Below are 72089 nucleotides of genomic sequence, written 5' to 3' on the forward strand. Positions count from 1 at the left end.
ATGTCTATGTGTTCAAATATTAACATTAGATGGCATTATTAGCGTTACATAGTTCACGCAACAAAGTGATCGGATAAATGATGGTTCTGAGTTTCCTTATAAATTTAAATATATGTTATTACCTGAAAAAATAATACCACACAGCTATCCAGCCAACAGTTGTTCAATTAGTAGTCAAATCTAAATTACAAAGAACATAAGATGATTATCAAATACAGGAATTAAATATTTTTGTTTATATAGAAATGTCATTCTAATCTTTCTGGATAGATCAATTTTTGAAAGATAACATTTGATTCTGTTAAAATGTCAATGAAGGGTACCACGGATTGCTTGTTATGACACTAAGGTATGCACTGATGCCTTTGACAATGTTGTTTGATGAAAATGGTATATCCAGCCTTTACATTTAGTGTGGTCAACAACTGGATCACCAAATACCTGGACTGGGTATTGTCAACCTCTTATTCCCCCCCAATTTCTTTCGTGTTTATACCTCTCTTAGTCTACACGCTCATCTTATCCAATTCATATGGACTCTTTCTTACCGTGATAACCTTGATAGAATCCCACTTATTGCGTATTATATCCACACGATGCTATCATTATTACCTCGATTAACAAGAAAAATTCTCCTTGACGCTCTACCACAAGCCATTCCGACCTTTTTTGAACGACCTTTTTAATTTACAAGTAATACAATTTTAAAATGTTTATATCATAACAAATGCAAACGCCCATCATTTTCAACGCATAAAATTTTCAAATCCATTAGCGCACGCATCGTCATGGCCTTTGTAAAATATCACAATAATTATTGACCTATAACCATACAGCCTGATGATGAAGTTGTTGAAAACAGCTGTTTGCCCAAATATTCTTTGTTTCTGAATATTGAGCGAGGATTATGAAACTTCTGACTAAGTTAAGCACTTCCAGTTCAGGAAGAATGCATCCATTTACGATCGAAAATGAACGATCCCAGTAAACTCAAGCAACATTATCGAAAAAGTTGAGTGAAATAGTTTGTAAGCCTGCTTAACCAAATAACAATTGGAATGACGCAGTTGTGGTTTAGAAAAAGCGGCGAGATTCAGTGACCATGTAAGAAGAGGGAAATTTATGATGAAATATAAGTAGTAACATTTCAAATGGGATCTAAAAATTAGAGAACTGCACGTCTGAAGAAATCATGAAGAATAAATTAATATAGTATGTACATATAGGGGCTTTTGTGTACGGTCCTAATAAGTATCTTACACAATTAACGCTTGGGGGAGCTGCGTACGTGCGTCGGTCATGCTTGCGAAATCCGCTTCTGTCCAACAGAACTAGACTTCAGTGTCATCAAATCAAAACGGCATTAGTACATAAATGTTGTGAAGAAGCCATTTTGAGTTTCTTCAGAAATTCGGTAGTACAAAAGTTTTGATAGTGTCAGCACAATATTTACCATATTGGTGCAGGTTTTGTGGAATTGAGAAGAATATCGAGTTGTTTCTCAATAAGGAAAATGAAAAAACAAGGGAAAATGAGGGAAAGAAACTTGAAAACAGAATAAGAATAAGCGACGATCTACGCATTGCCAAGTGAAGAAAAAAGAAAAATAATAAATAAACCAGAAAACGAGTCTTTAATGTAGTAAAATTTGATAGTAGAATAAGAGTCCGTGCAGTAATAGTTCAAAATGATGCCATGAAAGTCTCAATTAGTTGTAAAGGACAATCATATATATATTCGCAGAAATTTCGGGTTTCCCCAATATTCTTCCAGAATATTATAGCATTTCAGGGTTTTCTCCAAAGCTTGGGAAAAAACTATAATATTTCTTATGACCTTGGAGAAAACCCTAAAATTTATCCAATGTTCCCCAAAATAGTGAGATTTGGCTCATACCTTATTGAGATTATTTTCTTCAACCTATTAGAATGCTCTTGCTTGAAAAGTACCTTAATAAAAGAGAATTAGACTAAGGAATCATACCTTAACTACTCCTTCCTAAATGACTCAACTTTAACAAACATGAGCATTCTCTATTCTGCTTCCCGTCGTTTCTTTTTCTCTCGCTCCTTTTCAGCCCCTTTGAAATGTGCAATCGAAAACACATATAGAACAGGTGACATCGTCTTGTGCCATCATTAATGCTTCAGATGTTCCAGAGGGATACAAGGTCACGGTTTCTAGAAGCTTTCAAATTTAGATTTATTCTCGATCATCAATTGCAACTCGACCTCCACGAAGACTGCTGACTGTCATATTGAGAATACGGGTTTTACTGATATTATTTACATTCATATGTAAGAAATCTCATTCCTCATAATTCTATGACCAATGTACCTTATAAAATATCAACCTTAACTGAGTAACCCACTACAGTGAAAACTGTATCTTCTGTAACAATTTGATTTGCCTGTAAACTGGCATGCCTCATGTAACAGACTGTTACTATTATTGTTATTTGTATGGGTCATTTGTACGTGGTAAAAATAAAATGAACCTGAAAAGTTAATTTATTTAAGTATGGTACGAGATGTTGTTTTGATTACAAACTTTGAATGTTTAGGAACAATATTTATTGAGACTGAAAGGGTAGAGTGACAGTGTAACAACTTAGGCTGACTGGTTAAGAGTCGAACTGAAACATCTAAGTAAATGTCAGGACAGTAAAGCTCAAGTATTCATTCATTTCCTTATTTCGTATAGGAATTATACTTCTTATTGTTTTATATTGAATGCAAAAAAGCATTGTGCGATTGAAAAGGTAACCTCGCGCCCCACCCACCTTCCAAGATTAAAAAATTAGGGCCTGTTCACTACTAGTCTGGTTTCTTTTGTCAATAGAACGGTGGATAACCACAGGTACGAAAAGAGAACTAATTCAAAAACATCCGAGAACAGAAAAATGTGTCACAACATATAAGAAGTACATTTGTGAAACTTTAAAATGACGGAATGGCCCACAGTATATAATTTCTTGTACCATACCGTGTTCAACTCAGTAATGAAGGAATCATGGAAGCTCAGTAACTAGCACCTTCTCTTACTATGAAATAATCACGAAGCTGTTGAAACCTGAAGTGGACAATAGAAAGATGCAAAAACATACATTTGAATTGGGTAGGTACAATCTAAACTGACTGTTTGTCTTAGTTGTGCAGCAATCTGCAGACAAACATGATCTGGTGCGGATAGTTGATAGGGTATCTTCAGCCGGGAGTGTACCCAAAAAGCCAGCCAGGTCAGCATTGTTATCAAGGATTTACAAAGTTACTTATTTTGGAGACAGTGGAAGACTAATAAAGATAAAAAAACATCTTAACTAATACCCCAAAACGTATAAATAGAACTAATTAATATAACAAAAATACTAATACATAAAAAATATATGGGTTATTTGCAATTGCCAGCAGGGCGTGTCTTCATATTTTCAAACACACATCTGTAACTATGATAGTGTTTTAAAAATAATTCAAAGGAATGTCAAATATACATCCAAAGTGCTTGTGTAATTGTCAGAATATGTTGTAGACTTATTTAATTACACCTGTTAACCCTGACGAAGAAGCAGAGGCTGCCCACCAGCATTCTTCATCCAACTCTGCTTGGACGATCCCTTCCAGTTGTTTCCAGTTGATATTCATCCTTTACATGTTTGCCTACAGTTCCCGGAAAATGTGTTCCTTGGCCTTTCTCTTTCTGTTTTCCTTCAGGACTCCAGGTAAGCGCTTGCTTCGTGATGCAGTTTGATGATTTCCACAATGTTTGTCCTATCCACATCCAGCGTGTTTGCCTAATTACTTCTTCATCTGGAATCTGGTTCGTTCTTTTCAACAGTAGGCTATTGCTGATGGTATCCAGTCAACGGACATTGAGTATCTTGCGTACACAACTGTTCGTTAAATATTCGTACTTTTCGATTATGGCTGTAGTAGTTCTCCAAGTTTCAGCTCAGTACAGTAGAACTGTCTTGTTGTTCGTATTGAGGATTCCAACTTTGATATTGGCTGACAGCTGTTTTGAGCTCTAAATGTTTTTAACAACGCGAATGCTATCCCTACTTTGCCAATCCTTTCATTTAAGTCTGCATCGGATCTTTCTTGTTCATCGATTATGCTGACGAGATGCGTCAACGTTTCCACCCCTTCCAGGGTTTTCCCAACAAGTGTGGGTGGATTGGTTGTTGTTCTCCATGTTGTATTTTAGGATCGTGCTTTTTCCTCTGTGTATGTTGAGGACCAAGGATGTAAAGGCTTATACTACACTGGCTGTCTTCATCTGCATTTGCTCGTGTGTATAGGATGGAAGAGCTGGTTCATCTGCGAAGTCCACATCGTCTAGTTGCATACGACCTGTCCATGCTTCCATGCTTCTCTTTCCATGTCGAGGTCTTCATAATCCAGTCGGCCACCAGAAGAAAGAGGAAGAGGAGGTAAGCAGTCTTGTCTGACTCCGATCCTCACTTGAAGTGCGTCTGTCAGCTATCCTCCATGCACGACTTTGCAGTTTAGTCCGTCGTTTGAATTCCGGATGGTGTTGATGATCTTCTCAGGTACACCATAGTGTTGAAGAAGGTTCCATAATTTTCTCCCACCCACACTATCAAATGCCTTCTCATAATCAAGAACGTCGATGTATAAAGGACGAGTTTCATTCAATTGATTGTTCAACGATGATCCGCACTGTTGCTATTTGGTCTGTGCACGATCTGTTCTTACGGAATCCAGTCTGTTGATCTCAAAGTTGAACGTCCACTGAATCTTTCGTCTGGTTCAGCAACACTATGTTGAAACTTCATGATACTGACTGTAATGTGATATCTCTGTAGTTCTCACGCTTGCTCGGATCTTCTTTCTTTGGTATCTTGATGAGGTGTCCTTTCCAGCCTATCGGCACTAGTTCTTCCCTCCAAATCTTCCTGAATACAATGTGAGGCATACCTGCAGTTACTTCTGTGTCTGACTTCAGTGCTTCAGTCGGTATACTGTCCGGTCCTGCTGCTTTCCTGTTATTGATTTGTCTGATATCCATCTTCACTTCATCAGTCGTTGGTGGAGTGACACCTATAGGAAGGTCTGTTGGTGCTGCTCCGATGTCCGATAGATTCAATGGAGCTGGTTTATTCAAGAGTTCCTCAAGGTTTTGTACCTATCTTTTCCTCAATTCTTGAATATCGGTGATTGTCTTGTCTTTACTGTCCCTGACTGGTCTTTGGTTAACTACATTTCCTTACCAGTTTCATCGTCTCATCATATGGTGCTTTACATGCTTCTTTGGATGGCATCAGAGCAACTCCTTGAGTGCGTGGACCATTTTCCTCTTTGTGATCAGAGTTTAGCTACATCTCTCCCGCATACGACCTTTGCCTTGTAGCTTTATCCAATATGTTTCAATAATTCCGAGCATCATCGAGTTGCATCTCCTCATTTCCGTTGCTATTTGACTGGTCTCCCCAGTATTTCATATTGTCTGAACATTCCATGTACTTATGTTAATTGTTGCTCATCGGTCAAGTGACTTCCGAAGAATCTCGGCTTTCACCACGAGGCGTCATAATTTTTCTGAATGATGATCCTTGAACTCGGAGGACAGGATTTAAATGGTTTAATTTGTTGATTCTGGTTAGCGTGTTTTTCAGCATGTTTGTTTTCTCCGGGATGGGGCTGTTGACCTCAAGCTCAAACCATCTCCTTTGTGTGGATTTGGGTCCGGCAGTAGCCCTAGAAGAACTATAGGCGAAGTTATATGTTGTAGAACATGGGCTTAAATATGTTAATAGTTTGAAAGCGACAGCCCAAAAAGTTGGAAGGAGATGTGTGCGTGAACAATTACATTAAGTTAACGGTAGCCAGTATAACATGCGGATAGTGTACAGGAATAATGGATATCAGGTGAAACAAAATTCGTTGAGCGATATGGTGCCTGTATAAACACGACATTTTTGTGGAAGTTTACAAACTATGACAAAACATTTTCAAACAGTTTCATTTTAACCATTTTCACGGGATTTATGAATGTGGGTACAACACTTTTCCCCTGTCAGTCGTCTTGACAACCTGTCAAGTCCATGCGCTGGTGGATGGATTGAGATGCTGAGTTACATTTTATGTTGAGCTTCATTGAAATTGCAGTTTCGTCGTAGTTACTGTTGTTTAAAATGACCTGAAATGGCTCCTTCTTACTACATTTGTAATGTTTGTATGGGCCGGGTTAAATTCTTCATCGTTTTCTACCACGGATGAATGTGATAAGCTGATTATGTTGCAGAATTTTATTTTACGAACGTCAGAAAAATAGATCCTTCATCCTAATCATTGTCATTTCGTAATTTCGATTCGTTTTTAGGTTTACTATCTCTTTTTCGATCAATAAACTGTAATACTCCGTGTTAGAATGTATTTGTGTCCACTTTCCACTGTTGCCATTTTTGTTTGTGTTCGTTCTAGCCCTTTAGTTTCATTGGTAATGTCAACACAACTCCCAATAACCATTATTTTGTGTACTAGCATTTGCTGAATGCAATCTGAACCATGTGACTGAGTTTTCGGTTTTCTGGAAGTGATTAGTGGTGTTATGCAGGCTACGGAAGAAACCATCACTACTCTCAAAAACGTCCCCCACATGAATACGTCAAACTGCTGAAATAAGGTTATTAAGCAATTTGCGTGTTGTTATAGTGGTCTCAGTTTAAAAAAATGCTTAGACTACCTCAAAATTTATATTCAAGTGAGGCAAATAAATCTGAAGTAATAAGAGCTCGTAGGAAAATCTTGGGAAATTGTAGTCTCCTACGTCGAGCCACAAAATCAGTTCGGGGGCTCAAATTCAAACCATATGAAGAGCGCCTCCAAAAACTTAACCTTTACCCGTTAGAGTAAAGGCGTCTTAGAGGTGACCTTATGACTTACAGTATCCTTAACACTTCTGGTCATCCCCTTAAACATCTCAAGGTTAGTCACAACACTAATCTAAGAGGTAACACCCAGAAACTGGAGACCCAACATAGCAGAACAGACTGTAGACACAACTTCTACTCCGTAAAAGTTGTCAAATGCTGGAATTCGCTGCCTACTGAGCTAGTCCAAGCGATTTCCCAGGAGTCCTTTATGAGGAAACTTGACTTATTCTTAAGGACTAAGGATAACATATTATTATGACCTACCAAATTCTTTTTTTCCTCTATTACTGTTAATATACCCAGGTCCTGCCTGGAGGTATTTGTGATCCACTGCTACTAGAAACGGAAGCCCGTTAAGCGAAAGCTTCTTCTATTCCGTTCGCAACCATTTGAACCATTTGAGCAAACTACACGGTGTTAAGATGCTTAAACAGGTTTGATTTTTCACTTCCAGTCGATTTCAGAATCCAGTAACGAAAAATTTGTCGTGAAACTGTCGTTCAACCTGTCTTTATACTATTGACGATGCAACGGATGTTCTAGTTTTACAACTAGTTACCAGTAGCACCTTCTAAATTTGATCGTTCCCAGTCAGATAGAAATCAGAAGTCAGACGAGAAGAGGCAGGAAAGATATATTTGATTCGTTACCAATATATCGAGGACCTTTTCTATAAGCTGGCTAATGAAACGTAGGAGCTGTGTCCCACGCCGTGTTGAAACGTGATCTGGTGCGGATGCATGACCGAAAGCCTTCAGCTAAACAAGTCCACTTAAACAACGTGGTCAGCATCCAATGTCGAACACTTAATGAGCTATTGATTTTGGGGAATTATTTACAGCTACAGATCACTCCCCCCCTAGTGAGGTAGTGATGCCCCTAAGACGTGACCAGCCAGAAGTTTAAACCCAACGAGTTTGTCGTTGGCAAACACTCTTCTGATAGCTTGCTTCGTTTAGCAGCGTCTGGTCGTCTTTCCTTAAGCTAAGGGACCAAAATGTACAACGTAGCAATAAAGAAATATAGTACAATGAAAATTTCGGTTCCTTGCGAAACTTCGTCGTTCTTTTCCAGCCGTCCTGGAAAAGAGGAAAAATAAAACGTGTGAGTGCATGTCGAAAATACACTCGTACTTGCGTAAGGACACAAGATGAGCGGAAAAAAATAAACTGATACACTTACAAACAGCGTAAAAGCGATCGGAAAAAAAGGTTTTCTTTTGGTTTTTTTCAATATATAAATATATATATATATATACGCTCAAAAAAATGTTTTGTTTTTTATTGTTTTTTTTTTATATAAATAAAAAAATGAGCATATTAAAAAAAAATTTATAATAAACTTTGAAAGGGTAATTCAAGATAAAGCTTATGTCCTACAAGCAATATTCGTTAAGATGTTCTGGAAATCTTACTCGTCTTCCAGAACGCGTTGTTTTAGGTTTTTCTATCGACGTTGACGAAGTATCAAGTTGTGTGTCGGTTGTCGTGTAGGGTACTGCGAGTGTAGTAGCTGTGTCGTACGATTGTACCGAAGGAAAATCGACGTAGCTAGGGTTTCCTTCTAGGTACGCAGCTTTGAGTCGATCGATACTGATGCTATCTTTCGTACCGTTCTTATCGACTACATAGTACTTAAGTTCGCGTTGAAGAACTTTGAAGGGTCCTTCGTATGCTGATTCGAGGGGTCGTCGATGTGAGTCTCGACGAACGAAAACGTGTGTACTATGTCGTAATTCGGGTCGAGTGTGAGCAGGTTTAACTGAACGCATAGCGTTTGTAAGCCTACTCGTGTAAGAGTTTAGATCCATGTTCAATGAAGAAGCTGAAGGATCCACGAATTCTCCTGGGAGTCGGAGTGTCGTTCCGTAAACGAGTTGAGATGCCGTGTATCCAATGTCAGCTTTCACTGCATTGCGGATACCTAGCAAGACGAGTGGAAGAGCGTCTGTCCACTGTGAAACGTTTGAAGCTGATAATGAAGCTTTTAGTTGTCGATGAAAACGTTCTACCAACCCGTTTGCTTGTGGGTGGTAGGCGGTCGTTCGGAAACGCGTGATTCCTAATAGTGAGGTCAGACAACGGAAAAGTCCAGACTCGAAATGGCGTCCGCGGTCTGTAGTGATTGTGGAAGGGCAGCCGAAATTTGCTACCCATCGTTCGACGAAAGCACGGGCCACGGTTTCAGCAGTAATGTCCTTAATTGGTACTGCTTCTGGCCATCGAGTGAAACGGTCTACGCATGTTAGGAGATATGAGTATCCGTTTGAGTCGGGTAAGGGTCCTACCAAATCTATATGGACGTGGTCGAAACGAGCGTCAGGGGTTTTGAAAGAGCCTAAGGGACATTTGTTGTGTCTTACGACCTTAGATTTCTGACAGCTTACACAGGAGCGTGCCCACTCCCTCACGTCTTTATTCATGCCAGGCCAACAAAAGCGTTCGGCTATAAGTTCGATTGTTGCACGAGCACCTGGATGAGAAAGATTGTGCAACGTATTGAAGACGTTGCGGCGATAATGTTTTGGTACAATTGGACGATCCCTACCTGTAGATGTGTCACAGAGTAAGGTTTCCTTACCTGTTTCCATCTGCCTAACACTTAGTTTAAGAGTTGTCGAGGATAACTCATGCTGAAGATCAATGTCTTCTTTTTGAAGCTGAGCGAGTTTAAGAAGGTCGATTCCTTGGAAACTGTTCAAGGAGCTAATTCGAAACAAGGCGTCTGCGACTACATTGTTTGCTCCAGAAATATGTTGTATGTCTGAAGTAAACTGCGAAATGTAGTCGAGTTGTCGAGACTCTCGCGGTGAGTACTTGTCTGAAGATGAATTTAAAGAGAAGGTAAGAGGTTTGTGATCGGTAAAAAGCGTGAATTCTCTTCCTTCGATGGAATGTTGGAAATGCCGTACAGCACAATACATAGCTAGGAGTTCCCTACCGAACGTGCTGTACCAAGATTCCGCGTCTAGCAACCGTCTCGAGAAAAATCCTAAAGGTTGCCACGAGTTGTTAACCCATTGTTGTAAGACTCCTCCGATTGCTGAGTCGGATGCGTCTACTGCGATACTAATGGGCGCTTGAGTGTCCTGATGAGCAAGCAGGGTTGCTTTAGCGATGTGTTCCTTAACTGTGGAGAATGCTTTACGGGCTATGTCGTCTAAACTAATTGATTTCGCATTTCCACGAAGCTGATCGGTTAACGGTTTCATAAGGGACGCGCATTTAGGTATGAACCGTCTATAGAAACTTACGAGTCCGTTAAAAGTTCGTAACCGCTTGATCGTGGTCGGTTCTGGGTAATCCAGAATGGCCGCCACTTTGCTCCTAAGGGGTCGGATGCCTTGGGCATCAATAGTGTGTCCTAAGAAGTCTAAGCAGTTAGTTCCGATTTGGCATTTCTGAATGTTGACAGTAATGCCATGCCTTTGGAGTCGATCGAAAACAATGTCCAGATGCTTGAGATGTGATTCTCCGTCCGGACTTGCTATTAGACAGTCATCAACATACGCATGTACGAAGTTGAGACCTCGGAAGACGTCGTCTATAAACCTTTGGAAGGTTTGAGCCGCGTTTTTTTAAACCAAAAGGCATTCGCAAGAATTCGTAAAGACCGAAAGGAGTGATGATGGCGGTTTTAGGAATGTCGTCAGGTGCCATCGGTATTTGGTTATAAGCTTTAACCAAGTCGATTTTCGAAAAGACAGTTGTACCTTTCAAGGTAGCTGTCAAATCGTGAATATGAGGCAGCGGGTAACGATCGGGAATGGTTTTTGCATTCAGACGCCGATAATCACCAGTTGGCCGCCAATCATTGCTGTCCTTTTTAGGGACCATGTGCAATGGGGATGCCCATGGACTATTCGATGGTCGAATTATCCCTAGGTCCATCATGTGGTCGAATTCGTTTTTAGCTAACCTAAGCTTCTCGGGAGCGAGTCTTCGAGCTTTCGAAAATACAGGTGGTCCTGTAGTCGAAATGTGATGTGTAACATTGCTGGTTACACAAGGTAATTTCGATTGCGATTGGTATATCCCGGGGTATTTGTCGAGTACTGATTGGTACGAGGGGTCTATGGTGTGCTTAATCGTGACTGGGGATAACCTGCAACCAGAACAAGGAGTTACGCAAACGGATAACTTAGTGTCTCCGTCTATTAACCTTCGTGAGCGTGTGTCGATGAGTAGATTGTGGTGTTGTAACAGGTCTATACCAATGATTGGCATAGAGACGTCTGCAACAACGAAAATCCAGTGTATGGGTTTGCGTAAACCCACGTTCAGGTAGACGTACCTTTTACCGTAAGTAGCGATCGGTTTTCCGTTTGCCGCCTGTAAACTTGAAACAGACTCGCGAAGTCTGTCGTCGGGATTTGCTGGAAGAACGCTAACTTCTGCACCAGTGTCGACGAGGTAACGAACTTTCGTTGTCACATCTGTGACGTATAACAGACGGCTGTGTTCGCCGGCTACGGTTGCCGTTAACGCGTGCCGGCTGGGAAGTTTCCCGAACTGTTTTTCGTGTCACTCGATTTTGGGGTCGGATAATTGCAAGGTTTCCTGCAGTTTCTGGAAAACTTACCGTACTGGTTATGATACCAGCACCAGTCGGGATTGTCTGTCTCTCGTGGTCGAGAGCCAGATCTCTTACGTGAAACGCTCCTACGTGAGGATTTTGACCGACTACGGTCATTACGAACTCTAAGATATTTTGTAAGCGTGTGACATAGTTCGGCCATGTCAGTCGAGGTCGATTGGGGTTTTTCTTTGATAGTAAAAACCTCGGCCTTAGAAAATTTGGCGATTTCTAAGATTCGATCGGCAGATGCAGCTAGTTCATCTATGGCATTGTTTTGAAATGAAACAAGCACTGCCTGCACCTGTTGAGGGAGTTTAGACAAGAAAAGTTGTCTAAATAGGCCATCATCGAAAGTTCGTTGGCCGATGACTTCTCTCATTCTAAGCAACATGTCCGTCGCAGAACCATGTTGTAAGTCGATATTGTTAAGGAGTTGGTCTAACCGTTGTCGATCAGTTAGGTCTCCGCGTTTTAAAATCGATAGTTTGAGCGTTTCGTAAGGTTCGGGAACATCACTAGTAAACATACTAGGTGTTACGTACCTGTTAAACTCGCGCGGTAACGCCTTAACTACCGCGAGGAAACGTGTGCGCGAGTCCGTGATTCCGTGCATGCAAAAATCGGCTTCTGCATAGCAGAACCAGGACTCGATATTGTCGGGCCAAAATGGCGTTAACTGAATCGAAATAGGGGGAATAGACTTTAACTTAAAAACCTTAGGAGAGTGTTCCGTCATAGTAATATAGATAACGAAAAATGTCTAAGTAAAATATATCCGAGAAAAAAAAATTCGCGAAAATAAGTATATCACAATATATAAAATTCAAATAAAGAATAACAATAATAATATTCCAAAATGGAACAGACTCACAGTATATTGACTTGGTGTACCAGATCACGTCGGTCTCACCAATGACGATGCAACGGATGTTCTAGTTTTACAACTAGTTACCAGTAGCACCTTCTAAATTTGATCGTTCCCAGTCAGATAGAAATCAGAAGTCAGACGAGAAGAGGCAGGAAAGATATATTTGATTCGTTACCAATATATCGAGGACCTTTTCTATAAGCTGGCTAATGAAACGTAGGAGCTGTGTCCCACGCCGTGTTGAAACGTGATCTGGTGCGGATGCATGACCGAAAGCCTTCAGCTAAACAAGTCCACTTAAACAACGTGGTCAGCATCCAATGTCGAACACTTAATGAGCTATTGATTTTGGGGAATTATTTACAGCTACACTATCTAGGCTAAAGTTTGATTCGGTTCATTTTGGCCGAACCCCATATCCACGTCTACAGTGTAGGGTGATTTTGTAGAATAACGGTCTAGTTCGATATTACAGCGCTTATCTTTACTACTAAAATAATAAACGTAATTCCAAAACTGTAGACTTGTCATGGGGTGACTACCTAATCTATGAGATCTAACGCGGAAGTTACATCATAGTCTATGTTGACTCGTCCCGTCATGAAAATCAACATGATGACGCCTAGCACTTCTGAAGAGCCCATTGAGACTGGGAAGAGAGCAGTTTACTCAATAAAAACCTCAAATTCTGGAACCCACTGCCGTGTTAGCCGGTCCAAGGGACTTCCCAGGAGTCCTTTATGAGGAAACTTGACATATTCTTAAGGACTAAGAACAGTACCTCACTATAATTTACTAATATTTTTCTGTTTCATCATTAAATATATCTAAGTTCCTACTTACAGGCATCGGTGATCCACTGCCACCAGATGCGGAATCCTCTATTATCGTTAATATACCTAGGTTCCTGCCTGGAGGTATTGGTGATCCACTGCTACTAGAAACGGAAGTTTCTCCTATTTCGTTCTCAACCATTTGAACCATTTGAGAAAGCTTCTTCCATTCCGTCCAGAATCATTCGAACTATTTGAACGCACCAGTAATTTTGCCGCTGTTTGACCTTGATGTGCGCAGTGTACTCCGATGCATTGGATGCCTTCTGAAGAATTCTTGAGATCCATATGTCGCTCTTGTTTTTAGTGTGGTACGTACGATTCATTTCATGCATTGGCAGTCGGTAATATAGATACAGTTTGTAGTAATCTTATCTGTACGGTTGCTGAGGTTACAAGTTTTTGAGACAGGGTACGACAACATATTCTTTTTTGCCGATAAGTACTTAGTTTGTTTAATGTTTCTAAACTATGCGACCGTTTCTGTGGAACTTGGTGTTCTATGGTTGAGATAAATATAAGATTTTATTTATTATCGGCTGATGATTTTTTGAGTGTCTCAACCGGTTGAGATACTGGCCAATCAATCTGTTAAGAACGCTATATCGCTTTAGGCGTTCTGCTGAATGTCACCTTTATTCCCCCAAAGTTTACAGTGGTTTCTCGAATTAGAGTGAACGGGCTGGTGCAATCGACCAACTAAACTACATACTCAACTCTATTTCGCCTGCAGACGTTATTGTAATGTGAGACGGCTGTCGTGAGTGCCATATTTAGACAAGACAAAACAGATAGGCCATTTTTGGCATTACATTTTTGTTTATACTGTGCTAAGTTTTCATAATGAAGTTTAGCAACTTAGCTCCATTTTCATGCCAGTTTCTCCACTATCTTTAGATCTAACTGCATGTTACAAACAGTCGATTGTTGCTCCCTAAGTGGAAGTTTGCGCACTAGTAGTAGTCATTACTCTTGTCAGACTGAACTGGATGCTTTAGAAGTGAAGCTAGGTTGTAGTTGGTATCCAGTTTTTCAATTGATACTTCCGTGCCATAAATCATGACACGTTCTGTCGTTTTGGACTCTTGTCTTACTTGAGAGTTTGAGACTTTAAAATCCCCAAGTCTTCCTTCTCAACCCAATAATAAGTTCACATTGTTTTTTTCCACATGATATTAACTCTCTCGGTACCAGGTAGTCTTGGCTGAATAGGTTTTAAACTTTTTTTTCCACTTAGCATCATATTGCTTCATTTCAATCATTGAAACCCAAATTAGGATTTAGGCATCGTATATTTGCAATGAAGTTGATATCTTACATCCTTACCCAAGAAATACTTATTCCATCCCAAATCATATGAATATGTTGCTTATTGAAAATGTACACATATTTTTGTTTTTGTACTACAGATTGTGAATTACCTAGGGATTTATTGCATTCATCTGGGGCCTAAAGTTTTCAGACCTTCTTACTACAAGGTTTGATCTTTGTCACAATGCCAACAGCTTTTAGTTACCAAAAATATGCTTCCAAATTTATTTTGCAACGACTGTTTTCCTCAGAATGTTTCGGAAATATTTCGTGTAAATCAGAGAAGATTCGGCATATTGGTCAACAAGCAGTTCAATGGTTTCCAGGGCATATGCGTAAAGGCATGGATGTTATTCATTCTAAAATGCCACTTGTTGATGTCATTATTGAAGTTCATGACGCAAGGATACCTTTTTCCGGTAGACCTGAGTTTTTTCAGAAGTTTGAATTGGTAAGGAAACCAGTCTTTTTTTTTAATTTCCTGAATCTTAGGCGTTGAGTTCGTATGCAGTGCTTAGGTATCACCAAGAAACCTCTACGTTTCCATGACTATGAACATTAGGTTATATGTTAATAATTTGGCCCCTTCGGCCCCAAATGCCCTGGTCGGGCCGTGAGTGGGTAGAGTCAGCTCTTCCTCACGTGCATATAACCACTGCGAGGGAAGTCCTACTCACTGCCTTCTTGCGGCATTACTGTTGTTTACGAAATTGAGAAGACGAAAAGTGAATGTCTGGCGCTTTAATCGTGTTAGTGAATAAATAAAATCCACTTAGGGGAGTTGGAAAACCCTAGTTCAAAACCAGTGGTGCACATGGGCTTCAGGATCCTTAGGAAACAAATGGCGTATGAACCTATTGTTGGTCACCAGCTACTATGGGACCGCATCTCCTGACGTTGCTCCACTACCTTGTGGATTAGACCTTTAGGTCATAGGCTCGGGGATTGCCTTCCTATCTGGCTGACTTGAGTAACAACGCCATCATGTTTGAGATGCGTTTCTCCCCCTCTAAATGTAAAATGTCTCAACACTAGTCTCTGTCAACTCCTTAACTAGTGATAAAGAGTAAAGTGACTTAGCATGATGGGTTAGTAACTATGTCTCGCTATGGATTCAGAAAGCTCTCCTGTTCTTTGCCAACTTAGGTCACTTATGGGGAAGGCGAGATGTCCACCTGCCAACGAAAGGGAGTGTATACTGTGCGATAGTCCACTATGTATATCTTTATGGTTGTAAGACTTGGTTTACAAAGTATAATACATGGATAGGCTGCATGATTTTGATCATGGGTGTTTTCAAAGCGTTTCTCGCGTTTCGTGGAATTAGTGAATGAGTAATGTTGAGGTTAGGCATAGAATCCTAAGCAAACTTGACAAATGGGTTAGTGGGTTTATAAATCGTCACTGGTTAGGGTGATTAAGACATTTGTTACATACTCCCAATCATCACCTCAGTGGGATGTATTTGATGGTATGAAGTCGGGTTAAAATAAAGCCAAGAGTGACCCAAACAAAACTTGGTATCAGTCCAGGAGGTCATCGAATATTGGTCTGAGCCACGGTGATAGATGCAGAATACCTGGTTGGGGGTGCGTTGGGTGATATGCCTTAGAATCATCCACAGTGACTTGGATGAATCCACTGTCTGACTTTCTCACGGTCTTGACTTCCAGTATTATTTCATGCCTCTCCACTGCCTTTCGCTGTGGTCTAGTGGTTAGGACATTGCGTTGTGGCCGCACTAACCCAGGTTCGAATCGTGGCAGCGACATCCTATTTAAGCCCCCAAATGCCCTGGTACGGCCGAGAGTGGGGAGAGTCCGCTCTCCCTCTCGAAATGCTCTCATATGGCCACGCGTATATAGCCTCTGCCAGGGAAGTCCTACTCACTGCCTTCTCGCACCATGGGTGTTGTTTACGAAATCGAGAAGACGAAAAGCGAATGTCCGGCGCTTTAACCGGGTTGGTGGACACGGAGGTTCCGCCTAGGGGAGTTGGAAAACCCTGATTCCAAACCAATGGTGCACATGGACTCCAGTATCCTGAAGGAACAAATGGCGTATGAACCGATCGTCGGTCACTGGCTACCATGGGACTGCATATCCTTACGATGCTCCACTGCCTTGTGGATCAGATCTTTAGGTCAAAGGCTTCTGGTGCGGCCCCCTAAGAAAACCACCTGCTTCGGTTTGAGCGCCCGGGCAGTATCACAGCCCTCACACAAATCAAATGAGATTTGTGTGGCGCATTGTATCTGGTACCAATATTTGTGTTCAAATAAATAAATAAACTGCCTTTCGCCATTCATCTTGCTAATTTTATATTGTGATAATATTGTATGACAACGTTGACCAGCTCACATATGTACCAGGCTATGTGTTTGTGATGACTGATAACCAACTTGCACTTGAACCTATCAGCTCAAAAAACACAGCCTAATGTATTTACCTGAGTTACAAATCTCCATCATTTTGAAATACTCTTTTTGCTAATATGATTGGGTTGACTTCAGTTTTTCATATTCTGCATGTTTAATCTTTTTCACAGTCATAGACCCTATTGTTCGACTCAATTGTTATCCATCTTAATTTCATATTTGTGCCTGTATGATGTGGCAGCTTGAGCCAGTAAAAACTTGTTGTAACTGGTCCTGAACACTGTAATCGATGATTTACAACCATTTTTAATCACTCAAATCATATTTCCCTGTTTTTCTAACCCATTTTGTCAATCTAATCATTCCGTTGGGTAACAGTTTAGATTGACTCTTCTGTGTTAAAGCTTTCGCATTGTGCTGTCTGTCTGTTCACTATTGAGGGATATACTGAAAATGCTAACAATGCTCAGTTCATTTTTAACTTCAAGCACTATGTGGCAATCATAAAGGTAGCTTAAATATGCTGCAAAATTGCCGAGCCTACAGAAGTAATCTAAGCATGTTAATAAATTTGACCTATGATATTAATGCTGTGTGCACACTAGAAAGCTGTATCCCGACCGTTGCTGCTACCTTGACGTGGTGGTCGGGCTTGCCTATCGTGATGATCCAATCGAGCTATGCTGGCTGGAACAATCGTTCCTCAAGGTCCTACCATGCCAGACAGGTCGGTTGAAGAGCGGTGAGACTAAAAGCAGCAATCCCAAGGTCCGAAGGCGAAGTCGTACTGCTGACTGTACAGAGGTGTGAAAGCAGTAAGGTGTTTCCTTCAGACAACCAGCATGACAGCGATGCTGCCTTCCCACAAGGAGGGGTGGGGTTAGAAAAGGTCGACCCTAAAAATGCACACCTCGCCTTATCCCACGGATTTCCGTCTCCGGCGGTAAGGACTTTTGAAGAACGGAGCTAACACGTCAAAAATCCCCCACAAAAAGGCCGTGCGTGACCGGCCTCAAGCAGATGTCCCTTGGGCACTGCGGTCACGCTCCCAGGTCGTTAAGACCAACACTAATCCAACTTCTTTTTCAGGTCCCTCAAGAAATACCCTTCCACGGTGTGGGCAGCCGGGAAGTGATACTAGCCCTCATACCCTTAACTGCACACAAGACCAAGTTGGTCGCTTTCAAATCCTTCCTACACCTAATAACTCTGTTATCTCCTCGACTAACCCTTCCCACGTCCTTTTATCGTGTCGCACCGCTAGGGCAAACGATTCGAGTACACAGAACGTTATTCCTGGTCTCTTGAAACCACGCTCTAAACTACATATAGGAACTTTTAATGTCCGAACATTGTGCCAAATAGGACAACAGGCTTCCTTAGCTAGAACTCTAGAATCTTACACCATCGATGTGTGCTGCGTCTCCGAAACGCGCATACAAGATCCGAGTAGTGTCATTCATTTGACCGCACCTAATCAAAATAAAGTTTCATCTCGATACACGCTCCGTGTATCTGGAAGCCCTGACGCTGCTTCCCGTGGCCTCGCTGGAGTAGGTATAGCATTAAGTCCTAGGGCAGAACTAGCTCTTTTAGACTGGATCCCAGTAGACAGTCGTCTATGCGCTGTTCGACTAAACGGATCAGTAAGGACTCGGAAAGATAGGGAAATTCGTCGTTGCCTCTTCGTCGTCTCTGCCTACTCTCCCACTGACTGCAGCTCAGACGATATAAAAGATGAGTTCTACAGGAAACTTTCTGACCTTCTCCGAGAAGCTAGGCGTTCTGATGTAGTAATAGTAGCAGGTGACTTTAATGCTCAAGTAGGTAAACTAAGTGAAAGGGAAGGACACCTGGGTGGATCTTATGGTGTCATGGCGAAAAGAACAGATAATGGCGACCGTCTGTTGCAGCTATGCTCAGATAACCGCCTATTTCTTGCAAATACTAACTTTAAGCATAAGGAAAAACATCTTTTGACCTGGCGACCCCCGAATTCGTCCCAACGTTGGACCCAATTAGATCACATCGCTATCAGCCACCGATGGAGGGGCTCGATAGAAGACTGTCGCTCATTCTGGGGCACATGCTTAGATTCAGATCATGCTCTAGTGCGAGCACGTATTTGTCTGCGTCTTACTGGACGTAGGAAAGACACTGCAGGGAAGCCTCTAAGGGTTCTACTTAATGGTAGGCAAGCTAAGAATATATTTCAGGAACAACTAGAAAAACAGTTAGGCAGCCATGTAAGTTGTGTCCACCCCGAGGCAGCGTGGAATGACATCCGAAAAGCTGTGGAATCAGCAGTGATATCCGCTAATAAGGTAAACCATAACGTTAGGGAGAAACAATGGATCTCGGCAGCATCTACCGCACTGATAGATGCTCGTAAACTCATCCCACCTGGCTCTGAGCATAACGAAGAGCGGAGTCAACTTAAGCGCAGGCTTATAAGAAGTCTACGTAATGATCGTGAACGGTGGTGGGTAGCGAAAGCAAGAGAGATGGAAAAGGCAGCGGCAATAGGTAACAGTAGGCAGCTATTCAGACTCGTTAAAGAAACCGGTATTAGGAACCCGAATATCAGTGAAACCATCTCAGATAAAGATGGGCATATAATTCATTCTCAATCCAGGAGGTTGGATCGATGGGCAGAACACTTTAGGGATCAGTTCAACTGGCCTTCAGCCACACTTCAATTACCCACGATCCCCAGTCGTCCTGAATGGCAAATTGATGTAAGTCCTCCAACCCTCTGTGAGGTTGAAAAAGCTATAGGAAATCTGAAGCGAGGGAGAGCAGCAGGCCCTGACAGGTTGACCCCTGAGATTTTTAAGGATGGTGGTCCAGTACTAGCAGTGAGATTGACTGAGGTCTTAGGTAGAATCTGGGAACTGGACGTAATTCCATCTGACTGGTCCCAATCACTGATTGTGCCAGTTTATAAGAAAGGACAAAAGTCCTCTTGTGACAATCACAGAGGGATCAGTTTGACTAATATAGTGTCTAAAATATTAGCTTCAATAATACTAGGTCGCCTAACCAAAGCTCGTGAAGAGCAGACTAGAGAAAACCAAGCTGGTTTTCGACCTGGACGTGGTTGCATAGACCAGATATTCACCCTACGTCAGGTCCTAGAACATAGACACAAATTCAGACGTCCCACAATAGTAGTATTTCTTGACCTTAAGGCGGCATTTGACTCTGTTGATCGTGAGGTTCTATGGCAATGTTTGTCACTGAAAGGAGTACCAAAGAAGTACATTAACCTCATAAAGGCTCTCTACTCGAGCACAACTGGTCGAGTTAGAGCCTATGGCGAACTGTCATCAGAACTGATTACCACAAGTGGCGTTCGTCAGGGCTGTCCACTCTCCCCATTCTTGTTTAACTTTGTCATTGACTTACTTTTAGAGATAGCACTTTCATCAGCTAAACCTCCAGGAGTTGAACTTTTACCAGGAGACTCACTTGTCGACTTAGAATACGCCGACGACATAGTTTTACTCGGTGAAGACGCTGACAACATGCAGAGTCTTCTGACCACTATAAGCAACAATGCAGGCATGTTCGGAATGCGATTCTCTCCCTCGAAGTGCAAAATGTTACTTCAGGATTGGGTTGCATCGACACCTGAACTAATGATAGGGAGTGAAGTAGTTGAGCGTGTAGACCACTTCACTTATCTTGGAAGTCTCATCAGCCCTTGTGGTCTGGTATGTGACGAAATCTCAGCACGGATACAGAAGGCTCGTCTAGCTTTCGCCAACTTGCGTCATTTATGGCGTAGGCGAGATATCCGTCTAGCAACCAAAGGACGGGTTTACTGTGCAGCAGTTCGCTCCGTCCTACTCTATGGCAGTGAAACATGGCCAATAAGAGTAGAGGATATTCGTAGGCTACTAGTGTTCGATCATAGGTGTCTTCGAAGCATTGCTCGTATATCCTGGGACCACCGGGTAAGTAATGCAGTTGTTAGGAAACGAGTACTAGGTAGGGATGGCAAATCGATTGATGAAGTAGTGAAACTTCATCAGTTGAGATGGCTGGGACATGTGTTACGTATGCCCGACCACCGACTGCCCCGACGTGCAATGTTTCATGGTGTAGGAGTAGGTTGGAAGAAAGCTAGGGGTGGCCAGACCAAAACGTGGCACAAATCAATGAAGTCACTGACAAGTGGACTGGGCCATGTTGGTAGGTGTAGACTACCTGGTTGGGATTCGCGAGATGACAGCAACCGATGGTTAGAGACCTTGAATGACATGGCTCAAAATCGTTTGCAATGGCGAAGATGCATCCACTCTTTGTGTTCTACCAAATTCTAATCTTCTGAATTCCTCATGTCTTTATCTTTTTCTCTTTCCAAATTTATTTCACTGTACTATACTCCTTCAATAATTTCTTGAAACCCCTAATCTTTTGGATTTCTGATTATACTCCTACTACTTCTACCACTATGGGATTTGAATCGACAACTGCATCTCTGTGCTAATGTGGTATGGCAACTCGAACTGATGTACGTACGTACGAAGTTCTACGTTGTGACTGACTGACTGACTGAGAAAGCTGTATGTTTAGTTTCAAATATTAATAAGCGGAAAACTAGATGTGTTCTTAGGCAGAACGTATTTAAGAATGAACTTATTTATTCTTCCGACATATTCATCACTAGATTGTTGAAAAAGATATTTAAAATTGACTGAAAATTTAGTTTTTCAGCCAAAATTATTTCTTCAATTACATTTTTGGCACTGTTTTCAAGATATCTCACCCTAGCCATAAATTTATTCTGTCCACTGTGTTTCGCTTACCTGACTTTAAAATTTAATTGTATTTTTATATAGAATCGTCCTACGATTTTATTGATGAACAAAATTGACTTGGCCGAACCAATTAGTGATCGGCAGGCTCATACAAATCGAATTATTGAGGAATCACGTATTATTAAACGTGGTCCACTTGAAGTATACTATACCCAGCTTAATGCACCTGAAAAGCAGAAGGGGATTTTGAAACGATTGATGTCCAGGTTGGTAGGCTAGTCTTTTTGTTTTAACTTAAAGAAACTTGAATACCTCATAAAACGATAGCTTTGGCATAATACGCTGATAAAATTTCAGTTTTAAGCATAATCTTGAGACGTTTAGTTTTGATTTATTTCATTTTTGTTTTTACATTATAGTTTGCCTCATTTAGCCACCACCTCAGGGCATCCTGTCAATTCAGTTATAACAGTTATGGTCTTAGGTATTCCAAATAGTGGAAAAAGTACATTGATTAATGCTCTACGAAGTATTGGGCATGGAGGTCCCGGGGGTGCAGCAAGAGTTGGACGTACAGCTGGTCAAACTCGTTCTGTGGGTCATCCGATTATTTTGTACAGAGGAAACTCAAGTCATATATCAGATGATATTGACGGCAGTGTAATGGGTTCCCCTGACTACAAAATTCAGGTGTTTGATACACCCGGTATCTTAGAGCCTCGTGCTCGAACTTTAAGTGAACGACTTAGCCTTTGTGTCTGTGGAGCTGTGGACTATTCATCTCTTCAACCAGGTAATAATTCATTCTTTACTAAATAACAACTCCTGATTTATTTTAACTACGTTTTCCTCTCTCTTGCATATAGTTGTCGTTTAATTATAAAAAGTTACAGTTTAACTAAGAATATGAGAAACCGTAACACTTTTACTCAGATTTTTTTCACCAGTAGTTACTCGTGGACAGATATGTTAGAGGAATATAGATTGGATTAAAGCACGTTCCGTTCAGGGTTGTGTTGGAGCACGCTTATCCAATCAACGCTAGCAGATACTTGTAGAAGACTCTAGAATCTTCTCATGTAAAAACTATAAATATACTAACGTTTATATTATTGTAATTCCTACTTCTACCTGCCCTTGTCATTTGGGACTCAATCTCGTTCCTATTCAACTGTGTTCTGATTTAGGGACTTGTCGAGTGAATTATTGTCCAAGATTGCTAAGCAATAGGAGTAACTGGGTCGTAATAAGTTAAATTATAACAAAGTGTGATTTTAAAAGGTTGATTCATTGTTTTAAGACCTCTATACTGATGATTCAGGTTGTCATGAAACTGGTCTAAGTAGGTCACTTACTCCTGTTACTCCCAATGGAGCATAGGCCGCCAGCCAGCATTCTCCAACCCACTCTTTCCTGGGCCTTTCTTTCTAGTTCTATCCAGTTGTTATTCATCCTTCTCATATCTGTCCATTTCTTGGCGTAATATGTTCTTCAGTCTTCCTCTTTTCCTTTGGTCTTCAGGATTCCACGTGAGGATTTGCCTTGTGATTCAGTCTCCATATTACTGTGGTTACTTGACTACGTGGTGACTAGATATACTTGGTTTCTAGTCGATGAGTTACGTGTGTTTTGAGATAAGATGTTGTCGCTGACACATACTACTGTGGTTGAACTCAATGTTTGTCAATGAGTGAAAAGGTTTGTTTAACAATAAGTCTGACGAATATTAACATGAGAGACTTCAGTTTGATCAGTAAGGGTGATGTGACGTATCCTGATCATTAAATGACTAGTGAAGTGTTTTGTATTTCTAGTTGACGATAAAATTATGTTAACTAGTTAACTAACTGGAATTTTGTGAAACCTGTGGTATCTTTGCATATCTTCACTCATTATTACACATTTAGTTCAGTATATCATGTAAAGGATGTCTAACCTTAAGCTTGTTTTAGAAATAAATCTGTTCTGAGATAGAATTAAGTAAGAAAGAATATTTTCATTTCTTATATCTTCCAGTCACTGCTGATTTGTTTCAACCCATTTTTTAAAATTGAATTCCTGTTCATTTATCTTTGAACTTTTAGAAGTACTAGTGGACTACTTGTTATTTTGGTTTAATCGTCATCAACGTACAGAATACGTTTCTCTTTTTGATTTACCTGGTCCTACCACAGATGTTAACGAATTATTAATCAGCGTGTGCTTTAAAAACAAATTTTTCGTGACTGTATCCAAACCAAGTTGGCTACCTAATGAAATAGAAACTTCAGATGAATTATTTAAAAGTAATATCACTCAAAAGATGTCTATACCTGATACTAAACGTGCTGCCTTTCATATCCTTAGATTATTTAATCAAGGATATTTTGGTCCAGTTACTTTCTTACCTGAAGATGAAGAGTTAGCAGATAATTTCTTTCATCTTGTTTAGAAATTTTGAAATGACTTCTGAGCAAATGCTTTTGTAAATTGTACATAACACACCATTTGCAAATAAATAATCCACTTATTGATTGCCTCTTCAACTTTTGTTCAAATGAATTTATTTTGTGTTGATGTCTATCTGTGTTGTGATAGTGTTATTATTGACAGTAGCAATAAAATTCCACCAGTTTTACTGATTAACATTTTTGCCGAAAGTTCATATCTCATTGCTGTGCTTGAACACATTTTTAGATTTCAGTAATTTCTTTAGATTAAGAGATTTATAAGCTTACTTTAATTTCAGTTTACAATTGAACCATCTAGCTTATAGAACTCAGCATTATTGTAATCCCTCTCATCAACTACCATTCTCCATTCACTTTACTGATAAAACAAACTTGTGTCTCAGTCTCAGGAAATTTGTTCGATGTCTATGTTTATTAGGGACCCGGTCCAAGCGAAGATACAGATTTAAAGCCTTCTCCTTTTACCAAGTTTTTATAATCCGGTCGAAATCTATAGCTTTCTTAAAGTATATATAATTGTCAGTCCAGTGCGTGAGTTATTTTATTTTTTCATTTTTATTAAAATATCCCGTTGTCACCCTACTTAATCGCTTCTGTATGTATTGCATTCAATGTAGTAGATAATTAAAGGTAGTAAGTATGGGTAGCGCTCAAATATATTAAGCTTATACCAGTAATTCATATTTGGAATTCTCAAATGTCTTTCTGATTCCACAATATAGCTTTTTGTTTATTATTTTACTTTAGATGAATGATCATCCATCAGAACCTCTTGAAGTAGACAGTTTGAACAAATTAAATAGTATTAATTTAGGTCATTCTCCAGATAATTGGTCTGATTGGTTTTCCTATATGTCTTTACAGGTTAGTGTAGATCGATTACGTTTTTTCTCAACATTCCTATTCATACAGCATTGGTAGACTGGTTTTCTAAAATAATATAGTTTGAATCTGGTTCATTTATCTTTTGTGTGGAGTTGGTTTTCACCTGCCCATCTTACCTTTTTTATTTATTTATTCGTCGAATACTGTAGGTCTTTATATAGTCCTTCAAAACAGAAGAATTGTATTACGACTAGTTTAGAGTAAATCGATTACATGCACTATCATTATTAAGTAATATTATCAGTCAAAATCAGCTTTCCTTCGTTTATCAGCAGACACTACGGTAGTAATAATTAGTTCCTTGAGGCACGAGTTATGTAGTTCTTACTGAACTTTAAAGAGTTAGTATTGCGTCGCCAAATATTGTGTATTGCGATAGGACTAGTCGAATTTCTACCGATTGACCAAATTCAGATATCCTAGTACGACCCCAATACTGCTCCCCAAACTCCAATAAATCAGAACACAGCCGTTAAACGAGAATTGTTTATGGGGTCAGAAGCAGAACAAAAATTATTTACAGACAATGCATATTTATACAGTTAAGATGACTGTGAATATTAACCAATAGCAAAACGACACGTCAAGGTTATAGTTAGGACAACTGTAAATATTAACCAATAGGAAATAACATGTGGAATATGTGAAAAGTCTGAAAACATACCACTTTACGTTCGAATTAGACTCAATATAATTTTTGGGATATTCTTGTGAATATCCTAACACCTCCCCTTGGGAAAAGTTAATAGCGACGCAACTGAGGGTTTACTTGTAATTTCTTTGGTTGTCTCCGTTTGCGCTTTGACCACCTTCGAGGTAACAACCGAGAACCAGAAGGATGTTCTGCTTGAGTAGATGACTCAGTTGTTTCTGTTGTAGATATTGGCGGAAGTTGAAAAGTATCCAACAGTAAGTCGAGTGGAACGCGTTTCGTAATTTCACCTTTTTCTTTGGCTTCTCTTGGCCGTAGTTGATTATAGTGCCTGGTCCAGATTTCTTGGTTCACTCTGACATCATACATGACGTTCCCCTGTCTCTTCGTGACTTCACCCTCTATCCATCTATCATATCCGTGTCTGTAGTCCCGCGCATACACTTTCGCGCCAACTTCGTAGGGAATTCGAGTATTCTGCATTTGAGTACTCTGCTGGGCTAATCGCATGGGTGTCATTGCACTATGAACTGTTCGTAGCTTTCGTCTCATAAGCATCTCCGCAGGGGATTTGAAGTCTGGTAATAAGTCATGTGGAGCCGTCCGGAACACAACTAGAAATCGTTCTATGATACCGTGTGTGGTCCCCTCCCCTCTTGCTTTAAGCATGGCTCGTTTGAATGTATCGACAAACCTTTCAGCTTGTCCATTAGATTGCGGGTGGTAGGGCGGAGAACGGACATGGTTGATCGAGTTTTGCAAGCGAAATTCTCGGAATTGGCTGGATGTGAACTGCGAGCCATTGTCTGTTACTATTGTTTCTGGAAGACCATGCTGAGCGAAGATGTGATTAAGGAGTTTGATGGTTCGAGTTACAGAGGGTGGTGCAATCGGCAATATCTCCGGTCATTTGGAGGAGTCAAGCATGCATCTCCTGCTGAGAAACGTTACGGTCAGATCGAGAAAGAAGCCTTAGCTCTAATTTTTGCTGTCCGGCGATTCGACAAATTCATTTACGGGCGCCGTTTCATTTCGCTCACAGACCATAAGCCGTTGTTATCAATCTTTGGATCAAAGAAAAGCATTCCTGTCCATTCTGCTAATCGTCTTCAACGTTAGGCGTCGGCGTTACTGGGCTACGACTTCGACATCCAGTATCGACGTTCCGAAGATTTCGGTCAAGCGGATGCACTGTCTAAACTTATCAGTAACCACTCTACCACTGATGAGGACTCACTCATAGCCACAATATCAACGGAAGATGATTTTGGTGCTACACTATTTGCGAATGCCGTTCGAGCTATGCCTGTTACAGCTGAAGACGTTCGGGAAGCTACCAGAGACGACCCGATAATTCAAGAAGCAATCACCTATGTTCAGAGCCGATGGCCAGTTAAGCAGCTCAGTGGTGAGATGCAACATCTAGCGAATCGTCGCAGCTCTCTTTGTGTTTTCAACGACTGTCTGATGTTCGGTGATCGTGTAGTAATTCCAACAATCCTACGTGCCAAGGTCCTACGCCAATTTCACTCTGGACATCCAGGGGTAAACCGTATGAAATCCATCGCTCGGAGCTACGCATATTGGCCGAACATGGACAAGCAGATTGTCGACTTCGTCAAAAGATGTTCACATTGTCAAACAGCTGCGAAACATTCCCCTAAGTTACCACCAGTACCCTGGCCCAAGTCAGAAAAGCTCTGGTCGCGAGTGCACATTGATTTCGCTGGACCCCTAGATGGCACCACATATCTGATACTGGTTGACTCCTCCAAATGACCGGAGATATTGCCGATTGCACCACCCTCTGTAACTCGAACCATCAAACTCCTTAATCACATCTTCGCTCAGCATGGTCTTCCAGAAACAATAGTAACAGACAATGGCTCGCAGTTCACATCCAGCCAATTCCGAGAATTTCGCTTGCAAAACTCGATCAACCATGTCCGTTCTCCGCCCTACCACCCGCAATCTAATGGACAAGCTGAAAGGTTTGTCGATACATTCAAACGAGCCATGCTTAAAGCAAGAGGGGAGGGGACCACACACGGTATCATAGAACGATTTCTAGTTGTGTTCCGGACGGCTCCACATGACTTATTACCAGACTTCAAATCCCCTGCGGAGATGCTTATGAGACGAAAGCTACGAACAGTTCATAGTGCAATGACACCCATGCGATTAGCCCAGCAGAGTACTCAAATGCAGAATACTCGAATTCCCTACGAAGTTGGCGCGAAAGTGTATGCGCGGGACTACAGACACGGATATGATAGATGGATAGAGGGTGAAGTCACGAAGAGACAGGGGAACGTCATGTATGATGTCAGAGTGAACCAAGAAATCTGGACCAGGCACTATAATCAACTACGGCCAAGAGAAGCCAAAGAAAAAGGTGAAATTACGAAACGCGTTCCACTCGACTTACTGTTGGATACTTTTCAACTTCCGCCAATATCTACAACAGAAACAACTGAGTCATCTACTCAAGCAGAACATCCTTCTGGTTCTCGGTTGTTACCTCGAAGGTGGTCAAAGCGCAAACGGAGACAACCAAAGAAATTACAAGTAAACCCTCAGTTGCGTCGCTATTAACTTTTCCCAAGGGGAGGTGTTAGGATATTCACAAGAATATCCCAAAAATTATATTGAGTCTAATTCGAACGTAAAGTGGTATGTTTTCAGACTTTTCACATATTCCACATGTTATTTCCTATTGGTTAATATTTACAGTTGTCCTAACTATAACCTTGACGTGTCGTTTTGCTATTGGTTAATATTCACAGTCATCTTAACTGTATAAATATGCATTGTCTGTAAATAATTTTTGTTCTGCTTCTGACCCCATAAACAATTCTCGTTTAACGGCTGTGTTCTGATTTATTGGAGTTTGGGGAGCAGTATTGGGGTCGTACTAGGATATCTGAATTTGGTCAATCGGTAGAAATTCGACTAGTCCTAGCGCAATACGCTATACCATTAAATGAAGGTAGGGTACTAAACTGATGAAAAACAGCTCTATCTTTTCAACCCATCCCGTTAAATAATAAAAAAAAATATATAAGCTACTGTAATTTATACCTGTAAACAAATGGTTGTTCAGTGGCAGTAACACAGGATGCCATAGCTGAATAAATTATATCGCTGCCAACGCAAAACTGTCCTGAAGTGAGTATACAATTGTAACTTTATGATTGTTCTCGATGCATTATTGCACGCATTGTTCTTTTTATTTACTGTTTTTCAGTTCGTATTATATGTAGCTAAAAGTCCGTGGGAATTTCTTACATCTGTATTGATAATCCTTACACCTCTCATGATAATTTGTGCTTATTGTTCATATAAGCTGGCTAAAGAATTGAAACGTCAAGAAGCGGATCAAAAGATGAAGGCTAGACGTACAGCTGCCATTAACAAATCTAAGAAGCAAGTCAAAGTGGACTAAGTAAATTAATTTAAGAGACATTTTAGTTATTACACAGTTACATAACTTTGGTTAACTCATTGATTTCTTTTAAATTGAGAACGTGTTTTATTAGTTAGTATAAACTAATAAATTTTTTGATTATTGATACTTAAAAACCTAAATTTGGGTTGATTTTTTTCTTATCTATGTAATAAAATATATTTAGAATTCGGCTGCTCATTTCTGGCCCAGTGTTCAACTTTTTGTAGTTTTTCTACTTGTTTCTCTCTTGCTCTCTCTAAACATTGATAACATTAATTAGATTTGTCAACTAAAGTATTAAATAAGAAAAATTGGTTCATCGAAGAGTTCTCTTTTCGGCGAATTCATTTTCAAAGCTGTACAATCCACAAATATATACTTATTTTTCAGGATGATAATTGCAATAATAATGATGATAAACTTCTGTTAGACATAGTAACATTGAGGTAGAATAAACAAAGGTATTCAAAATTTTTCTTTAGATAAACAGGGAAACTAATAATATTTTGACTGTTAAGGACTTAAATATTCATCATAAAGATAGATAAGGAAATCATAATTGAGAAAGGATGGCTCAGCAGGATAAGATAAAATGTTGAAATTGAGATGAAATGTAATCAAGAGGATCATAAAAACAGAAATAAACCAGTTGTGGGGGTAGAAGGTTTAAGGAGAAGATGGGTCTGAAAAAAAATTGTGAGACATTATGACCATGATAGAAGAATTCTGGTTTTCCCAGATGTATAGCTATTGCTTCTGCAATGTTAAGATGCTATATGAATCCCTTTGGAAGACTTCTATTTACCTCGTAGATGACTTTGAACGCAGAGTCTGTCTTGATTGAGTGACCTGTGTTCACAAGGTGTTCGATTATTAAACTTCTTATTGAATCGTTCCCGCCTCTTCTTAGCCACGCCGGGTAATGTTCTTGAATTCTTTTGAATAAATTACTCATCGAATGACCTATATATCTGGCTGCCCATGTGCAAGTAAATTGGTAAATGAACATTGAGTTCGTCAGATGAGATAATTTATCCTTACGATTTTTGATGAACAATGATCGGCCAGAGAATACTATTCATAACATTGCTGCGAAAAACGTTCTTTTTGAAGAATCAGAAATTCTCCGCTTTAAGACGTTTGTAGCTCTATCACCCTTAAAGTCAGTGTTCATGTATAATGTTTTCTTTTCGACTGAAGTTATATATTTTAGGCGGTTTCGGTTTTATGTTCTTATCAGTGAATATTGAAGGATACCCGCTTTTGATAAGTATTTCCTTCAAGAGGCCCAGTTCTCCATCTAGTCCCGAGGTCTTAGATGAAGAATTGGGCCTCTTGAAGGAAATATTATTTACTTATTTATTTAAACACATAAACATGGGTACAAGAATGCACTAAACAGATATACGCCACGTAAATCATTCGATTTGTGTGAGGCCTGGGATACTGCCTGGGTGCCCAAAGCGAAGCGGGCTTGAAGGAAATACTTATCAAAAAGCAGGTATCCTTCAATATTCATTAATAAGAACATAAAACCGAAACCGCCTAAAATACATAACTTCAGTCGAAAACAAAAGATATGGTTGCTCCTTTGTACTATTTAAACTTGGATTAATTCTGATATGGTTATTTGTTCTCTGGAGAAGCGGCTTACATTGGGTCACGAAACGTCAGAAAATATAACTTTCTACTCATTGGGATATTACAAATATATTATTTTATGTATAACAATCTACCCAATGCTCAATTTATTCGACGTTTCTTACTTAGTGTTTCAATGGGTGTATTCTTTTAACTTAAGTATTCAGCGGAAATTATCAAAGTATATATATCTCTCTTTACAATAATTTATTACTTCCTACTGTCATGTTTATAAAATGGTCAGATTTTTTATCATATAAACCAGTGCAGTCCTTAAGAATGTTTTTCATACGTTATTCTAATCAATGTATGGGTATACGTATGTTCCAATCATTACAAAGTTAGCCTACACGTTATTTATTTGTTTGTATGTTCTTTCTGCGACACAAATACTGTTAGACAGTAGATAAAACACGCTTCGTCAATCTCCAATTTGTTCATTTTTAAATTGGATTTTCTTTTTTAGATAGATTAGTAAACCTGTCTCATTATTTGCTTGGTACTCAGTACATGTCTACTGTTGAAAATAAAACAGTGCGAATTCAATCAATAAACGTTGTAATCCTTGTTTTACAGAAGCTAAATACAAATGTATTGCTTCAAAGTTATATTGAAATTGAACAGACTCAGATAACTGTTGTCTTTTTTATTCATTCATAACAGGAATTTCCATTATTTTCTTGTTCTTATGATATCCATACACTGACTCTCTTCATTATCAACAAGACAGTTTCTTTTCATCCTTCAAAACAACAGGATATTGGGTTGCATATATCACTTTAGATAATCTATTCTTGTCATCGAAATCCACGTCTTATAGCGCTAAATTCAACAACTGTCTACTAAATAAATTATCCATGGTACATTTTTTTTAGATTAATATTACTTTAAATTCAGTTGTATGGGATCTTTTTTTATCATTTATTATTATATTCACTCATCATTCCTTTTTTGCTTTTGGTTTTGCAGATATGAGAGAACTTTAATAATCTGATGAACATCGTTGCGCCAACTCTCAGTTGTGTAGACTGTTCCAGAATATGTGATCTTTTCTCTTTTTTATAGAACTCTTTTCATTTGTGTAATAAACCGTTTTAATTTGTATTTATGTGTAAATTTGATGGAAATGTTTATTAAGATCGGGGCTAAACAATGTATGCACGTATACTGAATCGTCGTATTGTTAAACTCAATTTATAGTGTGTAATATTATGGATTTTTTAATCTTTATTTTGTCCAATTTATTTTCTACGTGAAAAATTTTTGCTTTTGTTATTATCTCTGGTTGTTCTTTTCAGTTCTTTTACATAGTACATACTAATGATAATTTGGAATTTCGTATTTGTCCGATAAGAATGCGATGTTTGCTGTCCACAAGGATCACTTGTGCCGTCTAATACTTGGTAAAGTGCCCTATCAAGAATGAGGTTTCTAAGTCTCAGAGCAATATGTGGGGTAGCTGGCTACAACTAAAATTCATAAAAATTTCCGGAATAAAGTGGCGTGTTGTATTTGGTACGGTATTACGAATTAATCCTTGTGATATGATAGCAAATTCAAATCAACAATCCAAAGACCTATTTTATCTAGTGGGACTATGTCGTATGTAAAACTTGCTATAGCACTTTTCAGACAAGTTTAACTTAAAGTTGAAAATACAAACTCGTTATTTATCAGTACAATACAAACTTTATTATTAATAAGTATAGCGTTACTCAGAAAACTTAAAGGTCCAGTGTTAAAAGGCAACTAAGTAATCCATTGAAAGCTATTAAACAGGGTTCCCTCTCAAAGAACTTATTCGAAATTCTGAGACCGATAAGCAACATATCACATAAACTACAATATAACTAAAATACATAAAGAGGGTTTGTTCTTTTGACCAATTCTGTCATTTACGCTATGGTCAAATAGGTAAGATTTGCTTGCAATTAGACGTGTCATCTTTGTTCGGGAATGCTTTACTCATGATGAGTTTGATTTGCAGTGAACTCATTATGAGACTTACAGAAACGAGACTTTCGGTTTTACCTCGAGAGTTATTTTCATACCCACTACTAGTTCAACAAGTTCTATAAACAATTGAACTATGCAGCTGATGGAATCACAATTAAATCCATTTAACGGCAAAACTGATGAATGGGTAACTAGTCGAATTTACTGAAGGGGTTGGGTACATATACATTCAAGCAATATTTTCATGAATTTCGAGCCCTTAATTTGAGGCTTCTAAATAATTGTAAACAAAACGACGTATTGGGATGCTGTTTAACTCATATAACGAGTAGATTATAATCAAGATTTTAAATATTTGGTGATTCACATTCGCTTATGAATATTGACTCGCTATTTGTATCGGCACTTTCAGTCATTGTATTTGTTATATCTCGAAAAGAACTACGAATGGCAATTTTCGAGGACTATTTACGGACCAATATGATACACATATTTTCTATTGTATAATTGCTAAGTAACTAGCCTATTCATATTCATGTTCCTCTTATTATAAGCTTTATTTTGACCCATAGACTGTTATTATATGATTTGCTGTTCTTGAGTTATCCTCAGTCTGTTAATTACTGTTCCTCACATTTGACCAAATCTTGTTTCCTATCTTGTTGTACGACGTGGTCTGTCTGTTTAGTATATAAACTCAGTATGTTTGAAAATAATGATTCATATTGCAAGGCTGTTGTTGGTGTTCTGGACTTAACTGGCTGGGCTAGGCAGATAGCAGGACTGACAAGTGCTCTTGACTGCTCTTACGGGTTTCATGTGTCACTGGTCCGATCGATAATTCGCTGCTCTTCAATTGGCGGCTTATCACGTCATATGTATAAACAGGGCACTCAGGCACAGAAGTCATAACAGTATTATAGTTATAAATGATGTTCAGTCTATTCTAGTTTATAAATTTGGATATCTATGACACCTAACCCTAATTCGAAAGGTTAAGAGACAAACCCGCATTATAAGTTCAGTGTATTAGAAGGTTTTCATGAAGTAAATCTAATTGACTTTCGAAGGTGGACTTGACATTTCATTTGCTGCAGATCAGTTCCGATTACCAAATCATAAATGAGCAGCTTCACTCTACTGTGAAGGTAATAATCGTTTGTCAACAAATATTGTCGTTGAATAACCTAATCAATATGTATGGTTTGACAATTATGATAAGTATACTTTTTAACCAATTACATTCATGTTTATATTATTCGAACTTTGTATAATGAAGTGACTGACGAAAATTCATTTTCTGACTTATTCATTCCAACACGACATAGGCTGTGTAAAGCGATCTAATGGTTCGAATAAATTATTGTCCTCTTTTTTTATTAGCAATAAACATAGTCTATTCAAAATGTATAGACTATTTTATTCATCACCCGACATTATTTAGCGAAGTCATGATATTCAGGCTTTTTGAAGGCACAGAGAGTAGTGATCATGCCCTTCAAGTTTATTGCCCATAATCTATATACAATATCCAATTTTATTCATTTATCACATAGTCACTAAGATCTCAGCGCTAGTCGGAGGTATGAGCTGTGTTCTGTAAACAAAGAAATGTATCTGATACCCAAAGTTTTTAAGTAATGCTACAGATTACGTACGAATATTTATGAAGGGTGATATAAATTCAATAAGAGTAAATGGCATTTAGCGTCTAACAAACATTTTGTTATTCGTTGCCTGTTGAAGAACATTAGATCCCAAAAAGTACAGTATTACCCTAAGTTTAATAATGACGGCCTAGGATGAGACTTTTTATAATGCATTCTTCCCGATAGTTCTCTAGCTGATTATATTTTATGGTAAAAACTGTTCTCATTAACCCAATTTTCATAAATTAATAACAACCAAGTTTTAGTCAGTAATTTTATTAGAAAAACTAGGTGTTCTGAACTTCCAGATATCCAAAGTAGTCATTAATTATAAATCATCAGATAACAAAACGGGTATTATGATCAATGTCTGTCATTTATCTAGGATCTTTAAAAACCTGACTCCTAAAAGATTATGCAATAGTGTACTTAATTCTTTCGCATATATGGCCAAGCTAAAGCATATACGATCCTGTTTCCACGAGAATACGTATTTCTTCAAGATTACATAGACAGTTTGTCAATAGTTCCCGGGAAATATGAAGTCTAAATCTACAGTTCTTTACGATCAGCTACACATCGAGATTTGGATCGTTTCACAGTGAAGACAACAAAAGTCAAACAAAATAATTAAGAATTTATTTTGAACTTATAATTAAAAAAATATGGAATATTAGTTAGATTGGCGAAATCATATTATTATTTATCATTGAAATCAAGGGAGTTTAAATTTTACCATTGATTAGTTACTAAATCAACTTTAATTGGACCAGTCATTAATCAATCATTGATTAGAATCATTCAGGGAACGGATAGGGAAGTGATCCACCTTCTACATAAATTGATTTCAACTGACTGTAAGCCAACAATGTGTCAACTGAATTTTCTCGACCGAATCCAGATAGTTTATAACCTCCAAATGGAATACCAGGTGGATAAACATTGTAACTGTTAATGTATATAGAACCACATTGTAGTTGTGAGGCTATACGATGGGCAGTCGCCAAATTTTGTGTAAATACTCCTCCAGCAAGACCGAATTCACTTGAATTACGAAAAAAAACCAAAACTTAGTTATATATTTTTAAATTCACCGAATAATGAGCTAACAAAACACCACAGAGACTTTTTTCTTTCTCTAAAGAGCAATAGATTTCCATTAACCTATATAAATATAGTGTGCCCACATACGTAAACACCTGAAAAAGCCACAGCAGGACAGATAATAAAAGATTCGTAAAAAATATTGTACTACCGTCGAACAGATGAATATTTCTTTATCGATGAAAATAACTGAATTAAAAACTACTCTAGACATACTTAAATAAATCACGTTTTTTTTACCGAGAATTGACACTATTAGCTGGATGACCATTTAAAATCAGTAAACGCTGGTTGAATGGTTCATTTTGAAATGATAGAGAAGATTTACAGCTCAGGCAGGTGTTTTTTAACCAAGTAAGAAGTGAAGATGCTGTTCAGGATCCCGACGAAAGCTCTGCAATCAAACCATTCAGCTTAGAAGAGACAACACCGAAAGCTGTTTTTTTGAGTTTCAAACCCCTTAATGATACGTGGTCACAAGCCAACTCATAATCAAACTGATGAAGTTTAATTCTTTTGAAATAACAGTTAAATTGTTTTTTTATGATAGGCAATCAGTTTCAAAATTAAAAACCAATATATTGAGTCTTAAGGCATATTGGTAGTATAGGTATTTAATAAGACGGCGTTGATTTATGCATATAATCCGATTTTGTAAGTAACATTTCGTTTATATTTTCATCTTCTATTTTCTCTCAGGATTTAAGTGCAAAAAAATTTCATGAGTCTAGAAACCCGGTATATATAGTCTAGAGTGATTTACTAGTGACTGGTAAACTTAATTGTTTTGTACAACAATTTAACTGAATAGGTGGCTGGTTGCAGCTTTAAAACAATCCAAGTTTTCAATTAAAAAAAGAATAATCTTTTTAGAGCTTTTGGTTATTATTAATAGTATTGATTAACTGTAAAACATTACAATTGAGAAAAGAGTCCAAAACAAAATGAAAACAGTTGACTATTTAATATTAGGAAAAAGACAAACCTGTCGTTTGAACGTCGGACAATTTCTTCTTCTGTATTAAATTCTAATAAAGTAATAACTGGACCAAATATTTCCTCTTTCACAACTTTCATATTATCATGACAGTTAGTTAAGATACATGGTGTAATAAAATTATCATTATTTAAATTACTGACTTTAAATTTTGGCTTTTCACCACCATACAATAAAGTGGCTCCTTCGGAAATGGCTGATTTTATATAATTATATACTTTTTGTTGATGTTCAGGAGAAATTAAAGCACCCATGGAAACTTTCGGATTGAAAGGATCACCGACTAAAATTTGTTTAACTGATTCAATAAGTTTTTGAGTGAATGGTGCTGCAATAGATCTAATGTTTTAAAAATAAAAAGAGATATGTAGAGGAATTGATTTCTATAAATTTAAATTGATCTATTAAGATCATTGGACTATCTACCTAGTTTCTAAGTGTTTATAAATATTGTCGTAAAGCTTTCCATTTTGATTTGATCTAAATTAACTAACAAATTATTTTCATAGTTGAATTCACAAGTCGATTTAATCCAGACCACCATTGGAAACCTGGAAGCGCTAGATGACCGTTTTATCCTAGTATGGGACTCCGAAGTATGCACCCACCACTCCGCACGTGGGACTCGGACCCAGAGCCCTAGGTCTCGCACGTGAGCGCTTAACCTCTAGACCATTGAGCCAGCATCCAACGGTGTTATTGTCTAACCTCGACCGATCCATGACCTTGTGCAGCCCTTTATCGATTGTCTGAGATGGATGACTGTTTAACACCAGACACAGATTAGACTCCACTGGTCGCGGCTTCTAACTAGAACTCTACGAGTTTCATATTGAAGCTAGTCACTAGTGAGCACGTGATTATAACCAGTATGGGAAATTGTGCAGATTGTTAGAGTCCCGCGTACAGGACCGTGGATATGCACTTCTGAGAAGTCCCAAACTAGGACGGAACGGCCGTTCAGTGTTTCCAGGTTTTAAATGATAGTCTAGCTTAGATCAACTTGGGAATTCAACTGTGAAAATAATGTAATCTCCACAAATCCTCATACTGATAACAATTTATTATTATTAATGGGATTATTTACCACCTACTGAGGAATATACCTTACATTCACATTAGTATATAATTCACCAATGTAACAAACACATAATAAAATATCTGAATGATCAGTGTACAAAAGTTGTCTGACAAAAATAACTGTGGAAGGCAATTGATCTTAAGAGTTCTAGCCTAAAAATGTTTCTCCGTCAATAAGAATATATAATATTCATGTAAAGGAGCAAACCTATAATGAAACTGTAGATATTGTTGAAAACTAGTCAGTGATCATTTTCACTTTCATATTCAGAAAAGATTCTTTATCATCATATTTTACATACCTATGAACAAATACACGAGCAGCATTAGAACATACTTGTCCTTGAGTATAAAAATTAGCCATCAAAGTGCCTTTAACAGCTTCATCTAAATTAGCATCTGACATTATAATTAATGGTGATTTTCCGCCTAGTTCAAGTGTACTTGGTATAATGCGTTCAGCAGCGCACTTAAGCACAGATCGACCTCCTGCAACACTTCCTGAAAATACCAAAGATAATATATGGTATAATGCACCCAACCGTTTGAAACAAAATTCAATGCATCAGACGGTAAATAAATCAATAACAATTATATATATATATATATATATATGGAATGAGCACCAACTGTTCTAATCAACACTGTTAAAAATGGAAAATTTATTTCTATCTATATGATCAATAGTGCTGATGAAGTCGAAATAACAGTATAATATCAGCTCATTTATTGATGTGAGGCCATAAAGAAAATAGCACTACTCGCCAGCGACATGGATTATGTCTAAAGAGTAAAATGTAAGCGATAATTTACAGACAGCGTAGCTTAGTCGGAGATTATGGAAGATCACAAGAACTTAGCCATTGATACGTCAGTTAATTTCTTATTTGTAAGGATATTAATCTTAATGAACATTATTTGACAAACAACGAATATTACAGGCAGTAAATTGGTAAAATATGGATTACAACTTCTTCAAAATACGTCTAGTTTCAATTGTTTAAATACTTTAATTCTATTGTTGCATGATTTTAATAACATTAAATGCTACAAATTGGTTAAGAAGAGAATTTCTTTATTTCATATAAATCAGAAGTGTTAACTGACTGTCAGATAATCTGAAGTAAACGTTATCCCATAGTAAAGGCAATGTATTTAGTTTGAATACAGTTTTCTTCTTTATATTTCCAGAAACATTAGGTAGTTTGTAAGTGTCCTTATCAAGGTTTGACTTGAAAATTTTGTGTAGACTGATGATTAGGTAGATTGTTAATAACAGAAATAGTATATTCATAAAGTTTCAATCAGTAGAAAATTCTTAATTGTTAATTTTCTGTAAATGTTGTTAGGATATATTTTCGTGGCCCGAGATCTAACACCAGTTAGATCGGACGAATGATTGTTATTGAAATATGCATGTTACCAATCCTCGTATATGATCATAGACGTAAATCGCGTTGGTGAATAACGGAATTAAACGAGTCAAATATGAGAATGGATTTTCGAATACGTATATTTCGTACAATCATTGATCGGAAAGCGGAACAAAACAAAACGACGCGCAATGGAGAAGGCAAGTGAGCCAACTCAATTTAGCCAGGCATGAACCTATTTTTATAGTCAGACCGAAAAGCAAGTTACCGACATATGATGAGTAAGGTAAGTAATTAGCACACATACGATTACATGAAGCCGTCAGGATTAATAAGCGAATAATTAACAAGGTCAAAATGTGCTTTGAGAAGAATGAATAGATTGATCTGTCCATAGGCTAGAATAACATATGTGGTCTTGACATAGTACCAGATCCTACAATGTCATGAAACTTTTGCTTTTGTTACTGTGTTTATAGTTATAATTATTCAATAAAAGAATTTATACAGTACCAGAGATACAAACAAGCTATCAATACCTATGACTAACGGCTAATCAAAAAGATTGGTACTTATTACAACAAGTAGAATCAATTCATACGAAAGGTACATCAATATTCGATTTTTTTCTTATTTTGCGAAAATGATACTTATGTGAAACTGCAGTTATTAGTATATCACTAAAGATTGAGTAAGTATAACATCAGTACAATTTCCTTGAGCATGGTGTATATTTGGATGTCAGAAAAAAAGGTTACTATTCAGAAAAAAGACATAACTTAACCTGTAAATGATACTTTTCTAACTAAAGGATGATTTACTAATGCTTGACCAATTTCAACACCTCCTAGAACAACTTGGTAAAGATTTTCAGGACATCCAGCAAGTTTATACAATTCGTATAAACGAATAGCTGTTAATGGAGTTAAAGGAGATGGTTTAAATATGAAGGAATTTCCAGCAGCTAACGCAGGAACAGATTTCCATACAGCCATCTTAATTTCAAATAAATAAAAAAAATAGGCGTAAACGTTTCAAATCATTAATATAACTAAATAAATAAAATGATTGATTTCTAAATAACAGTTCCCAATAGAAATAAGCTGTGAAAAATAGTTCTACAAACTAGTTAATGATAGACCATTAGATTAAAACGTTTGAATGGTCAATTAAAATCTCATCAACACTACGAATGAGGTTACTTTCTAAACGTTGGTCATATCCTAAAAAATTGTTTGGTCCTCCTTGGATTCATCCTTTTAACAAAAACTTGCCTAATTTTCAATAACTGTGTAATTAGGTAGTAGAATAATTTGAGTACAATGTTATAATAAGAAGTGAACCACGGTGAAAATGCTCTCCTGGCTGATGACTTGCAACTCGTAACGCAATGAATAACTTTGTTGTTAAAAATGTTGAAAGGAAATTTCGTGAATTTGGTTCAAGGTCTTTTTAGCGACCATAAATTGAAGTTGCCTTTTCTGATACTTTTCAACCTCTTCCAATCGGTTTCAAAAGCCATAATTACTCACGGCAATTGTGAAGAATGCCAGTAATCATAATTTCACGCTCTTAACCATCATTGTATCTGTCACTACTAAATTCAAACAAAAAACTGTGATGTTTTATAACTTGTGGCCTTGTGCCCCTATTTATATATATAATGTAGTGATACAACCAATTAGAGAACAGTGATTTATCAACCGGACCAATGACGCATAAAACCCGTACGAGTAGTCTAGAGTCATTATCAGTCCTGCTTCCTGCATAGCCCTGCATGTTAAGTCCAGAACCCTAATCCTAGCGTCTGCGATATGAATCGTGTTTTTTAAGCATACTGGGTTTATATACAAACCAGACAGACCACATCGTACCATAAAATAGAATAGTGAATGTGAGAGATAGTAATTAATAGACTGAGGATAACTCAAGAATGGTAAATCGTATAATAACAGCTCATAAGTCGAAATAAAGCTTATAATAAGAGGAACATGAATATGAATGGGTTAGTTACTTAACAATTATACAATAAAAATATATGTATAGTATTAGTTCAGAAATAGATTCCAACAGTTACCATTCATTATTCTCATCGGGATATAAAATGGTGAACCATTATCATTTTTGAACTAAGACTGAGAACTTTTGACAAAAATTATCCTCGATTTCGCTTAAACTGAAGTCAATAAATACATGATGTACATAGAGGAGTTTCTTCAGATAAATTCACTTGTCGAAACATCTGCACACAATATTAAGTGTACAATGTGGGGGCTAGGATGTGACTCCAATGAGATCGTATGGGTGATTGTTGTCAAAATATACATCCTGCCTATCCACGTATGTAATAAATGACTTAATCCGCGTTGGTGAATAACGGAGTTAAATAAGTCAAATATGAGAATGAACTTCCGATACATATATTTTCTATACTCATTGATTTAGACAGGAAATCAGAGGAATGAAGCGAGTATAAGAGACCGAAGCAAAAATGACACGCATTGGAGATGGAGGGTAAGCCAACTCGTTTTGATCAAGCGTTAATCAATATTTACAGTCAGATAAAAATAAATTACAGACATGTGATGAATAAGATAAAAAGTGTACACACATACGCTCATATAAAAAGTAGTCACGGTTAATAAGTGAATAATTAACAAGGTTGAAACGTGATTCAAGATGGATAGGTAAATTGGCTTGTCCAGAAGTTAGAATAAGGTATATGAGCTTAACATGCCAACCGACACTAGAACAACAACTAAACATTAAAATGATATGTATGATCGCTCTTAAAAATTCAGACAACAGTTAAACTATGTGCATACTACATATCACATATCATAAAATGGTTATTATTATCATTATTGAGATGGTGGAGAAGATTTGTAGCTCAGGTGGGTGATTTTGATGTTGGTTTGTTTTGGGGTTTGTTTGACCAGACCATCCAGCTCAGAGAACAAACCAACATCATTATCATTATTATTATGGATTTTCTGTATGAGAGAAACAATGAATATTTAAGGATATACAAAATGATATTCCAGGATCTAATAACCATATAGTTGGATAACATAATATTCATCAATAAATACTTTTCCTATGTCAATAGGCCAACATAGTTTTCAACCGAAAAAATACATTTTTATAATATAAACATTGCTAACTAATAAGCTAGTCCATATTGGAAAATGGCAAATTCTACATCGGTTTAATAACTACTGAATGTTTTGCACAGATTCAAGTGCATTATTTGTTTAAAAGCTAATTGGAATTGCAATAGCATAGAAATGTAGGCCTTCATTTTAAAATTTTAGAGATAGTCATACATGATAATGTCTTGGTAATTGTCGACCAAACTATCAGAAAGACTGACAGTGCACAACAAGAAATATCAAATCATAAATAATAGTAATTACTTGAAAAGGAAAATTCCATGCTCCGATACCAGCACAAAGTCCAAATGGTTCTCTTCTGGTATAATAAAAACTAGGAAAAAAAGAAAGTAAAACAAAAAGTAGGATATCTCATCTTTAAATTGTCATAAAAAGAAGGAAAGAGAGAGGGATGACATTAAGTTATCGTACTGAAACTCAAACACGTAGAATTAAAGGTTTCTACTGAATTCAATGGGAAGTAGGCAGTAGCTTAAGTCAGTCGATCATAATCAAGTTAGAACCTAGTAGATACATGCAGTCTAGAAACCATTGGATAAAACGAAAGGTAGCGAAACTGAGATTGTCCAGTGAGACTATAATTTATGGACGATTTTTGAGTGACGCTAAAGTACCCTTGAAAATGTTCACCTACTAACTAGAACTAAACGAGGATTATAAATCAGTGAAAAGAATTAGAATTATGATTTACAGTTGATGGTTAGGGTTAGGAATTAGATTTAGGGTTTTCATCACGAACTGACATCAGCTAAAATCCCAAAGCGCTGTTTAACCAAATAAATGAATGAGTTTCACACCGAAATCCAAGACCTGTTATCTTATATCTGATTTATTCATCCATAAATTATAGTCTCGCCAAATCGGGAAATAATAGATTCTAAACCAAACACAATGGAGTAAAATGAAGATAATAATACATACAAGATTGTAAATCATGTCATAATGTGAGTCATTTAAACTTTTAAATGTCATCTATCGGAATTGGGATTAGTTGTTGATTTACCAATGTGGTGGTTCCGTAACATAAGGGTCTTGTACTATATTTCAAAATAAAACTACGGGTTACTACTAGTACTGAGTACTTCTGGTTTACGAAATCGATTCAGTAAATTGTAGTTGATCTTTTATGGTTAATCAATTAATTCTCATATACGACTGGAGTTAATTTTGAAATAAATCTAAGTAGTTAATATGGTGTTTTTTATTAGTCAACACGTCAAGTAGAAATACTTGGCAAACAAGTGATTACGGAGAATTAATGTACACAGTAAATAAATCAGTTTAAACAAAAATATATCTAATGTGAAAATCAAGCCATTTATTCCAAAAATGAATCCAATGTAAAGATATTTACTATGCCCATAAACAATACGTTTTGACATGATTATTACTACAGGTTTTTTACTATTAATTTCTCTTACTACATCGAAAATAAACCTCAGCAACTTGGGCCATCAAACTCTTTCATCGTATTCCATGCAATTTGAGTAGATCTGTCTCACAACTATATTTTTAATCATCACATCAAATATTAAAACTAATAATCTAGAATGTAAGCAATTTTAAATTACCTGCCAGGATTTGGTGGGACAGGAGAATGAGTCCCAACAAAACTTGGGATAAAACCAGCAAATAGCTCAAATGAATCTGCACAAGCCTCAATGTCTGCACGAGCTTCCCACAGTGGCTTTCCAGTATCTAGTGTCTCTAATTCAGCAAGCCAATCTGTTTCAGCACGAACAAGATCACCAACTTTTCTAAGAATCTGAAATATGTCATTTAAGTATAGTAAATAGCATTGCTTAATGGATTGTGAAATAATGAAAAAAATAATCCAAACAAGCAGTAAGATATATCATAAAGCATAACATATAGTTGGCTAGTTTTAGGTTATAGGGTGGTATATTAGAAATGTATTAGTTCTGAGGAAAAGTTTATAAGGTGATGACAATGATTAGGGTCATTCTTTATCACTTTTATGTTTATTACTAATAACCTTTGGAGGGTTATATTGATAAAATGCAGTAGCAAAACTAAACAATAATCATGGAGTTAATAATCAACCAATCACATATGAGACTGGAGGTTCGCCACTGACATTGTGGATGGTTCGGCATCACTTTGGCAAGTTTTGCTGAATGTTCATGCGCGAAATCGGTTTGCTGGCTAACTGATTTCATTCATACTGGTGGTTGTTTTTCAGTGTTCTCAAGAGCCATTGTCATTGAAACATTGTAAGGCATGTCGCCATTGCTAACAGTTATGAGTTTGACTGTCGTGTAAGCGGAATGGGTCAACTTTGGCTTGTTCATACTGTGCGTAATTGATTAACGCGATCATTGATCGGAATAATCATACATGTGATGTGAATGTGTATATGAATGGTGCGAATGGTCCACCAGGGTGTTCGGTACCTATATGGTTGCGCCACAGGATTGAGCTGTACTATTCAGATTGAAGCGTTGAAGCCTATATGGTGTCTGGTTTTCCTGTGAGGCGGGATTGAGCTGTAATGCTCGGGTTAAGCCTGGGCGGTGTTTGGCTCTCCTATTAAACAGAATCGAGCTGTATTGTTTGGGTTGTCATGTGAAAGGCTGGATACTCTCTGGTTCTCCTGAAAACAAAAGCAAAATTACTGTCCCACAAGGGTTTATTATATAACTTATATAATACAGGATAAAATTACAACATGTGACGAAACCAGCATGTCAAAATGATTCCAGTAGAGTTGGTGATTGTTAGCATTGAAATATTAACGAATACCCCTTTAATTATTGAATCAATTTTTTAGACTACAAGTTTTTATTTTATCTCGTAGCTTTCTTTCACCCCAAACAATGAGAATTATTTAGCTATTCGCAATATGTATATAACGGGATAATTAAGCTATGAATAAGAAATATGAAATATGCTTGTATGTGAAGAAACCAACTTGAATCACTTTCACCGAAATATTCATTCATTCAAAGCCTTAAGTACAGTTCCGTGATCCAAATTACTATAGCGTAATCGCATTCTCAGTTCCCATTGTTCAGCTTATAATCCTGCGTTATATTCTACCACTCATTCATTGTGAAAATACCGGTCTAAGTTAGACCACCATTGAAAACTCGAAAGCGCTAGCGATTAGATTCGAGAAGTTTCCTGAATTCTAGTGAGAAGCTGTGACCAGTGGAGCTAAACCGTGTCGGGTGTGAGGTAGTTACCTATCGAAGACAATGGAAGATGGTCGTGAAATGTTATGGACTGATTGAAGTTAGACACATCATTGGATCCTGACTCAGTGGTCTAGAGATTAGGCATTAGCGCACGAGAGTGAGGGTCCTGATTTTGATTGTTCACTTATCACAGCAACATATTTCATTCAAACTACAGTTTAGTGAGTAGTGGACTTGGAAAATGAGAAACATTTCTAGATCCTTTGGTCATGAATAATTCCAGTCTTCGTAGAACCTAACCATAATAATTCTTTGGTGTCACTAAAACTAATGGAAAGAATACTTAGAGAAGAAATATGACTCACTTTGGCACGTTCTAGTAATGGTAAATCAATCCATTGCTTTTGTGCTTTACAGGCGTTAATAGCCATTTCATCAAGTCGTGAATATGTTGTTTGTTTGTAATGAACCAAAGGTAACCAAGTGGACGGATCATAACTAGTATAATCGTAATTGCAACTTGGATCTTTCGTATCCCCTGCAGCAAATTTCAATGGAAGCTGACTATTATTTAACCATTTGTGGAGTCTTTCAATAGCCTGTTTACGACACTCTTGAAATGATTCAGAATTCATTTGAAATTGTTGACATCTGATTGCTGATGTTGAAAATTCAGTCAAATTACTGAATCGGATAAAAGCGCTTTGAAACCTTAAAATTTTGCAAATCAATATCTAAAATAGAATCAGATGGAAATCAACGAAAGAAATGTTTACTTATTTGGTCAAACGTAAAGTATGATATAAGATTCAAAGTCGTGTACTCGACGTTTAATTACACCTTACATATGAGAAGCGGTGATGCTACCGAGATCTTTAAACACAAGTGGAGTATCACTTGAGCCCTAAAATAGAGCTCTTTAACCACTATTTCATCGCTTGAATATGCCACAGTCATTGATCAGTGTATTGAAAATATGTGAAAAATAACATTTTTAAAATTTCACTTGTTACTATCACACCTTTTTACTTAAGAAGAATTCAAAATGGATGAAAATAGAAATTAGTGATTATGGGTAAAGAATGGAGTATAAATATGGGTGAATCAAATGAATGAACACCAAAATAGAAATAATTTATGGACGATTTTTGAGTGACGCTAAAGTACCCTTGAAAATGTTCACCTACTAACTAGAACTAAACGAGGATTATAAATCAGTGAAAAGAATTAGAATTATGATTTACAGTTGATGGTTAGGGTTAGGAATTAGATTTAGGGTTTTCATCACGAACTGACATCAGCTAAAATCCCAAAGCGCTGTTTAACCAAATAAATGAATGAGTTTCACACCGAAATCCAAGACCTGTTATCTTATATCTGATTTATTCATCCGTACATTATTAGTCTCGCCCAATAAATGGTCTTGACCACTAAAATTATTTCGAAATAGTGTAAAACCAACCCACGTTGCTACAAACAAGAACTATCCACAAACCTCCTGTTACAATAAATTTGATTTATCAAGACTGTACAATTTATCAATATTTAGTAGATCATATATTATTATCATTATAACAAGATAACTAGTTACGGAGATCTTTTTAAAACAGAAGAAATGACCAAATATAAATGTAAACAGTTAAAGAAACTGTGGTGGAAACTGCACAGAAAATCGCTTTCTTAAATCGGTATCATAACTTTTATTCGAAGGTAAAATTCAGACAAACAAGTTGTTGACGTAACCTCAAGCTAAAACTAATGATCACCCTGATATTTATTGTTACACATGACCATACAAGATTTATAGACAGTGTGACAACACTTGTAATCTTGGAATTCAAAACATCGTCGCATGCTTTCATGCAACAATTGATCAATCGTAAAGACAAACATATAGTCAATGAGATGAATTTTGATGAAGATAAATCAAACCAGTTTCACTTCATGAGGTATGCAATCGAAGAATGAGCAGAAAACAACACCCATTATAGAACAAACTCTTAATAAAAACTATTCATAAAAATCTAGTTGAAACAGGAAAAGATTAGAAAAAATTAGCACAAGAAGTATCATTTTATATGTATCAGAATAAGTCTTAAAAACAAAATATTTTTTTCATAATATTTAACATAATGTGAACTAATCAGATCTTTAAATATTAATTCATGATAACTAATTCGACTCGTCTAATTATTACACGAAAAACGTAGTGTAATACAAAGTTAGTGAACTAATCAGTAGAGGTCAATTCGGTAGCATAACATTAGCATTAATTACATCAACCTTAGAAGTCTATTCTGAGTATCTTTATCAATTACATCTCATTAGTACTGACTGGTCTATTTGTAATATTCTTAATTTAGTTTCAATACTTATATTGACCACCTAACATGAATATGCAACCAAAAACACGTTCTTCAAGAATGATGACGTATCATTACTATCGGTGGTATATGAAACATTAACATGAAATTTACACATATAATTTCGTCAGGAGCACACTGATAACTGAAGTTACCAAGGACTTTAGTATGAGTAGTTTTCAACAGTGTTGTCTTGTATTTCAATAACCATTCTTCTGAAAATTCGTAGATAACTCACAGTAATAAGGGTAACTGAAAGACAAGAGACACACATTTCGATCACAACACCTACAGTAGTTTAATAAATGCTGAATCTTCTAAAATATTATCAAGACTTTAGTTGTGGTAAGTCAGAGGGTTAAATAGTCGATCTAGAATCCCGGAAGGACCGATGTATTATGATAATTGACCATCACAAACACGGTGTCAAAGCAGTATTTCACTCTCCAATGACGGATGACAAAATTGACTGTTCCGAGATTCACAAAACAGATTTCGTGCCTATCAGAGGACAATTAATCAGACATATGTACTACAACGAGAATGAATGCATAAAGTGGAATCCCATTATACCTTTTAATACCTCAAGTGATCATGGAATGCAAACAACTAAGTCAAACTACTCCTAAATACCTAATACTATTTAAAACTTCGATCAACCTATGGATCAACAGTTGAAATGTTTCAGATTTATTAATACCTACTTTCTAATTTTTTTGAACTTGAGATCAGTACTCTGAACCTCAATAAATATTTTCGACAAATTTTACAGTCAATTAAGTTTGAGACTGGATTTTAGGTAAATTTACATTCTTCCGATTGACATTTTGTTCTGGTATGAGATGCCTGTAACTACTTACACATCTACATTCAGATTTAAAGACGTGGGTACCACTGTAGTTATTAACAGTCTTATGCTTTAGTAAAAGCTATAATTTTAGATGAGTGTCAGTGTAAGCCGTAGAACCTCTAGTTAAACTATATATGACATAAACAAAGTTATCTAAAATTTACCCGTACATCTTACGATACGCTGGTAATTTTCAGTATACAAATTCAATCTGATGAGATATTGTGGTGTATGCTACTCACGCTGACAGATATAAGTAGTGTGGAGCAGCGATCGGAAGTGGAATGACTGCCAGTAGAAGATTCAAATGAAGAGAAGAGGAAGGAATTCGGAGAGCAATCAAGATCACAACAGAATTAGAGAAATATTGGAGTGTGTAAAGGACAACGCAAAGAAAATGTGAAAATGATGTATTTAGTATATGATTTTCATATTTTTCTAAACCACTGTGTGATTTTGCATCAAACAATAAATTGGCTTCCCCCATCTGAGTTTTCGTTCACTACAATATACTCATCCTCAATTCGCCTTTGATTGATTTCGAGGGCTGATCTCGGCTATAACAGTTTTCTAAGATTTTTTCTTTAGTTTACACCTATAATATTCTTAAAGTGACAATTAAACTTTCCACTATAGAGACAATGAAGACTTACTTTTGTTGGAGTAGTACTTAATTACCGAAAATGATGTTTTCTGTTTATTCACCCAACAATACAAGTTGGATCGATTGGTAGTCGCTCAAGGTTGTACATAGATTTAGACAATAAAACTATACGATAATTAGGTAATTAAACTGAGAGAACTCAAAAAGTTTAAAAACCTGATATCTATGGGAACAATTTTTTTAAATCATGTGTAGCGTTATTTTGTAACTTCAAATAAGTAGAAGGTTGCATTTTAGGACGAGATAAATGAACGTATAGCAATCAGATTAATGTGGATTTAGAAATACACCTTAGTAATTTGCTTTATTCACCCAACACATTAACAATTCCCTATTCTAGTCCCTACCAATATAAAAATTAGTTGATAGTTTTAGAAACAGAGCAGATCAAAATTTGTAGAAAACTTTCATCATGAAGCGAAAACGCTTTTAAAAATATGGCCTAACAAAATGGCATTTATTTTCTTCAAATATTGGCCTATCAAAGTCTGACAGCAGTGTTTACCTGTCTTGTGGTATTCTCAGAATTCCTGCGGGTACTTGCTTTTATAACATTTTTTCAACGATGAGAAGATAAGTGAATGTCTGTTTTAGATGGCCGAATGACTAGTATTTCTACCCCACTCAAGTTTTGGTTGAATTTGGACTACCGTCTTTATATATCGCTTGGCTAACTGCAGAGATTACAGCATCCTACTGAGGCTTTAAACTGATCGGACATTATTGAGCATTAAGTTGCAAACATAAATAGAATCAGGTAAACACTAACAATCATACAGTGGGAACACGTATTCCTGGAAGTGCATCGAAAACATATCCCGAGTATAAAGCAGGTAACTAGAACTAATACCGACTGGGAATTTGCAAAAACTTCTTAGATTACCTAAACTGCATGTGAAAAGAATTTATTTAGTCAATAAAAAAAGTTCATATAAATTTTTATTCAACTGAATAAACGAATATAATCAGAACAAATATGTTGCATCAAAATACTTTATTGTTTACTAAATATCAAAAAGTTGAAACTGTACAAAAGATTTAAAGGATTATTTCACTGATATTTACAATATCCAATTTAAAAGAGGACAGAGATTACTGTTATTTAGTCTTTTAAATATACAGACAATAGGTTAATAATTTTCAACTCAGTTAATATTTTAATAGTTCGATTAGTCTACCATTCAGCAGCTAAACGGCTAAGTTCCAGAGGATTATAATCAGACAAAAATATTAATTCAGCTTGTCCATTTGGTGTAAAAGCAGCGGGATTTGTAAGCCAATTATTCTCTGCATAAAATCTTAATAAGGCATTAATTTCTGTTGGGGTGTAATTTTCAGCGAGAACAGGAATGAATGGATCCATATATTCGAAACCGGATTTCCCCAAAAGATAACTGGATATTTTTTTCAAGAAAAAGATAATGAACATTCTTAAAACATTCTGAAAGGTATATCGTTACAATACTTTTACTAGTTCTGTGTATAATTGATACATGAAAAATTAGAGTAAGAACACCAACATACTATCTCTATTCTTAATATCTTATCTAATTGCATTGATAATTTAATAAAAATTGCTTTTGTCTTATATTTGTTAGTAGTTTTAAAATGATCCCATTTTATATTAACATACAGAACAAACAGGTGGATCTCTGAACTCATATATCATTCCTCCCTCTTTTTACAATATTGACAAGTAAAAGCTGACAAGATAATGGTTAGAAAACTATAAACAACTGAAAGGTATTTTATTTTAGATATAAGAAATCTCACTGTTGAACTTCAATGAGTCCTAGTGTTTAACAAGGGTGGGTTATATCACAGGGAATACAACTAAAAGTCAGAGGCAAACAGAGCAGCATATACGAGTATGATTATAACAAAATGGAAAAAGTATTTTAACATACGACACCTCGTAAAAACCACTTTACTGGCATTAGCCCAGTTAACAACTCCCTACACAAATATAAATTTAAATGAATTGCTGCTAAAGATAATTTCCCACATAGTTTTGTATTGAAATCTGAAGGTTACCAGCAAAGCTTTACAATTAACAAAGTGAAGTATATTCTATATCGGCCAAGTATATATGTGTTTCAAAAAGTGAAGGGTGAAAAAAGTGGTTGAAACACATTTATTCGAATATTTCAAGAATTCGTGATTTTTAGTGTTTGTTATTTTTTAATCCAAGTTCAGAAGTGAATTACTACCGAACTTAGAAGTTACAATATTGAAACTGATTCTCCTAATCTTCTTAATACATTGAGGTGACTAACAACCAAACTGTTTGTAGATGGAGTCTTTATTTTCTTACTCCATCAAGTAATTCCACTTATTAAACTAGTAATTCTAGACCACTATTCATAAGAAGTTAGGAAATAAACCACATTTCTTTTCATATTTTCAAGTTTGTAATGGAATTCGAAGTTGAATAAAAGATATCAGTATTTGGATGCTGGGGAATTCAATGAGTGAAATAAACTGACAAAATGCACTCATGGTTTTATCATACGTGAGTTCTTGAGAATTATGCAATCTAGATGACAATTTATTTGCTGTACAGTACTAGTTTTGCCATGTTGTTAGCATTGCTTCTATTTGTATATGTTTTGAGATTATAAAGAATTGTAGCTGAAGAGGACGTTTCTTGTTGAGCTAGTAATACGGTTGAATTTTTTGTATGATGGGTACAGATCCTATCACATTGACTGTTTTGTGACCTTCATAATTATTCTCGAAAAGTTTCTTATCGGACAGGTAACTTATGATTATGATAAAATACATTGATATTTGGTAATATAAATTTTCATTCTAACACAATACTTCCTATGATTTGACAGTTATTTGTTTGAGAACTAGGAATTGATTTTCCAAACAGTGGGTTGTCCGGTTACTTAGTACAACATATTCAACGTCAGCAAATCCAACTTGTATCAATTATTTACAAGTTTATGAACCAAAATTTCTATGAATCCTTATGATGCGTTCAACTATGTTTTTTATTGATACAAGTTATACATTAAAGACTATAACCTAAAATTGATAAAGCGACATTTTTTATTCAATGTTTGGTTCATGTTTCATTTTCAGTCAATATTACATCCATCCATTTAGATTTTAGTTTTTCATGTCTAGGCTCCAATAACGAGTTCAAGTGTAGAGTGCTATCTCAGATCACCTACCAACGAAAATCGGATATGATGATGATAGTAACAACGGATATAGTCCAAAACCCAAAGCATTGATGCAGATAAATTTAATCAATGTCTTTATAAATTTTAAACATATTATTTTACACCTATTTCGTCAGTTAGTCAGCTACAACGTAGGATCAGGCACATTTATGCATCGGTCCATGTTGCCATACCTCGTTAGCACAACAAGATGAACACCGGATTCATAGAAATAGTTAATTTAGTGGTGGTAGTATATAAAAGAAAGGTTGTATATAAGGATATAGTATAGGAAGGAAGAACGTTATGAAGCAATTTTAATCTCAAGGTTTAAGGGAAGATAAAGAGTGTATACACCTACGCCATTGTGATCGATTCTGAGCCATGTCACCTAGAGTCTCCAACCACTGGTTATCTATTTGGTATCCATTTCATTTTCCCATTACTTTACTGTACTCTAATACTTCATTACTTTTATTGCTACTTCCTTATTGTAGTCTTTTAAAGTAATACAATTTCACCCGATTTACATTTGAAATAAAAAAGGTGATTAATAACTACCCAAAACACTGATTAAAAAATTTGTCTGGTGAAGATTGACACCTGTCTCACCAACAATTTTTCGACTAAATAATACCGTAGTGGACAAAATAAATCACCTAGTAATATTTGACTAAAATAAATACAGGTCTTTAGTTAAGGCGTAATAAAAGATAAGTCCTTGGTCTAATGTGCTGACGATAGTACTGAATCAATGCTTTCTATATCTCGTCAATCAAGTATATATATATATAATGATAAAAGTTTGAACGAAATAACAATAATCAAAATCTTGTATTGTAAAACCAGATATCCTATTTTGAGATTAATTGGTAGCCGCGTGTGGCGGATATCCTGGAAATTTTTATCCTTGTATTAAAACTACCAACTAAAATAATGAATAATTACAACCCATTCACTCCTTTACTGTTACTGAAGTATATTCTCATAGTGACAACGTCAGAGACTATAATATTTGATTTTAATGTAATATCAAATGGGTGCAAAAATTGGTCATTAATGTAAGGTGGTGGAAAATAAATGATAATGTAGCCGCTAAAACATTTTATGATTCAAAAACTGTCTGACAGATACAAAAAGATTCGGTTTCACCTGCATATTTCAATTAAAATAAAGATAACTGCTAGAACAATGGTCACTAAAATAAGGCAACTCTTAATGGGAATTAGTAATCATTCATTCGTATAACTAGTCGCCCAAATAGTCACAAATGTAGAGGAACTAACTCTTATATATTTGATAATACCGAAATAATTAGAAAATCAAACAAAGAAATGGGTAAACAGGGAATTATTACCTCTCTAATTTCGTATCTTCATACACTCAAAGATGTGACAATGTTGCTGTCAGTTGTGTGAAGGAGTGTAAATGGTATTACCAGACATATATTCCCCTGTGAATTTTCCTAAACAGCAGATCAAGTTTAGTTATCAACCACTTTAACTTATTATATATTGAGACTTGAGGTTAGTACTTTGTAGTTACTCTTCTAATACCGGTCAACTGAATTGACCTACTGGAGAGGTGGTTCAGTGGTTAAGGGATTTGACTTTTAGACACTGTGTTGGAGGTTCGAACTCCACTGCGCCTACTTCCTTTTGGATAGCTCGGCAGTATTGTAGTGAACGAGAACGTCAGTAGGAACAATCGAACGTATTTGAGTACAAAATTATAGAACGTCTTAGTAAAATCTGAGAACCACACAGTAAATACTTCGTTTGCAAAATGTCAATAAATCGTCTAACACTTTATTGTTCTTTCGTTTTCACACCAATCATTCTCTGTCGTCGTTCTCTTTTCTTCGATCTTCTTAACCATCTGCCGCCAGGCGTTTCACTTTCGATTCATGATACATACTATTTATATTTGTCGACATCAGCAACACACACCACAGTATCACTAACCCTCACGATTAGAGTACAGTTCATGCCTAAGTGGATGAGTCTGTATTTCATAAATTAATTGGTAGTAATAATACAGAGATAAAGTTGGTCATTGCGTATCACATAGTAAAAAATTCACAAGATTCAAGTCCTGTATAGACAGAAACTAGAATAAACGAAGCGACAATTTTATCAAAAATTGAAAACGATTTTTATAGTGGTAATATTCTAAAAAACTTAATTGAAAAAATTGTACGAGTAGTCCTCCAAATATAAATCATACAACGATAAAATCAGAGATCGCAACTAGACAAAAAGTAATCTACGTTTATTTACTTACCCAGGAGTATATTGTTCTCTGTCTGTAGGCCAAGCCGCCCGAATATTTGTAGAGGTAACTATGACACCATGACGCCAGTCTCCCCTCAATGCACGTTTCAAATGATGTACAATCGCCAATCGATCGGTAGTAACATTAACGGAAAGAGTTTTATCCTTTAATAAAGTTCCACGACACCATAAGGAATTTACACCATCGATGACCAATAAACAAGGAGGGCCACCAGGATTAGATGATAGGAGACGCATCTGAAAATATATGATCCAGATGTTTACTAAGTGAATTGTACCAACAAAACCTCAAAATAAGAGTTCATGCGACATAGATAAGAGCATAATAATGTGGTTTAAGAATATTTTGAGCCACTTGCATTTAATGTCAGGTTTATGAGGACAAGAAAGTAAATTTGTAAAGTTTGCCAAAACTCAGTGGTTGGTCTCGAAGTTGAAGGCACAACAATTATCCACAGATTATGAAATAATTCATTCATTGAGTTAACATATGGAGGTAGAATAATAATGTGAGACAGTAATATGGAAGAATTAACATTATTCATAAGTTGATTTATTTATGGGTTAAATATATGAATATTTAAAAAAAAGTGAGGACGGAGTTTTTTTCGAAATCGAAGACAGATTATGTAATGCTTACTTAAAAAGATATAGACTAGTTTGGTAAGCCGCGGAAGTAAGAATTAAGGTACAAGAAATTATTACCAAAGTTATGGAAAAATCTCGAGTGATAATCTCATGAAAACGAGGACACCGGGGCAAAACAAGACATATTTCTTTGGATGTACATTTTCGATGTATATCTTTTTATTGCAGCAGCAAACAGTCACGAATTTGAATCCCTTCGTTAATTGATTATTTGGAAAAATTTCTAAAGATCAACAACACAGACACTATCGAGCAATCGCACTGTTGAAAACCTGTTCATTTAGTCTCAGCTTTTGAGGAATACGTTCGAAACTGCGAGTAATAACCCTTCTTTCTGTTCTGATGCATGTGCTTGAGCACGTACATGATGTTATCCCCATAAATACACAAACAAATATGGGACAACGAGGAAAAGAAAATGGAATATGATACAGTTGACAAAAAGCCTGTCTTGTTATAACTTGGCTTCAAGAAAGATTAAATCTGTAGGAAATCGTCTATTGGAAGAAAATAAAGTTATGCACACAACACATTACCAGCCAGGACAGTGAAAATCGTGAATAAAATGTCAACCATATATACAACATTCTCACTAATGAACATAATGGACAGTTACTCTTATAATCTCTCTCGTTACCTAGCTATTATTATTTAGTATTCTTCGGACACTTAAATCCTCTCGACAAGTTCCCAAATCAGAACACAGTTGAACAGGAACGTAATTATATTCTAAATAAACAAGGTTAATTGGGGATAAAAATTACAGTAAAGACATTATTATATTTACAATTTTACACGAGATTCTACAGTCTTCTCCTATTATCTGCTAGCGCTCGTTGATTAAGAAATGGCCAATCAGTGTACCCCAACGCAATCTTGCAAGGAAAATGCTTTAATCCAGCATTATCCGGCTAACATTTACCGATCAAGTAAATTAACTACTGATTGAAATACTCAGAATAGATCCTTGCAAGACTCATTGGTGACTATCTGATTAGTTAACTTCCTAACGAAAATTACAGCTAAATACTATTTCTTTTTGATCGAGATAATACCTCTTTCGTATATAATGCGTATTACTGACATCCTAAGTGAAATGCTAATTTTTAACTTGTTTTATTTTTGTATTGATTCGAAAAAACCAAGTAAGCATGACTCTACCTATATTAAATAGTTTATTTGGAATGTCATTTTCAACCGTCTATGGAAATTTATTAGATAATTACAACATACGTTCTACTTCCATGGGTTAGTGTTAATTATATAGAGAAAAACAACCAAATGAATTACCTCTCTTAATAAAATTCCAATACAATCCGTTGCATATTTGGTCCTAGCGACGCCAAAATTTATTAAATCTACCCAGGATGTCCCTTCTGGCATTATGTCTTTTTTGGTCCATTCCACTTGTCGAGATACAACTGGTTTTATCTAAATGAAAAAGATAACTTTTGACAATGATAATCTTTGAGAAAATTATGTAAATACTCTTTAGAGATTTATCTGTAGGACCATTTAAAGAGTTGAGATGTATTTTTAACTAGACATATGATTATTAAAGGTTCACGACAAATTCAAACAGGTACGATGTTAATTAGTCGAATCTGAAATTAAAATAAGGCCACGAAATATGTAATACCGTGGTCAACTAATATCATTCGACGAACACGACTAAGTAACAAATTTTGATATGTATTATATGAGTGATAAGTGGCGAAAACGCAAATCTCTGCTAGAATCTAACTAGTGGTGTGAGTGGATCGTTGGTTTAGTATTTAATAATCTGAACTAATCGTCCAAGTTCTAAATTTGTCACAGTTTCACTTTAATTGCGAGGTTTTATAACTCACTAGCTAAGTCTATTCTAAAATTTAATTGCATGGATCCTCTGTATGATTCTATTCCAATCGTAGTTTAGATAAAATGATACTTAGTTTAATGTAGTGAAGTAAAAAAGGTTCAATAACCTTTATTATTATGTCCATCAAAACTGATAATCAGTATCTAGCCTAATATTAAGACCATGTTGGCAGACGAACTTCACAGCATGATTAGTTATTGGTCACTCGAGATAATGAACTTATTGAGAACGGGTTTTCAAGTAAGCGATCAAAAGATGAAAATATTACATGAAATTGTATTTTAATGTAAATTAAACAAAACTTGATTCCTAAAGTGTCAAGATGAAAATTACTTATTTTTATTGGCTAAAATGTCGGAAAAATTAGGGCATTTCGTCATATTTTACCTGACATAACACATGAGCATAAAGAACAGAAAGTAACAAAATGTAACGGAAAGAAGTGAAAGCAATGGTGATATTTACGATAGTAAAAAGACGAAACATACCAAATATGGTTTGAGAATAAGGTCGAATAAGAAAAGAAGGACAATACAAAGACACAAAGTTTAGATTTTAAAAATGGGGGTATTTGAACTATCCCAATCGATCGTGAGCTAGATAACTTGAATATTATGATTAGCGTAGCACATTCACTCAAACAGGAAGCCTGCAACCCTTAACACAAATCATGATAACTGTCACTGACCCAATTGTTTGACTGCTCCTAGTTTCCTTCTAACATACTAATAGATAAGCCAGCTTTGCAAGACAGCGAGATAGTGCATGAACTAATTTGAAAGTATCATACACTACATGTCTATCATCAACATTTTAAATAGTAGGCACAAATGCCCAATAGGAGCAAATGTTAGCTTAGCTTAAAAAATGTAATACGTTGTAACTAGATTCTTTATTGTGGAGTTGGACAGTGAGATTAAGAAGATACAGGTCGGAAGCAAAACCTGAGGAGGTAATAAACCGGTCCAATATACAGGTCTAAATACCTAAATATTTGAGAGTAGAAGCTAAAGATAAGACTCAAGTCACCAAAACTTGAAAGTCATGAGAAAATAGGGAAAATAAGTAATAAAATGGTCCAAAAGTGATGCAAGATAGAAGATCAGTGGTCTGATGGGGTCAACCTTAGTCTATTCTGTTTGAGATCTCCGACTACGGACTCCCAGTAATTAGTGAGCCCAATATTCAAGTTTCCTAACTACAGTTTAGGACAGTAGTCGTTAACTTCAACTAGTGTTTTATTTTGGTTTTTTGTTTAAATTCTCTTACTTGATATTCATTGCAGAAAACATCACAATCGAAGCAGATAGTGATTCAAAATTAGCAACATTCCCCAACTGCCTCCACAAGTTACCTACTAAATATCATATTACTCATATCAATGTACTAATAAACCTTTTATTGACAATAACAGGTTTTATAATTTAGAAAACATGAAAAAAGAAGGCGAAAATAACTGAATTATTTATTACAGTGAGAGAATTGTAGTACATTGATTTGAGCACTTCTGGCCAATAAACTATATGTTCTGACCTAGTTTCCATAAGCGACGTTTAAGTGGATACACAGTATTATCAATTAACAAACGTGCTTGATTTTCAATCACCGGATTATATATTCAGATCCTCTTTTATCTCATTTCGTTCTGACACTCAGGTAATATTACTCACCCTCATACCAAAACAACTATTTAATTAGTTAGAGTTGCATCTATGTAATGTGAAACTTGTAGAGAAATAGACTTATGCATGTTGGACTGCACTTTTGTGTTTACCATCATATACGGTTTGAAATCGTAAGAACACAACAACTTACAAATTCGATCATGATAGGTTATTCGAACCACTTTTTATAAGTATCTATCATATCCTGTGGTACTAACTATTTACGACGAGGGATGTGATTTAGATGTTTTTGTAGGGAAAAACCAGTACAAACGAGTCTATTTTGGATAAAAACGGATGCATGAGAAAAGAAATGGGGAAAAGTCACAGTAATTAAATGTAATCACACGCTGGTTATGAAACACAGTGTACGAGAAATGACCTCAAAGCAAGCAAAATTAATAGTACACTAAGAATATATTTAGCCATTTTGGCTACCTTGACATGGTGGTCGGGCTTGCCTATCGTGATGAACCGATCGAGCTATACTGGCTGGAAAAATCGTTCCTCAAGGTTCTACCATGCCAGACAGGTCGACTGAAGAGCAGTAAGACTAAAAGCAGCAAACCCAAGGTCCGAGGGAGAAGTCGTACTGCTGACTGTACAGAGGTGTGACGGCAGTAAGGTGTTTCCTTCAGACAGCCAGGATAACAATGATGCTGCCTCCCCACAAGGAAGAGTGGGGTTAGAAAAAGTCGACCCTAAAAATGCACACCTCGCCTTATCCAATGGATATCCGTCTCCGGCAGTAAGGTCTCAACAAGTACGGAGCTAACACGAACACTACTCACAAAAACGTCGTGTGTGACCGACCTTAATTAGTTGTCCCTTGGGCACTGCGGCCACGCTCTCAGGTTACTAAGACCACCCCTAACTCAATTTCCTTTTCAGGTACTACTAGAAGAACCCTTCCACGGTGTGGGCAACGGGGAAGTGAAAACAGCCCTGATACCTCTAAGAGCACTCAAGATTTTGGTAAAGTATGTACAAAAATGGACAATTATAAATCATTGTTGTCGAGCAGCCACTCGCCTTTAAAAGCTCAGATCAGTAGTTATGCTGTTTGTCCCGTTTTGGAGACTTTCCGCAAATCTTAGGTGCATCTATGTTAATTTGTCACTACCGATTGATGAACCAAATACTCGTGGTATCGAGATCCTAATATTGCTATAGAATTTTTAGAAAACACTTTTAACATGTTGCAAGCACAAACATTAGTACTTTAAGAACCAAGTAAGTCAGGGAGATAAAATAATAAAATGATAGATACCTTTTCAAGCAAAGGTCGGTTAAGTTGTAAAAAGACTTTAAGCCATTCCGCAGAACGAACTGGGAAATCAAAAGCATCACCCACAAAATTCTCACGATGTTGGTTATAGTGATAGTCATTGCTAGGAGCAATGTCATTTGATGGTTCCAGAAAATTTTCACAACTAGTGAACGGAAATATAATCCATTTTTCTCTACCGGCGAAACACGTAATTTGTCCCAAAATGACTGAGACACCAGTCCCCGGTTGGCCATGAAGTACAAAGCGTGGAACACAGTATCTAGCTAGTGCGACGAATTTAGAAGAATCAGGTTCCTTTTTGAAACTTTCTTTTTGTAAATTTCGAATGTTAATTACGTCCTTAATCATATTAATTGTCGGTTTCCGAATCAAAAGTGACAGATCACCAAAAGTTTTAAGTTCCTCTACTAACTCGACTTTGAGAAATGGTTCTATGAAAAGGGAAAACTCATTTTCAGGATAGGTTATAAATTTGCCAATAACCGATGACATTTGAGACACTTGATCAAAATGTGAATAAACCTGAGTCCTTGGAGCAGGTGCATATGTATTGCTGACGGAAGAGCATCTACGAAAATTGCTGCACAAACAGCGAGTAAATAGTGTAAGATGTGACCCTGTTCTTGGAATTAGAATAGCCATCTACGGAAAAGCGGAAGGAAAAAACGAAAAATTTATCGTAAATCACCACAGTAACTGAAAATTAAGAGTATACTGCCTACAAACAATTGGGAAGCAAGTGAAAACATGTTCATGACACTATTATTAGTAGCATAAATGTTATACTGGCAAGTTATCTGCCTAAACAAACAGAAGCGGTCGACTGACATCACCAACTAGTTTGCAGGAAACATTCAGCGCTCCGCTGACATATTACAAGTCATATGTCACCTTTAATAATTAACCTGGGTAGATACCATTTGTAGTCGAAAAGACTGCAATAGTTAAGTGGTTCAATCACTACCGTTGTCTTGGAAACCCTATCATTCCGGTGGCTAACTAAACCACGGTTCGGATAGAAAATCTCACTAGGTTTTACCGACCTAAATCGTCATTAGTGAAAGTGAGATGCCTATCAAACAAAGAAATGAGTACTGTTCACTTTGTTACAACTTACACCTGTGAAATATTGTCCATAAAAGATAAGAACGTGGATCTTCAAAGCATTGGTAGAGTGGAGCGAAACTAACAAGCAAGAAGTGCTGAAGTTAAGGGTAAGTTACTCTATAAAACCTAAGTCAACTGATGAGATTATGTACCACCATGGACTATGACATTTGGGAGATGTGTGGTTGGACAAAGACCACTGACCCCGATATAAAATGGAATGATAGATTAGGGAAAACTGGAGGAGGTAAAACAGAGACAAATGGATGTTGCCATGTGGTGCATTTATATGATGATTATAATCAATGGTTGTATACAGTGAATGACGTGATAGATGATTGGTTTGATGCAGCTGCAATTAACTAACGACGTGTCAGTTCCTCATATCTTTGGTGAACGACCGATTACACATATATTCGCTTGTTTTCATGTGTTATTGCTGGCAAGACGTCGTACTAGACAATGCTTTAACGTGTTAAGCTTATAGTGACGCCGTCTGTATGGCCTACAGCCACAGTAAGCACAGGTATATAGAATTGAAGGGACAGCTGAATGCTCCAATCAGGCTACAGACCCATGAAATACATTTATTGAGGCTAAGATCGCATTCATGTTTAGTAACGCTTGGAAGCCTCAAAATAACTTACTAATCTTAAAGGTTTAATGCTACAACACCATAATTATGATGTTGTAGCATTTGAATATTTGTGTAAATATTTATTTAAATACTGTAGTCTAGAAAAAATACATGTGTGACGGGTGTCACCTAACAACTTCTCAGTGTTTTTGCGAACCGACTTTTAAGTAAAAATCCCTGAATACAATTAGTGAGAGAGGTGGGAGAGGATATACGCACTAATATATTTGACCGTCAGATAAGCGACATACAGTGACACAATAGCTCTGGGCTTGAAAACAGCGCTTCCTGTTAAACGGTGAGAGGTCAGTAACTTATACTTTAACAATTACATCAGAGATTTTGAAAGTTTTCAGAAGTGGAAAATCCTTCTTTTTCACAGATGATCGCTGATGCATTAAAATTTTAGGGTGAAAATGCTTGCGATTTACTGTGAGTAAAAACCACCCACTAAGTTAAAAAATGCCGAAAGTACTTTTCCACGGCGGGTTGATATTATTGTTTTAATGACTTGTTATGCATCAAGACTACTGTTTTAATTTCAACGGAATTTATTTTAACAACAGTGACATCAAGATTATCGTCTGTACTTTTTGAGTACAGTTGTTTTTGTTGCACTTTCGAACCTAACAGTTCACTTTTTATCTGATCTTTTGTTTTTTTACTCTGTACATCGTCTGTGTCTAGTTTATTTCAGAACCTCCGATTGTTGACTGGGCAGTTCTGAAAAAGCGACTATCAACTCTCGTGCTGCTGATACCCTATTAAAAGTGGCATGCAATGCTATAAGTGTGAAAGGTCTGATCACGGGTTTTTCACGAATCTAACACTCGATGTTTTCAAACTGGTGAGTAAAATGGTAATGCTGTTCAGTAATGCTGTTGGAACTCTTACAGTGTCCTATCTGAAACCCTGGCAATGGTGATCACTTCTAAAAGGGATATTAGCAAGCGTACTTGGGACGCATCAAGTCGTATTCGCTCTATCGATATACAAATCAAAGTTATCTCAAATGAGCTCAAAGTTGATGGACGTATGTGGAAGAATTGAGGTCTGATTGAAGTAAAAGCTTAAGAAAGGATCAAACGCCTGGAAAACCTAGTCACAAGGCTAGGTCCATTTCCCGCAGGGAAAATAAGAACCCGATCACTCTAGGCATTAACAACCACACGAGATCTCACACTGTGTGTAATGTCATTGCTATTGCCACTTCCACGAAGGCTGATGAATTGGTACAAACCAAGGGTAGGAAACGAACTAATACCTCTAAAGAAAACCAGATTTCCAAAACAGTGGCTTATAAATCGAGGGCTGGTCATAGTGACAACTCCTTTGCTTTTTATAGGGTCAAGGAGAGTGAAAGTTCAGAACTCAGAACTCGCTCTAAGAACAACAACAGTAACTCTTGAAGAGCTACAGGCGGGGTCTTGATCATTAATTTGTTGATGTTTAATCTTAGGAGACTTTAATGAACAGATGGTAGACCAGAAAAATATGAGGACTGAATTGTCGGAAAGTCTTTTGAAATGAAATTAGTTGACGTGGTTATCACAGGTGCCCTGGTGTAACATATGAAAGAAAAAACTAGACATGACACAGACTCCGACTCGTATTCACTAGGTCTGATATTGACTTATTATGAGGATGAAGTCAAAAACCTCCGTTATATGTCACCTCCAGTTGAAAGTGACTATGCAGTTCTAGTCCTCGATCTCCATGTAGTTGTCAATAGCGAGGTTGTAGTGTAATGCTTCGCTAATCTTTCACCTCGATAGCCGTTATAATACACATCTTAACGGTACATGAAATCAGAAGGCAAAGGGAAGCTGCAACTTCAGTTTATTGTCAAACAACGCAGGTCAGAAAGCTATAAGCACATGAGCGAATATCAGCGAGCGAATCGAAAATCTACTGTATGAAGAAGGACTGGTTAAACAACGCCAATTTTTTCATGCTACGCAGAAGGACCAGATTTGATATGAAAGAAGTGTTTACATTACTTAATAATCAATTTAAACATATTACGACTTCATTTTTCTTGTCTTTTAGAACAAAGAATTTACAAGGACACTCTAAAAAAGCTCACAAAAGTTTATTTCTCATGTACGATCCATGTCATGTTATTACCAACATGAAAACGGTTGACAGCTTCTTCTGTTCAACAACGTTTCTTATTATTTCAGAATAAGAATTTAAAAACACAAAATTCAGGTGACCGGAACAGTTTATCTGTGACAAATATCATCAAATGAGTACAATCACAGTGAGATATCAACATTAATCTCAAAGAAATTTATCACACATATAATTCCAACCACTTTTACTCTAAACATCGTTTTCACAACGAGACTCAAAGCCAAAGTAACCGATCATTTTCTGATACTTCTTCGTAGATTGAAGTAACACAATTAGTCAAATAATAAAACACTTCAAATAATTAAATAAACCTACCAGTAATTACGTAGACAAGTGAATAAAGATATTAGTAAAACATGAACAACAATATTCTATGGATTTCAATCTAAGTGACAATGAATCAACATCCTACTGCATATAGTTTAATACATATTAAGAGGAAATTTACACCGTGACTATAAAATCACTGGTCATGTCAATAAATTTAATAAACATATGGTCCCGTATTCTGAAAACTAAAACTCGCGAATGTATCTGCAGTTCCGAATCACCCAAAAGTTGATAAACTGAAATGTATGAAGTCATTAAGTTCGTGATTTTTTGCATCACGTTTTAATATGAGATAATGTGAAATTCATACTATATCAATGTCTACAAGGTAGCGATCTCGTCACCTGCATTTATTGCGCTACAGAGAGTAATAATCGTTCAGCTGCCACCGAACAGCTGTGAGGCATGGCCATCTAGTCACACAGGTCATCGTGTGCTAGATCTGTAGGTAGGGACGTTTCTTCACTTTCGTGTTTCGCAGCCCTTATGTGTCCGAATTGTATTGGGACTTAATTAGCCACAGCTTAGTTCAGTGACTTTGGATTCGCTTTTTTTATTTTTTTTGTTACCGATCGGCAGATTTGGACGTTGTCAAGGTAAAGTAGTATTACAGGCTTTTTGATCAGTAGGAGTTTCCTAACACAAAGAATAAACAATGATATACTTAGTGTATAAGCCTCAAACTATCCTTCTACAGCATAGATATCTACTAGTACTTGGTTTTGCTGCACTCCATAAAGTACTGGGTTTTAAATTCAGACTTTAAATCGATTGATATATTATGTCACTATCCAATAACAAACTCTATAATCCACTTGAGTAGGGTTCCAGAAATGCCTTTTTGAGAAGAATTGTTTTTGTTATCGTGAAAGGAGAAGAACTTATTTATTAGATTCAAGTCATTTTCAAGAATAGCGATATCTGTGGTACCTTGTTCTGCCCTTTATTTATTGAGATCCTCCACGAAAAGTGGAGTCCTATGATTTAGATTAATAAACAATAAAAAGGAATTGGTTTAACCGTAGAATCCTATGATCCTTTGCTTGAAATTCGAAGCAAATTAGAAAAACTCAGAGTAAACTCTAACTTTTTTAATTTTCTCATTAGAGATTTTTATGGCTACTCAATAAAACACTCGCTAATATTTTGTTCAATTTCAGGCGAAAAATTCGATGTTTAATTCTGTCGGATATTTCGAAAGACCTGTAAGACTTTTATTCTCAGGATGGTTATTCTTCACTGAGTGTGTTTTGGAATTGGGAAAATACAGTTTTTGAGTAGATGACTTTAAAAGTATTTTTTCCAACTCGTTTTATAACCCTCATCACTGCAGAAATTCATGAAATAATCATGTAGTTGAAAACTTTCCTCTTGTTAGTCTTTTTGTTTCCAACGGCAACTTCACCATCTTGCTTCTAGTTAGAATGTAATTTACCGTTGGTAATGGAATACATTAGGAGAGCGTCAGAGGGAAATAAGATTGGATCTTATCGAATCCGATAGGTTTTTGTAAGCTCAAACGCCTAGGCTCTCGTTAGTTCTGGTAAGTCCGAACTCTGCCGCCAAAATTAAGTATCGACTAAAACAACATAAATACAGTTCCGGAAGAAACATAGAAACTATGTGGAGGCGAAAGGAAAATGAGAAAGACTATAATAAAACAAAATATTACCACCTCAAATGGCATCAAAAAGACTAAAAAAGCTGTTCAGTTAAAGAAATCAATAATAAGAAGTTGCAGATGTGTGCATGGAGGGATTTTCACACCCAAAACCTTGACAATGGATCTTACAGGCTGAGGTAGCCATTAATTGGCAGATATGCATTTGTTCGAGATTAAATTGAACAGAATTCCTTAGACAGTAATTTCACAACCTTGTAAAGGCATATATGTGCTGCTGAAGAATCTAGATCATGTATGTTTTGTGCAAGTTGAGCTTTCTTCAGTATATAACTGTACAAAAACCTATTGTTGATCACATGGATTTCGAGAACGAGCCTGATAATTTATTCTTCTATATTTGATATTTAGGATAAAATTAATGCAAAGTTTCTTATAAGATATCTAATCCTAAATATCGTCGGGAAGAAGCCATTTGTTTGTGTTCCAGTCTGCCCATTCACATCTATTAAAGACAGGACGGTGAAACGTTACGAGGTTTTCGGCTCTGATACTAATATACAGGGCTCTCTTACTTGAGCTCGAACTAGTTACTCGAATGAGAAGACGAGGTGTAAGAACAACGTTTTGTTGAGTGATCATATGATAGCAAGTGACAATCATTTGTTAGCATATTCTTTCTTTTAGGTACATGAACGCTTTACGGAATCTTTAACCTGAAGATGACTTGATACGGCTGCATAAAATTACCATGACACCGTGCCTTATCAAGTTCTGTCTTCAGAAGGCAGACAAAATATTATCAAACGAAAGAGGCATCATATTTGACCATAGAAAAAAAGTGAAGGAATGAGAGAAGCCTAAGGTGACTATTTAGATGACGAAATTATCGTCTTGGGTGAAACTCACAGGAAAGAAGTCGGAAAACTTGCTTAAACCTCTTCAACCAGTTACGTCCGATAAAATTATTCAGACCAGTGGCAATCAATAATTTTTTAATCCTTGTGTTAGTTGAGTAAAGAAAGTCTGCTACTAATAGCAGTCCTAAAAAAAAAAGAATTAACATATTCTAATGTTTCCTGACTCAGTAGTGAATATTTTATGTCCATGAAACTGGTGTTTAGTAGTTGTGATTAAACATTGCGATATTTGATGCATGTTAAGTATTGAATAACAATATTTATTATTATCAGTTGTTGAAGATATTGGATGACAAGGCTCAGAATCAATTGCACTTGAGTATATGGATTTATCTTTTGTTATAACAGTCCTTTTCCTAATGTACACGAATGAGACGTTGATTGACCTTAGACGAATATCTACACTAGATTCCCTCCCAGTGCTTACTCTACAAGACTTCAACACAACTCAGATCAAGAACACGTGATTAGCCTGACTAGAACGTAAATATATTTCCACACCAAAACCCGACACAACCCAACAATAATGAACAATCAACCAATAATGATAAATAATAAGGGTAGGAGAATATATAACTCATCTGACACCTGTCAGACTATCTACATGTGTGACTAAGCAGACAATCAATCATTATCGTTCTCACCCACACATCACTTTTTGTCTTCCCTCAGATCTTCATTCCAGAAGCCATCTTATGCTCTACCGTCATTCTATACCTGTTCGTTTCTGTTACCATTGATATGGGTGCCACTTCCGGTCTTATGGGGTTTGGCTTAATAATTTCATCTAACACTGACACCTTGAACGGAAGCACATATGAGCTAGGGTCCACGTTGCATATGGTTGAATGACTGAATGAACAACAATTATCAACATCAATATCTTGTTACGATGGTAGACATTACTTCTTCTAAGGCATAATCGAGAGAAATCAGTCAATATAGTCCATTTGGACCAGTTGGAATACAGAAATCCATCTGTATTCAAAGCAGCCAAATAAAGTCAAAATATAGTCGGTAAACCCAACAAACAACGGGCTACATTTTAACAAAGAAAACACTTTTTACTGAAGATAATTTTAAAAATCTGCAGCAGATTTACCACCAATATGAGAGACTCAATAGCTTCATGGTAACTCCTCAGAATGTGAACTAGCATGACGAGGGTTTGAATTCCATGGGGAGCATCAGTTCCCTCAAAAATACAAATAAATCATATTCATGTTTGTCAACTAGCATAGAAACATAGGTTTAGGATTTCCAAATGACTATCTCTAACCACTTAACGGTGTTGAAAATCATTGCAGACATCACATTCTGTAGTTTAAAAGCACAAGTTGTGAGCTTTTTATTTTCAGGGTAAACATGTCTTGTCTTTTATGTTATTAGGACTATCATATAAATGTGAAACAACTTCACCTTTCTTCATACAGCTTAGTTGGACTGAAAAAAACATATATGTAACCAAATATAAGCTGATAAAGAACGTTTAAATCTTTTAGCCTACATCTAGATTTGAAGTACTTGCTGAGATTCAAAAACGCCACTACACTGTTTGCTTCTTAGATGCATAAGTGTTTCTGAATTACCAGCTGCACCTACAACTACTGTTCAGATCATGAGATTTCATCATACTGAATGACAAACAATGCTATAGGGATGGTATAATCTTGCAGTTGGCTCGTCAAAGATAGCCGTGTTGAAAACAGTATAGTCTGGCAGTTTACTGATTAACAACATAAAAGTAACTGGGAAGGAGGACATAAATTGCTAAAATAAACAGTCTAATCAAACATCTGAATAATATAACTGAAAAAAGTCTACTGACTGACTATCAAGTAGTATCTAAAATACTAATGAGGATAATACTTTTAATATGATATTGTCGTTAGATAATTCGACGACCAATGCACAGCAACACTTCAACGACGACAACATTATACGAAATAGAATAGAAGATGAGATTTTACGAGAGCTCTTCTATTTTGAGTGAAAATATTGGCAAAGGTAAGCACCACACCATACATAATATTTTACAAGACATAATATTCATTTGCAATAAGTTTTAACTACGTGACTGAAACATGTTACAATGATAATAAAGTTTCAAAGATCACAATAGATTTAGGCTGTAGATTTAGGTCAGCCACAACATGGTATCTTCTTAAACTTTGTAGAATTCCAGGTGATCATTTTTCTTACTAAACAAATCTCTCTAGTAATATATTCAGCCACACTGTATACAAATATAATAGCATACATGGAATTCATAATTACTATGGAAAAAAGTCCTTCCAAAATTGATTTTAGTGGTATGTTTAGTTAAAAATTTTCATTCTCATTTAAGGACGAACTGGACAAAAAACGATAAACAGCAAAATTCACATACTAAAGACTTTATATTTTGTGCTATAGGTTCATTATTGTAATTTCCTTTATGTATTGATCCATTCCTATTGGAAATTACATAGTAACCATTGATAAGTACAGAATGTGGTCAGCTTACAATGAAACATATTGAAGGAATATGCATGTAGGTTGTTTATCAATAATATTATCGTTAATTTTGTCATTCTCATTGTTACATAATTCATTGAAATTCAAAATAAATGTTCTTTCTTTTCAGATATTATTTTAACTTTATTTATAATATTTAAAAGACATTGAATTTTCGCAAATATTTTTATCATTCCAACTCTAGTGAAAAACATGTTCCAGCAAATTTTACTGGAATGGGAACAAATTACCTAATCAATTATCAATCACATTAACAGATCACAGAATATTCAAAGGTGATAGGATAAACAAGAAGGAAGACAATGATTGTACAATAAAATCGGTCAACAAAATAAGCAAGAATTACAATTAATTAGTATATACATCTATTCTCTATCCACTTGATTGATTTTAGAATTCCATCATCATAATCATCATCGTCATCATCAAATAAAACCTAGTAATAATAATATTTAATTTCAGGTGTCTTGTTTCTCCATGTTGATTATTTGATGTGAAGAAAACAAGTAACCTAGTAACCCAAAAATGATCTACTTCAGTTATCAGTAAATAAATAAAAAATATTTAATATTCAATTTACAATATACATTAAAAATCATAAATAATTTCACTTTTGAATTGGATCATATTCAAAACTTCTTTTTTAAAAAGAGATTATGTTAATACAATATACATATAATAAATCTAATAAAGCTCAAAGAAGTTGTAGTTGAAATTATTAATTGAAAGATTGAAAACAAACAGAAGTAATTTGTTTAATACTGACAAAAATAGTTTTACTCAAATTAAATCTGCATCACCTAGTGTATCTAATTCTTTGGTAATTTCATGTTTATCAGAAAGGCAATCTAATTGACTAGAAATTTTACCTTGAACAATACCGGTATTTTCTATAGATTTTCCTGATGTTTCAATAGAACTAGATAAATGTTCAGTAATTTGACTTCGTGCATCATTAAAAAGCTTTTCATCATCTTTACCTTCTAGTAAACATACTCTAGCTGGTTCCCAAAAATCGACTTCATTTGGATAAAGTAGACTAAATATTTCTATAAATAAGTTATAAAGACAAATAAATACATAATTAATGACATAATATGAGAGAAAACATATAAATTGGTTGTAAATAAAACTGTATATCAGTAGTAGTTAAAGTAATAATGTAAAGAAATATGAAGCGACGAATATATCTTGCCTAAATACGATATATTTGTATGTATGTCGTACACATTTAGGTCACTGGAAAAGCTTACCATATTTTCAGCACTCCATCGTCCCATTATCTAACGTCCGTCTCTCGAAATATAGATAAAATAGGTATTAAGGATCTTATCAGTACTTATGAATGAGTAACCGACTGAGTCTCAGAAAAGATACAGAGGTCTTTTTTGTGTCACTTTTAACGTACTTTACTGTCATGAAGCATAACTAATTAAGTTTGGAGAATATTTGTCCTGATGTTTGCCTACTTCGAATCACTGAGATTGCTTGTATGAGATTTGATCGGAATAAGGTTTAGAGAAACTAGAGCAGTATCAGTCCGTAAAGCTATCCCCTGTTTTATTCATTCATGTTACCACATACCGAATTTCCGATGACAGTTCACGTCTGACTGACTGAGTTTGTTTTCATACTTCCTATAGTTCCATATCAATGCCCAGGTCATAATTTTATGAGAAATTAAAAATCCAGTCTATAAAAAGAACAAGAAGAAAACGTTGGGCCTTAAAGATTTTGAAGTGAACTTTTTACAGACCTTTGCAAATGGAATTGAAGAGAATTGACGGATGCGAAGTCAGTCAAGAGTCTTGGAAAACTAAGGTAGTTTCGTATTTGAAAAATATTATGTTAAAACTTAGGTAGGGGATAATATGTCAAATAAAATGATCACTTTTAGTTCAAATCTTAAAATAGTACATAAGAATAATGTTTATGATTTGGAAACTAAAAGCCTAATTGTACCTACATTAAAGACTCTGGAAAGCATGATCAATAATTGTTTATCTAATCTGTTTTTGAAGAGGTAGTAAAATAGTATCGTCCTCATAATTCGATTCCCATATTTACGTTATATTAAATCGAAATAAAATGAGATTGTTGAACCAGGCATGTACTCGATGTTTTAAGCTAAAGAAAACATTAATCAGTTGGTTAATTGAAATATTTTGATTAGTTAATCAATTGAAACGGACTATAGATTGCAGATGAAGTTATACGTTAACGATAAACTTATTGCTATAATTTGGGTGTTGTTTTAACGTATTTCGTTATAAATCAACCTACCTTGAGCATTTACTTCAAGTATGCGTAGATTCTGAAGACATGTTGCAACAACAGGATGCATTCCAGTTGGCCTACCTGCAACAACAGCCCCTACAGCTTCCTCACCAAAAACATCATCACCTGGTGAACAAGTGCCATGTTCTGCATAGTCACGCCTAATAAGAAATAAACAGTACAAACATAAGTAAATTGTAACAGTGAATAAAATAGGAAATTATATGTAAGCTTTTATGTACGTAATAGGAATGTCATGGTTCAAATAGTTAGAAGTGATGTTTAAGAATGTAGGAATGTAAAACACTGATTCTCATGAAAGCAGTTGAGTCAGTTAATTTAGTGTTATATAATGGAAGATGTTCCTAATCGGTCTCAATAAGGTTTGATGTCACACTGTTAAATGGACGACAGCTATACCACAACTGCATAAATGACCATTTGGATATAAAATCATCAGAATATTTATGGCAAAACCACATAAATGTAACTGATTTTAATGTTGATGTCTATGGGTTTTCCTCATGTAGATAAAAGGTCAC

The 72089-nt window shown here is 36.3% G+C and overlaps 5 protein-coding genes and 1 non-coding gene across 6 annotated transcripts in view; 3 read left to right on the forward strand and 3 right to left on the reverse strand.

Moving 5' to 3' along the window:
* The first annotated feature begins 16184 nt into the window (after nucleotides 1–16184).
* Nucleotides 16185–16255, forward strand: Smp_tRNA_00032_His_GTG.1.1. The gene has a single exon. It is a non-coding gene (tRNA).
* A 5475-nt stretch (nucleotides 16256–21730) lies between these two features.
* On the forward strand, nucleotides 21731–24140 carry Smp_114160 (GTP-binding protein-related; the record flags this gene model as incomplete). The annotated part of the gene is made up of 3 exons (XM_018793983.1): nucleotides 21731–21894; nucleotides 22048–22421; nucleotides 23713–24140. 3 exons carry the CDS (start codon nucleotides 21731–21733, stop codon nucleotides 24057–24059), a joined length of 885 nt encoding a protein of 294 aa, XP_018648441.1. The 3' UTR covers nucleotides 24060–24140.
* A 685-nt stretch (nucleotides 24141–24825) lies between these two features.
* On the forward strand, nucleotides 24826–29060 carry Smp_196480 (hypothetical protein; the record flags this gene model as incomplete). The annotated part of the gene is made up of 2 exons (XM_018793984.1): nucleotides 24826–24942; nucleotides 28863–29060. The coding sequence occupies 2 exons, from the start codon at nucleotides 24826–24828 to the stop codon at nucleotides 29058–29060; spliced, it is 315 nt and encodes a 104-aa protein (XP_018648442.1).
* A 6046-nt stretch (nucleotides 29061–35106) lies between these two features.
* Smp_210440 (hypothetical protein) lies at nucleotides 35107–45829 on the reverse strand (the record flags this gene model as incomplete). The annotated part of the gene is made up of 7 exons (XM_018793985.1): nucleotides 35107–35353; nucleotides 36399–36749; nucleotides 37793–37991; nucleotides 39648–39858; nucleotides 42280–42349; nucleotides 43608–43801; nucleotides 45560–45829. 7 exons carry the CDS (start codon nucleotides 45827–45829, stop codon nucleotides 35107–35109), a joined length of 1542 nt encoding a protein of 513 aa, XP_018648443.1.
* A 4416-nt stretch (nucleotides 45830–50245) lies between these two features.
* On the reverse strand, nucleotides 50246–60494 carry Smp_210450 (hypothetical protein; the record flags this gene model as incomplete). Its single annotated transcript, XM_018793986.1, has 4 exons — nucleotides 50246–50465; nucleotides 54528–54775; nucleotides 56477–56617; nucleotides 59982–60494. The coding sequence occupies 4 exons, from the start codon at nucleotides 60492–60494 to the stop codon at nucleotides 50246–50248; spliced, it is 1122 nt and encodes a 373-aa protein (XP_018648444.1).
* A 9556-nt stretch (nucleotides 60495–70050) lies between these two features.
* Nucleotides 70051–72089, reverse strand: part of Smp_007330 (hypothetical protein) — a gene marked incomplete at both ends in the record, with an annotated part of 21502 nt that continues 19463 nt past the window's right edge. Inside the window, 2 exons of the mRNA XM_018793988.1 lie at nucleotides 70051–70319; nucleotides 71554–71708. Coding sequence (XP_018648445.1) covers nucleotides 70051–70319; nucleotides 71554–71708 — 424 coding nt within the window. The remainder of the gene's footprint in view (nucleotides 70320–71553; nucleotides 71709–72089) is intronic.

This window comes from Schistosoma mansoni, chromosome 1 (assembly GCF_000237925.1).
Source record: "Schistosoma mansoni strain Puerto Rico chromosome 1, complete genome".
NCBI classification, from domain to species: Eukaryota; Metazoa; Platyhelminthes; class Trematoda; order Strigeidida; family Schistosomatidae; genus Schistosoma; species Schistosoma mansoni.